Source organism: Procambarus clarkii, chromosome 75, assembly GCF_040958095.1.
Source record: "Procambarus clarkii isolate CNS0578487 chromosome 75, FALCON_Pclarkii_2.0, whole genome shotgun sequence".
In the NCBI taxonomy this organism is placed as follows: Eukaryota; Metazoa; Arthropoda; class Malacostraca; order Decapoda; family Cambaridae; genus Procambarus; species Procambarus clarkii.
In genome coordinates, this window is record NC_091224.1 from 18414334 (window position 1) to 18477264 (window position 62931).

The following is a 62931-nucleotide window of genomic DNA, read 5'->3' on the forward strand; positions in this document are numbered from 1 at the left end:
AGGTATGCAGAAGCAGAGCACCAACGTGGCATAAAAGCAGACCTGAGACTAATAAAGAAAGCAGCAGCAGACGATGGTAGGAGAACAGAGCTGGGACCAGCTCTGAGAGACTCACAGGTCATCAATATACTCCATGGCTGCGGCCCCAACCATCGGTTAACGCTTTATTTAACTCCAATAATCAACAGTGATGGCTGAGCGCAGCGAGTGTATCGACATGTGGCAACTTGAGAACGGAGAGGGCGCAGAGCGGAAGCAGAGGGCGAGAAGCGGAAGCAGGGAAGATGGGGCCGGGGTCGACATTAATAGCGGAAAAGATTGCGAGAAATTGGTGCTGTACTGAGGAAAATTAAGCAGGATACGTGTAAGAGCAAGTTTATGTAAGGGATGCAATCTGAATCAAGAACAGAACATCACCGGAGATTAAACACGAGAAGATTGGAGTCTTGGCCGGTGTTGTCTGATTAGAAAATGTATATGTTTGTGATGGTTCATCTCACATTCCCTTGTGAGCACACACACACACACACACACACACACACACACACACACACACACACACACACACACACAGAACCGTTTCTCTCAATGTTTGCCGATGATGCAAAAATTATGAGGAGGATTGAAACTGAGGATGATAGTAGGAGGCTACAAGATGACCTAGACAGACTGAGTGAATGGTCCAACAAATGGCCGTTGAAGTTCAAACGAGTAAATGCAAAGTCGTGAAACTAGGCAGTAGAAATAGGAGGCCAGACACAGGATACAGAATAGGAGATGAAGTGCTTAATGAAAAGGACAGAGAGAAAGATCTAGGAGTTGATATCCCACCAAACCTGTCTCCTGAAGCCCACATAAAGAGAATAACGTCTGCGGCATATGCGAGGCTGGCTAACATCAGAAAAGCATTCAGGAACATGTGTAAGAAATCATTCAGAATCTTGTACACCACATATGTAAGACCCATCGTGGAGTATGCGGCCCCAGCATGGAGCCCGTACCTTGTCAAGCACAAGACGAAGCTAGAAAAAGTCCAAAGGTATGCCACTAGACTAGTCCCAGAACTAAGAGGCATGAATTACGAGGAAAGGCTGCGGGAAATGCACCTTACGACACTGGAAGACAGAAGAGTAAGGGGAGACATGATCACAACCTACAAAATCCTCAGGGAAATCGACCGGGTAAACAAGGACAAACTATTCAACACTGGTGGAACGCGAACAAGGGGGCACAGGTGGAAACTGAGTACCCACATGAGCCACAGGGACGTTAGAAGGAACTTTTTCAGTGTCAGAGTAGTTAACGGATGGAATGCATTAAGCAGTGATGTGGTGGAGGCTGACTTCATACACAGTTTCAAGTGTAGATATAATAGAGCCCAGTAGGCTCAGGAACCTGTACACCTGTTGATTGACAGTGGAGAGGCGGGACCAAAGAGCCAAAGCCCAACCCCCGCAAGCACAAATAGGTGAGTACAAATAGGTGAGTACACACGCAGGCTAGATAAGTAGTAGATAAAGTAGATAAAGACAGACTATTTAGCACAAGGGCCACACGCACTAGGGAACACAGGTGGAAACTGAGTGCCCAAATGAGCCATAAAGACGTTAGAATTTTTTCGGTGTCAGAGTAGTAGACAAATGAAATGCATTAGGAAGTGATATGGTGGAGACTGACTCCATACACAGCTTCAAGTGTAGATATGATAAAGCCCAGTAGGCTCAGGAACCTACACTTTAGTTGATTGACAGTTGAGAGGTGGGACCAAAGAGACAGAGCTCAAACCCCGCAAGCACAATTAGGTGAGTACAATTAAGTGAGTACACAGGGGCCTGCCGGCTGAGTGGACAGTGCTAAGAGGTCGTAGTCCTAAGGGCCCAGACTACGGGCCCTTACGAATCAAAACAATTTGATTCCCTGCCGAGGGAGAAACAAATGGGCAGAATTTCTTACACCCTGGTGCCGCTGCTTTCCTAGCACTAAATAGGTACTTGGGAGGGAGGAAGAGAATTGCCAGGCTAAAGCGCCAAGCCATTACGACTGTGTAGCACTTGGAAGGGATTAGGATAAGGATTTGGGATGGGACGGGGAAAGGAATGGTGCCCAACCACTTGGACGGTCGGGAATTAAACGCCGACCTGCATGAAGCGAGACCGTCGCTCTATCGTCCAGTCCAAGTGGTTGGAATTTAGGTATCTGGGAGTTAGATAGCTGCTACGGCCTGCTTAAGTCACTACGGGCTCACCATAGCCCGTGCTACTCGGAACTGTTATCCCGAGTTGCTCAATCTAAAACAACAACAACATATGGGCTACTACCTGGGGATATGTGTGTGTGTGTGTTAGAGAGAAATATCTGTAGTAGACACAATAGAGGAAAAATAGATTGGTTAGAAAGGCGGGGTCCAAGAGCTAATATCTTGATTCTGCAGACACAAATAGTAAATACACACACACACACAATTTTGCATTCCACAACAGAAAATGAGAAATACAAATGAAAAATATTAACCATTTAACATTTCAGAAAAAAATATCAGAACACGAGTCGAGCAATAATGGGCTAGGACGCGTTTGAGGCTACGAACCCCAGACACCAGACAATGTCGACCATCGACCCAAGGATGGTGGGAGGAAGGTGGGTGATAGGGGAGCGGAGAGGTGGGGTGATAGTGGGGGGTGACAGGGGGGGGGGAGGGGGGATGAGGAGGAGCGAAAATAATGACATCTAAATTGGTGATTCATAGAACGAAGCTGAAATATTTGATATTGCTGATCTAACGAGTCGAATTTACAAGATTTATGAGGTGAGACGGAGGGTGTGTGGAGGGTCGATAGGCTGCATGAGGGACAGGATAGCAGGCTGCATGAGGGACAGGATAGAAGGCTGCATGAGGGACAGGATAGCAGGCTACATGAGGGACAGGATAACAGGCTGCATGAGGGACAGGATAGCAGGCTGCATGAGGGGCAGGATAGCAGGCTGCACGAGGGACAGGATAGCAGGCTGCACGAGGGACAGGATAGCAGGCTGCACGAGGGACAGGATAGCAGGCTGCACGAGGGACAGGATAGCAGGCTGCACGAGGGACAGGATAGCAGGCTGCACGAGGGACAGGATAGCAGGCTGCACGAGGGACAGGATAGCAGGCTGCACGAGGGACAGGATAGCAGGCTGCACGAGGGACAGGATAGCAGGCTGCATGAGGGACATTCTGGAAACAACTGAGGAAGTCGTTCGTGTAAAATTGGCTACTTCCGGATAATGATCAGATTAATAATTTACATTAATTCTAATTTGAAACTATATTCATAAATATTTGTATTTTTACATTTTTACGTAAGAGAAAGTCATGAAAATAGTCAAACGTAATCACAATAATTGCATATAGTATAAAAAAGTAATCACAATAATTGCATATAGTATAAAAAAGCCTTCAACCTTTCTCTCAGTGACTTAAAGTGGAAACAAGCCTTCCTTCCTGTCAGACTCGGTGGCCTCGCCATTCGCATAGCATCACAAATTTCTGTACCAGAGTTCCTGTCCTCTCCAGTAGCATCTGACAACTTGGTGAAAGAAATTCTACCAGATTACCTCGGTCAACTAGCACAACACTTGTACCCCCTATTAGACTATTTTACAGGAACTATTTTTTGACGGCTCATAAAACGGAGGAAATTGTCCTGAAAGATATTATTAATAGGAACGTTATCCCCACAGACAAAAAATCAGAAGATACAATTGACAATTTACAACAAAAACAAGAAAACGTCCCACCTACTCATGAAAAACTCCCCAAACACCAAACAGAACGCCTTGAAAGAAACCAACGTCGTCTATGCCTTCACATGCCCACTTGGGAACTGTCAGCCCCAAAGATCTCAGTATTTAGGCAAAATAACGTCTCTTTCTAGGTGATTAACAATGCACAAACAACAGAGCTCCATCAAGGAACATATAATCTCCTCTCACAACCAGACCATCACCAGAGAAATCTTAACAAACAACAAAGAAATCATCGATAGGTACAACGACAACAGGAGACAAGACATCAGCGAGGCCCTACACATCAAAAAGTCAAAACCAGCAATCAACAGCCAATTAACGCATAACTATATTCAACCCACTTTACGTGCCCGAACCAACATAGAAGCAGCATGAGAAAATATGAGCAACTAGACCTTCTATAGTTACTTTTATTCTTATGTTCTCATATGCAATATATATACCTATTGATTCGTGTCATCTCATCCAAAAACATTTGTCATAACACCTCACCCAAAACGAATATAAGCATGAAATGATAAGTGTAAACCTGTCTTTGAAAATGTGAGAAGTCAATGCAAAACGCTTTTAGGCTTCAGATTCATGAATAAAAAGGAAAAAATGAACTTTAGAGAGATAATTTTTTAATAACCACCGACAGTAAAGAAAAACGTAATAAATATTGAGAAGATTTGTCTTAGAATCATTAATCTTACACTTTCGGTCATTTTCAACAACATATGTTTACAAGAAAGACTGCTATCTTATATATATATATATATATATATATATATATATATATATATATATATATATATATATATATATATATATATATATATATATATATATATATATATATATATATAATTATATAATTATTAGTATATTTTGGTAGCAGTCTTTCCTGTAGACATATATTATTAAATATGACCGAAAAAGTAAGATTAATAATTCTAACACGAATTTTCTTAATCTTTCGTACATTTCTTTTCACTGCTGGTGGTAATTCAAAAATCAAATCTCCAAAATTCATTTTTATTTCTAGTCTGACGCGGCACTTGAGCGCGTTTCGTAAAACATATTACATTTTCAAAGACTTTAGTTTACACATACACAACTAAATAGAACTTACACATCTCCGATTTGTTTATATCAACATTTGAGTGAGGTGGATGGGGTGAGGTGGTATTAATAGGGTATTAAATTCATCAACACAAGACAGAACACGAAACAATGGGTATTGAATGGAAGTGATTGTAGAAAGCCTATTGGTCCATATTTCTTGATGCTTCTATATTGGAGCGAAGTCTTGAGGTGGGTAGAATATAGTTGTGCATTAATTGGCTGTTGATTGCTGGTGTTGACTTCTTAATGTGTAGTGCCTCGCAAACGTCAAGCCGTCTGCTATCGCTGTATCTATCGATGATTTCTGTGTTGTTTACTAGGATTTCTCTGGCGATGGTTTGGTTGTGGGAAGAGATTATATGTTCCTTAATGGAGCCCTGTTGCTTATGCATCGTTAAACGCCTAGAAAGAGATGTTGTCTTGCCTATATACTGGGTTTTTTGGAGCTTACAGTCCCCAAGAGGGCATTTGAAGGCATAGACGACGTTGGTCTCTTTTAAAGCGTTTTGCTTTGTGTCTGGAGTTTCTCATGAGTAGGCTGGCCGTTTTTCTGGTTTTATAGTAAATCGTCAGTTGTATCCTCTGATTTTTGTCTGTAGGGATAACGTTTCTATTAACAATATCTTTCAGGACCCTTTCCTCCGTTTTATGAGCTGTGGAAAAGAAGTTCCTGTAAAATAGTCTAATAGGGGGTATAGGTGTTGTGTTAGTTGTCTCTTCAGAGGTTGCATGGCGTTTCACTTTCCTTCTTATGATGTCTTCGACGAAACCATTGGAGAAGCCGTTGTTGACTAGGACCTGCCTTACCCTACAGAGTTCTTCGTCGACTTGCTTCCATTCTGAGCTGTGGCTGAGAGCACGGTCGACATATGCGTTAACAACACTCCTCTTGTACCTGTCTGGGCAGTCGCTGTTGGCATTTAGGCACATTCCTATGTTCGTTTCCTTAGTGTAGACTGCAGTGTGGAAACCTCCGCTCTTTTCCATGACTGTTACATCTAGAAAGGGCAGCTTCCCATCCTTTTCCATCTCGTAAGTGAAACGCAGCATGGAACTCTGCTCAAATGCCTCCTTCAGCTCCTGCAGATGTCTGACATCAGGTACCTGTGTAAAAATGTCGTCAACATACCTGCAGTATATGGCCGGTTTCAAGTTCATGTCGACTAAGACTTTTTGCTCGATGGTACCCATGTAGAAGTTTGCAAACAGGACACCTAGGGGAGAACCCATGGCGACCCCATCTACTTGCTTATACATGTGTCCATCCGGGCTCAAGAAGGGTGCCTCTTTAGTACAAGCTTGGAGTAGTTTCCTTAGGATATTTTCTGGTATGTCAAGAGGAGTACAGGCTGGATCACGATACACTCTATCGGCTATCATCCCGATTGTCTCGTCCACAGGTACGTTGGTGAACAGTGATTCTACGTCCAACGAGGCTCTTATCCCTGTGGCCCGTGTGCCCAGCAGTAAGTCAACAAATTCCTTTGGAGACTTCAGGCTGAAGGCGCAAGGGACATAAGGAGTCAGCAGGCCGTTGAGTCGCTTCGCAAGTCTGTACGTGGGTGTGGGTATCTGGCTAATGATTGGCCGAAGTGGGTTTCCAGGCTTGTGTGTCTTGACATTTCCATACGCATATCCAGGTTTATATTCCCCAATAATTTTTGGCATATAATATAAACCTGGATATGTGATTGAGAAAATTCGTGTTAGAATTTTTTAGGTTAGGTAGGGTTGGTTAGGTTCGGTCATATATCTACGTTAATTTTAACTCCAATAAAAAAAAAATTGACCTCAAACATAATGAAATGGGTAGCTTTATCATTTCATTAGAAAAAAATTAGAGGAAATATATAATTTCAGGAAAACTTGGCTTATTAGGCAAATCGGGCCTTGCATAGTAGGCTGAGAAGTGCGTTCTGGCTATTAGGTACGACATTATATATATATATGTCGTACCTAGTAGCCAGAACGCACTTTTCAGCCTACTATGCAAGGCCCGATTTGCCTAATAAGCCAAGTTTTCCTGAATTAATATATTTTCTCTAATTTTTTTCTTATGAAATGATAAAGCTGCCCATTTCATTATGTATGAGGTCAATTTTTTTTATTGGAGTTAAAATTAACGTAGATATATGACCGAACCTAACCAACCCTACCTAACCTATCTTTATTGGTAAGGTTAGGTTAGGTAGCCGAAAAAGTTAGGTTAGGTTAGGTAGGTTAGGTAGACGAAAAACAATTAATTCATGAAAACTTGGCTTACTAGGCAAATCGGGCCTTGCATAGTAGGCTGAGAAGTGCGTTCTGGCTATTAGGTACGACATTATATATATATATATATATATATATATATATATATATATACATATATATATATATATATATATATACATTTCTGTATAGGAGTGGCAGATTAGGTTGATTGCTTGGCTTAACAGGAATGCAACAGCAACAAGGTGATGGGTGTCTACTGACGAAGGCGCTCAGCTTCGAGAGCGGTGGTGCTGCATGGTCCCCTCCCTGCAAGGCTGCCGCTCAGCCAGTCCACTCCGGTTGTAACCTTGTAAAAGGCGGGGGTGTGAGGAGGGTAAGAACATTCCTCCGATGGGTAATTTAAGTGTAGTTCCCTCCCCACACTCGTGTTGTTCCTGCTGGTGACGATAAATATGACTTCCTACTCTTTAGGACAACTAAACGAAGGCAATGTTGCCTTTCACCTCAATAATTACGAATTTCAGCTTCATATTGCTTTTTAATAAAATTCATATTCCAATCAGCATTCTTGCTTGTACCAATGTACTGTATAATGAATGTAATTATTGTTGTAAAGTCTTTACTTTGTATCCGTTATGTACACATTTGATTTTGCCAGGAGCAGGCATCCGGCTGTACGTGAAAACTGAAGGAGTACGCACGCTTCGCTGGGATAAATTGAATCCTAATCCAGGAGCATTTGGCGTCCATGAACAATCTGTTGGTGGATGTAGGATATTGTCTCTCTCTCTCTCTCTAAATTATCACAAACTTGTCAAAGTTTAATCGAATCAATCTTATTACTTTTTTCACCACTATTGACTTCTGGAATTATATTGTATAGCTTACAGCCCTTGTAATAATGTAAGTGTAATAACACTCGTAAGTGGTCTCCTGGAAATCTTACTATATCTTAAGTGTTACGACACTCATAAGTGATTCAATTTTAATTATCTTTATTTATGCAAATATTTATGCGGGCATTTAACTTCATAACATATTATTTCCACTACTCCTTTGTGAGATAAAAAAAAATCAAGTCATGACAAATTATACAACATGAACATATAAATCATGAAAAATTTATCATGATAAATTACAGATATTGCAAAATTATAGATCCTGCGAAATTATTAATCCTAGCGAATTGTAATCCGTTTAATATATGCAGTGAACAGCTCCACTCGCCTAGTTGTGCTTGTGGGGGAGTTGAGCTTCGGCTCTTTGGCCCCACCCCTTTCTCAACCATCACGTCTGTGAATAGCCAAGAACTTGTTGTACAGCTTCTTTTACAGTTTGTTGTACCAACCTGTCCTCTTAAAATTAACGTCGCTTTTGGCCGTTTGCCCCCCACAAAAAAAATCCAAAATTTATTTAATTTTAAACAACAGTAAGTTAAGGGTTCTCTGGTAGGTTAGGTGAGCAGGAAAATCTCATAAAGTTTCAAAACTTTATAAAAAACGTTAATTGAAAGTTTCCTCACCTAACCTTTCCGAGTAAGCCGGACGACTCAAGTAGAAAAAGGAACAGTACGTCACTTTTGTGAGTCGATTTCATTTCAAATTACGTCCACTTGTGGCCATAGCGCGCATACGAGCCAAAAGCGACGTTATTTTTAAGAGGACGGGTTGGTTGTACTGCGAATTCGATATGCAGCCTATTCTCACGATGTGAACAACGTACAATGTGTGCGCTTTTACCGAATGCAACTGGTTGAGAGAAGCGTACATTTCCAGCGCTGTTATAATATATATTTATCTCATCACTGTAAATGCGTTCAAGCTGAATCTGGCTTGAAGTTAATCTCTCTCTGTTGCATTATAAATTATTTATAAATCAAAATCTACATCAAAATTATACAGCTATTGTGACTATGTCTTGTACTATTTGCATGACTTTCTCTTAAGGCAAAATGTAGAAGTACAACTACTTATGAATACAGCTTTGAATCCAAATTAATGTAAATTATTAATCTGACCATTATCTGATCTGATCTGATCGTTATCATTATCTGATTTGGTGCAAGATTGAGTCAATCTTGCACCAAAGACTTCCTCAATTGTTTTCAGAATGACAACCCTCTTTCAATCACAGAGCACATTCAACTTTCCTTATTGCATTGGCATAATCCCCCCCCCCCCCTAACCATCCTATTTATATATTGGATCCCTTTAGTCTCTTTCCAGTCCTAACAGATCCAATCACGGGCCTCTTCAGCTGTCTGCCAGTCCTCTTTTGCTGCTCTTTGGCTTCCTTCTGCCAGTCAAGAGACTGATTATCTTAGTCCGTCTAGTATGTAGGTCATACACCCAGCTCGTTCTCTTCATTTGCTACTCAGTAAAATATGCAACTGTTTGGCCTAACGAGAAGCGTATGAACCCAAGCAACCCACCTAACATATCAGTCTCAATATTAGGTGTTTTAAGTTTGACTAATATTTTCGTTCTTGTTAACAGATTGGAGGAGGATTACGTACAAATTGCGACGTATTAAGTGAGAGGACAGATGAGCTCATGTGTTTTCATGTTTTGCTTCTGTGTAATATTCAGAGGTTGGTGTAGAGTGGTGTTGTGGAGTCAGAGGTTGGTGTAGAGTGGTGTTGTAGAGTCAGAGGTACAGTAGTAGTGTTAAGCTGATACTTTTGAATCTAAAATCGGCTATAAATATTGGAATAAAGTTCCTGGTCTTGGACAGGTCGGTCTGGCGACTGACTTGCTTCTTGCGGCCCGGAGTTTGAACCCCGATTATTCTGAAGTGGTTGAATACCATTTCTTTCCTCGGTCTTATCCCAAATTTTTATCCCCATATTCCTTTCTACTATTATGTAGTGACAATAGGGGAGGGAAACATGCCCAAGCGTGTTTGTTCTTCTCGGGAATTGAATCCGAGATGTTCTGGTACCGAACCGTCTGCAATGTCTAGTTTTGTATGGGATTTCTGTGAACTTAAACAACGAAAAGTATATTTATTGTAATTCTTAAGTAACAATACTTTATAACAAATAAAGTCTTAGAGATCATTAGCTTTTACAAAAGGTAACTTGTTCATTTCAAGCGTTAGGTTGTACTTTATATATATATATATATATATATATATATATATATATATATATATATATATATATATATATATATATATATATATATATATATAATATATATGTCGTACCTAATAGCCAGAACGCACTTCTCAGCCTACTATGCAAGGCCCGATTTGCCTAATAAGCCAAGTTTTCCTGAATTAATATATTTTCTCAAATTTTTTTCTTGTGAAATGATAAAGCTACCCATTTCATTATGTATGAGGTCAATTTCTTTTTATTGGAGTTAAAATTAACGTAGATATATGACCGAACCTAACCAACCCTACCTAACCTAACCTATCTTTATAGGTTAGGTTAGGTTAGGTAGCCGAAAAAGTTAGGTTAGGTTAGGTAGGTTAGGTAGTCGAAAAACAATTAATTCACGAAAACTTGGCTTATTAGGCAAATTGGGCCTTGCATAGTAGGCTGAAAAGTACGTTCTGGCTACTAGGTACGACATATATATATATATATATATATATATATATATATATATATATATATATATATATATATATATATATATATATATATATATATATATACACATGACCACAAGTTGTTGATATATGGACAAGACGAACATGACACTAACCTCATTTCGGAAAGCAATCCCGTTCTCCTTCTTGTGTTTACTGATAGAGTTTTTGAGCTTTTTCAGTGTTATCCCAAATACAACATACAAGTTTCAGCTCCCAGTCGAAATGACTATTTTGTACTGCTGAATATCTTATTATTATATTTTTTCAATTTTGAAAAGTTCTTATAAATTTCATATTACAAATATCATTTGTTTTTGTTGAAGGCTTCACAGACACCTTACCGGCTTATCAGATCTTTTATCTCTCAAATTTTGAACCAATTTAAGCAGAAAATGTTATCACAAACGTGCAGAGTATTGCTTAGGTCCCAAACATATCGAAGACTCCAGTGGTACACAGGGACACTGAATTTAAATTCACTCATTTCATGGTTCAAATGAATTCATTGAAATGAATGAAATTCAAATGAATAAAATTCAAATTCAAATGAATGAAATTCAAATTCAAATGAATGAAAATCAAATTCAAATGAATGAAATTCAAATTCAAATGAATGAAATTCAAATTCAAATGAATGAAATGCAGATTCAAATGAATGAAATTCAAATTCAAATGAATGAAATTCAAATTCAAAATAATGAAAATCAAGTTCAAATGAATTCAAAATAATGAAATTCAAGTTCAAATTAATTCAAAATAATTAAATTCAAGTTCAAATGAATTCAAAATAATGAAATTCAAGTTCAAATGAATTCAAAATAATGACATTAAAGTTCAAATGAATTCAAAATTCATGAAACATTCATGAAACTTTAATGAAATCAGATGAAACCAGTTCCTGTATCCAATATATATCTTTCTCAACTATCGCCCACGGGTTGTGTTTGTGGTCCACTTCCACCCACGAGTTAGGTAAGTGGTCCTCTACCACCCACAGGTTGAGTATGTGATCCATTACCACCCACGGGATGGGTATGTGGTCCACTACCACCCACGGGATGGGTATGTGGTCCACTACCACCCACGGGATGGGTATGTGGTCCACTATCGCCCACAGAATGGGTATGAGGGAGCATAATAAATGAAGAAATAAAAAACGAAAAATCAATTAATCCACTTGTATATTGGCCGACGAGGTTTAATCCTGCTGGCCTTGAGAGAGGAAAGCTTGCCTTGTTTCTTTCAAAACAGTCATGTCCAATTGGCAGTTTTAATGTTGTTGAGTATCCATATAGTTAGGGCGAGAGAGAACTCTTATACTCAGCCAATTCCTTTACAAAAATTGTAGATAATCCTCTGCTCATAGACACTGATTCCTTTCACACAGGTAATTTCATGTCTTTCTGATCTCACTTTGTTATTTGAATAGAAATTTATTCCATGGATTGAATTATATAGTGTTAGCCATATATAGGCTTCGGTGACCACATTCTCCTTGGCGAATAGCTCAGAGTAGTGCTCAACAAAGCGTTTCAGCTGCAGTGTTTGGTCCTGAATCACCTCGCTTGTGGCAAATTTCAGGAGAGCGGTCTTCTTCTGGATTGGGCCGAGGGCCTGCTTGATGACGTCATACATCTCCTCTACATTGCCTGTATCAGCTGCAGTCTGTATCTGGGAGCAGAACTGGAGTCAATAGTTGTTGGCACATCGCCTGGCGCTCTGCTGCACTTTGCAGCGGACGGCCCGAAGGATCTGTAAATTGCGCTTACTTGGGCAGACTTTGTAGGCTACCAAGGCGTTTCTCTTCTCTTTGATGACAGATGTCATGTCTTCCGAGTGAGCCTCGAACCAGTCTGCCAACCTGCTGGTCTTCTTGCCAAAAGTGGAAATGGCAGCGTTGAACACAGCGTCTCTGAAGTGCTCCCATATTTTACAGGCGGTGACCCGGCCGGGCCAGGGAGATCCTCCTCGAGCACACGCAAAATCTTCCACCTTGTCCTGATTGCTGATCTTGGGGTGGTGTCGATGCGAGGTCTGCCTTCCTTTTTCGAGTGGTGAATCTTCTTTGTTTGCATCTTGACCCTGCTACATTACAAGGAGTGGTCAGTGTCACAGACAGCACTCTCGTAACTAAGCGTAATCTTGACTCAAGGTAGACTTGCACGCCTGGAAAGAATCAGTTCAAGCTGGTGCCAGTGCTTGGATCTGGGGTGTCTTCAAGAGACTCGGTGCTGAGGCTTTGTGCCGAAGAACGTGTTGGTGACACAGAGACCATGAAGGAAGCAGAGTTCTATGAGACATTGTCCGTTCTCATTCATCCTCCCTATGCCGAATTGACCCAGACAAGTGGGCCAAAAGTTGTGCTCGGCACCCACTCTGGCGTTGAAGACGCCGAGGATGAACAGTGGCTCCTTTACAGGGATTCTCGCTTTGACTCTGTTGAGGTCATTGTAAAATTTTTCCTTTGCCTCTGCAAAGAAGTCAGGGTTGGTGCGAATGCACTCATTACATTGACTGGTCCTGTTTGGGAGCTCAGTTGAGGAGACAGAATTCGTTCGGTTTCCCCCCATCGGTGGCATAATGTGTCCCAATAGTGCATTCCTGACGGCAAATTCCACACCATGTTCTCTGGTCTTATGTGGAGGTTTTCCTTCCCAGAAGAAAGAGAAGTCCCACTCTCTCTCACAGATTCTGATCCTGGCAGCCTGGTCTCTTGGAGAGCAACAATATCCATGTGCAGTTTGCACAGCTCCCTATCGATGATTGCTGTTTCATTGATTTTTTGCAGGTCGTCAGAGAAACCTGGTGTCAGTGTCCTGACGTTCCATGTGCCCAGCGTTAGGGCAGTTGATATTTTCTTTTTAGGTTTGGTATTGCTTGGTGCAAAGTTGTCGGGCCGCTTGTCAGTTTTCACCCTAAACCCCACGCATCCAGTAAGGTTAACGGACCGTGGCGAGACAACTCCTTATTGACTGGATTTTGCCCAGCTTGAGACGGGCGGTAGATGCCCAGTGGGGCGCGATGACCCCTCCCACCGTCGGAAGCAACCCCTGGCGTCACACTCTTCGCTAATCGAGCAGAAGACTTAAAACCGGTAGACTGTCACTTCCCGTGTTGGTTCGACGCTGTGAGGCGAAGCTGGAGTGTCCTCTCCAGGTCGCAAAGCCTGGATAGGTAGATATGGAGGAGAAGCTGTTACCCATGCAGCAGGTCCTCCCTCTCCACGATGCTGAAATTATCCAATGGAAAGGCAAATGCCAATACACATGCTTCCAGCACCTTCGCAGATTTCAAGGAGTTGCCATATCCAGGGGTGGTAATGAGGGACGAGCTCCCATTACCTATAAAACGTTCCTGTACGGTGTGTCTCAAATAGCCTCTGACAACCAAGTCCAGCTCCTGTCCTGCACGGGTGGCTTAGTGTTTAAGTCCGGCGGAACTGCTTTTACTGTCAGGAGAAGGGGCGAGGGCGTGCCTCTGGTGCCTTAAAACCAGCTGCTCCGGGTAGATGGGACTCGATAACCTGGAGAGGTAGCTCATCTTGGAGAAAGAAAACCCTGATTTTTAACCTCCGCTGCCATACCCCTCTTTTGGGAAGGCTTCAGGAGTCAACCTCGAGGAAAAATCCGGAGCTGGAGCCTCTAAGACAGTTTGTTGTCGACTTCGACCTCGTTCTGGCAGAATAAAGAATAAAGAAAACATAAAACCAATCCTTTAGTTTTCATCTGTTTCCTTAATTGACTTTATAAGAAAAATCAATTACTTATAGCGATATAAGATAAGTCCTTGCGTAGGCCTTTATAACGTTATATAGAACTAGCTAAATCGTGCTGTAACGTTAAATGGTCACCATTTGCAACGGTGCTAATTAGTCTTAGCCATTTACTATTATATTTTGCTAATGATCATATTTAACCACAGCCAGTAACAATGGGAGCAAGAAATTGGAACACCGAGCGAGAAGTTACTGTCAGACAATCATAACAAGGATAATTATATGAAAGAGCTGCCACCATCCTCACAATTAACTCTCTGACAATGGCTGACATATTCATGCCTGACTCGCGAGGAAGCTTTCAAGGACATGAATGAAACCAAGAGATTTAGAATACTTACTCTTGATAATTACCAGTGTGGCAATTATGAGTTATTAAACTCTGCAATTTGGTTTAGTTTTACTTTAGTTATCGTAGTTATTGTATGGCTTAAATAATGTCTGGTACTCGTTAAAGACCAAGAGAACTTCAGGTGATAAATGCTTACTTTACTGACAAAAAGGAAAGCACTGAAATAGGAAAAAAAAATTAACTAAGAATTTAGTGATAAACATCAATTATACCCTACTCTAAAATACCATACAACACAGAAACAGGCAACGGTGTTAAATTACCAGAGGTAAGATCTCAGGAAGCATCTACCATAATGATCTCTCCAACCGGCAGGTGGAACCGGTTAGTGTCAGAGAATTACCAGGAACGTTTTCCACCCAGAAACTTCCCCAAACGCACACTAAAGTTTTTCAAAGTGTCTCGCACAATCCTTGTTTTGATCTCCGCCCCAATGGCCCCCTCACCACGCACCTGGGCATCCCAATGGCCAAACATGGCACCTGGGCCTAACTGCTGGACATGGCCGAAGGACTTCGGGTAACCAGTGATCAATCCCCACGGGAACGCCTGGATGCTATGGTCCTTGTACAAGATTTGTCAAGATGTCAACTCCAGGCTAGGCCTGGATGACAGAGGTCATGGGAAACCAAAAGAGTACTTGGCTAATGGCCACTGAGCCATTATAAATGGCTCAGTTTCCCCAAACGTGGCGAGGGCATCACAGATATAGTACACGTTGACCCGGGCCTAACATATAAATGGGTCGCTTCCTGCCCGTTGTGACATGAGGCCCCTGGCAACTGTTCTCTCTTATCCACTCTTCCTTTCCTCTGAACACACACCCTTCTTTCATTTCCTCCCTCCACGAATACACATGCCTTTCCCCCACCTCCTTCCTCCCTGCATACATGCTCTTTTCCGTCTCCTCTCTTCCTGCTCAGTTATGTCCTTCCCTCATTATCTCTCCTCCTTATCTCTCAGATACTCCACTCCCCGTTTATTGTAATCAAAATGTTGCACACTGAATGCATATTTGTCATCGGAACACATCTTCAAAGTCAGAATCTATTTTTTTTATTAATACATGAGGTACATCTGCATTTGTGCAAGAGGATGATGATGAATTAACATAGAGGGTAGGGAAGGGAACTATGAGAAAGTGCCAAGCCATTACGACTATATAGCACTTGGAAGGGGCCAGGATAAGAATTTGGGATGGGACGGGGGTGAAGGAATGGTGCCCAACCACTTGGACGGTCGGGATTGAACGCCGAGTGGATTTGGACTAAGCCATCGGTGTAGACACAGTGCTCGTGAGAGCCACTATTAAGATAATGATAAGTCTACGGACTTGTAGCAGAACATTTAACATCCTCAGAGTTCCTGAAGGATCTTGAGGTTATCTTGAGATGATTTCGGGGCTTTAGTGTCCCCGCGGCCCGGTCCTCGACCTGGCCTCCACCCCCAGGAAGCAGCCCGTGACAGCTGACTAACAACCAGGTACCTATTTTACTGCTAGGTAACAGGGGCATAGGGTGAAAGAAACTCTGCCCATTGTTTCTCGCCGGCGTCCGGGATCGAACCCGGGACCACAGGATCACAAGTCCAGTGTGCTGTCCGCTCGGCCGACCGACTCCCGACCGAGGATTACCACTTGGGCTGTCTCCCACTACTTGGAGACATTCGGCCGATTCAAACCCCCCTCCCCCAAACCTCTGACACTTCCACTTGGAATAATATTAATACAGCAAAATGTAATGGTTGCTAGCACCAAGCATTTCGCCTCTGGCATTAGACAGACAGACGAACAGATATATTCCTCTTTTAAAGATAATGATTTATTGACAATAAGTTATTTAAACGGATGCTGGTTAAGTTAGTGCTTATTTATGTCTATCTCACGGGAATACAATGTTATATTAATTAAGGCCAGTGATGCCTGTGGCTGGACGTTCCGCTAGGTTGGAAGAAATAATTTTTCAGGTGCATTAATAATTTAATAATTAATAATTTCTGCAGATTATTTTTGTTTTCTTCTCCGGTTCACTGAGTACAACTGTTGACACTTAAAACTAGTGTCATCATCAAGTGGATATCTTTAACTGCATTTTCCTATGAGTAGATATGTGGTGGGGGCACTGAGCCAGTTATTTGGGTGATAACTGGAGCACAACAGTTACTGGAACGTGTCTAGCAAGGTACAGTCACTGGAACGTGTCCAGCAAGGTACAGTCACTGGAACGTGTCCAGCAAGGTACAGTCTGGGGAACGTGTCCAGCAAGGTACAGTCAGGGGAACTGGCTAGCAAGGTACAGTCAGGGGAACGTGTCCAGCAAGGTACAGTCAGGGGAACGTGTCCAGCAAGGTACAGTCAGGGGAACGTGTCCAGCAAGGTACAGTCAGGGGAACGTGGCTAGCAAGGTACAGTCTGGGGAACGTGTCCAGCAAGGTACAGTCTGGGGAACGTGTCCAGCAAGGTACAGTCTGGGGAACGTGGCTAGCAAGGTACAGTCAGGGGAACGTGTCCAGCAAGGTACAGTCTGGGGAACGTGTCCAGCAAGGTACAGTCACGGGAACGTGTCCAGCAAGGTACAGTCTGGGGAACGTGTCCAGCAAGGTACAGTCACGGGAACGTGTCCAGCAAGGTACAGTCAGGGGGAACGTGTCCAGCATGGTACACTCACGGGAACGTGTCCAGCAAGGTACAGTCTGGGGAACGTGTCCAGCATGGTACACTCACGGGAACGTGTCCAGCAAGGTACAGTCAATGGAACGTGGCTAGCAAGGTACAGTCAGGGGAACGTGTCCAGCAAGGTACAGTCTGGGGAACGTGTCCAGCAAGGTACAGTCAGGGGAACGTGTCCAGCAAGGTACAGTCAATGGAACGTGTCCAGCAAGGTACAGTCAATGGAACGTGTCCAGCAAGGTACAGTCTGGGGAACGTGTCCAGCAAGGTACAGTCACGGGAACGAGTCCAGCAAGGTACAGTCAGGGGAACGTGTCCAGCAAGGTACAGTCTGGGGAACGTGTCCAGCAAGGTACAGTCAAGGGAACGTGTCCAGCAAGGTACAGTCAGGGGAACGTGTCCAGCAAGGTACAGTCTGGGGAACGTGTCCAGCAAGGTACAGTCAGGGGGAACGTGTGCAGCAAGGTACAGTCAGGGGAACGTGTGCAGCAAGGTACAGTCAAGGGGTAACTGTCCAGCAAGGTACAGTCTGGGGGGGGGGGTAACTGGCCAGCATGATAACTACAGTGCCGCACCAGTGTAATTAACCTGAGTGCATCCACAGGTATCACAGCTGTCATCTATACAAGCTTCACTGAACCTTCATTGTTCGATTCATTGTTTCATGATGAGACATGAGACCCTGGTGGGTCGAGGCGTGGCTCTACAGGAGTGGGTACAGAGATACAGTAACGAGGAATACATCAGAAAATACAATGTATTCTGCTGCCCAGTAATATTATACTCCAGTGGGACCCGCTGTGTAGCAATGTTAAACTTTGCGACCCGAGACGATAACTTCAGGGATTATCTACTCTGAAGTGTCATACATTTAGGATACATTTTCCATGTCTCCTCCGTCCCTGTGCACATACCCGCCCTTCCCACGTCTTCACCCTCCCTGAACACACACACACCTGTCATCTCCTCCTTCTCTGTACACACATGCACATTCCCCATCTTCTCACTCCTCATGCAGACTCTCTCTTCCCCTCACGTCTCTAACACTTTCATGCATATAAACACACATACTCTTTCCCTCTCTCCACACTATCTACAAAAACACGCCCCAACTCCATCTCCTCCCTCACTGCCCACACATGCCTTTTTCCAGACTTAACAGCAGTATAAAAGTCAATAAAGAGTGAAGCATAACAATTGAAATCATTGCTATAAACACCTTTGAAAGTGTACAGATGCCGTACTTCAAGCAGCGACTTGGTTACGTTGGTTACAACATAAATTTATAGTAAAGTTAAGCACGAAAGTCTGACAAGAAAGCTAAATATGTTTTACTTTTGAAGTACAGAAACAAAAGAAATAAATATATCATATAAGATATAGTAACTTGTAGATAAAATTAAAAGAGTTTTAGTAATGGGTTAAGATTATCTCTCCTTCCATTTCTTTATCATCTTGCCAGTTCTATATCCTAATATTATATACCTGCAACATTCTACTCCAACTATATATCCTCCTAATTCTTCTTTCTCCCTCTCTTTATCAAGCTGCTAGTTTTCCTTCATTTCATTACTCTCCATTCCCATCCTGTCATTATTCCTCATCTAAGTATACACAGGCCCTGCCATCTTCACGGATTCATCATCTTTTCTTTCTCCATTTCCTGCGTCATGAACTAAGGATTTCTCAGCCAAATGGAACTAAACTTGGACAATACTAACTCCGTATTTGCGTTTTCTGCTTCTACTGAGAGAAGCAGCGCCATCTCCTTCACTTGCACTGTGCTGAAGGTTGAGACTATCAAGCGGGGAGGAATATGACCATCTGCATCATGTATAACAGACTCTGACTGCTATATCTTCAACATGCTCTGACTGCTACTAAAGTTCAACCGGATTAAATGTAATGTAATGAAACTAGGCGGAGGAAACAGGAGGCCAGATACAGGATACCGAATGGGAGATGAAGTACTTCATGAAAAGGTCAGAGAGTGAGATCTAAATGTTGATATCACACTAAACCTGTCTCCTGATGCCCATATAAAAAGAATTACATCTGCGGTATACACGAGGCTGGCTAACATCAGAACTGCCTTCAGGAACCTGTGTAAGGAATCATTCAGAACCTTGTATACCACATATGTAAGACCAATCCTGGAGTATGCGGCACCAGCATGGAGCCCGTACCTTCTCAAGCATAAGAAGCTGGAAAAAGTTCAGAGGAATGCCACTATGTTAGTCCTAGAACTAAAAGGCATGAGTCACGAGGAAAGGCTGCGAGAAATGCACCTCACGACTCTGGAAGACAGAAGAGTAAGGGGAGACATGGTCACTACTTACAAAATAATCAGAAGAATTGACAGGGTAGATAAAGAAAAACTGTTTAAAACGGGTGGAACGCGAACAAGGGGACACAGATGGAAACTGAGTAACCAAATGAGCCACAGGGACGTTAGAAAGATCCTTTTCAGTGTCAGAGTAGTTAACAGATGGAATGCATTAGGCAGTGATGCGGTGGAGACAGACTCCATACACAGCTTCAAATGTAGATATGATAGAGCCCAGTAGGCTCAGGAATCTGTACACCAGTTGATTGACGGTTGAGAGGCGGGACCAAAGAGCCAGAGCTCAACCCCCGCAAGCACAACTAGGTGATTACAACTAGGTGAGTACAACTAGGTGAGTACTGCTATATCTTCAACAGGCTCTGACTGCTATATCTTCAACAGGCTCTGACTGCTATATCTTCAACAGGCTCTGACTGCTATATCTTCAACAGGCTCTGACTGCTATATCTTCAACAGGCTCTGACTGCTATATCTTCAACAGGCTCTGACTGCTATATCTTCAACAGGCTCTGACTGCTATATCTTCAACAGGCTCTGACTTCAACATTATATTCCTTAAAATTATCTTACTGGTTCATATTCAGCTTCCACAGTTAATTCTTATATGTAAATCACTAAGCAAAGAAGACACTCCATATCAAGGTAAAACATTTTCTTCTGGTCGTCTTAGCAATGCTACTGCTGTATCTGTACTGTTTTGGAGATGTTTTTTTTAATCAGATAAGAATACACGCTATGATATTCAGATTGTATAAACATGGCACGAGGGGCCACTAGAGTGTGTGGGAGGTGTGGCCTCTGGGGTTGACAGTGTCACACTAGGTGGAGCCACACCCCGAGTGTGGCGTTCTATCCAGCACGCGAAATTGCCTTCGTAAGACTAATGATAAAGTATGATCGAGGGGAAGGATTTTAGATATATTACAATTATTAACTCTGAGTGTTATGGTCGCTGGTGAAACTACGATATTACAAGCTTTTTTTTTGGTAAGATGAAGAGTTTTTAGACCATTGTATCTGAATTTCTTCATGAACAAAATAATTTTATATTCCATAATGTAAAAAGTTAAAGTATTTCTTTGGTATTATACAAAATTATGAGTTTTTAATCAAGCGTGGAGCTTTCGAGGTTTCCTATATAATAGAAAACACCTTCAGACATAATGAATTTAGTGTAAAGATAGGCCTAATAGGCCGCTGCAATTTAACTCTAAGCACAAAAATTGGTTGACATATATGAAAAGTTAGTTTCACATTGTAGAAGTACACCAAATGAAACTATTAAATAGTATTTACCTATGTATTAGCCTATGTTGATGAGATTCTAGTCATCGTTATGCTCAGGGGGAAGCCTATATGGTTACTACCACTATTGCTTATTTTTTAAATTAATAAAACTCTTTTTGAAGCAATAAGTGAAAATTTGTCATCATTTGAGTTATTGTGGGGTTCAAGACTTCTGGCATCCCATGAGAAGATAACAGAAGAAGCTCAATACATTGCTGGCAAACTTGACAACAGTGAAGCGAGGCATCAAACTCACAATCCAAAATAGTGTCCGGCAACACATCCCGTAAACGCGCTTTGCAAAAGCGATTTGCACTTCAGAGCTTTGCAAAAAGCAAAGCTTTAAAGTGTACAAGTGTTGTTGATCCGAGAAGTTCGACGTCGATGCAGTTTAGGACTCTGCTACTTTCTTCGTTCAGTTTATAGTTACGTTTGTGATTTAACATTTTAATTCTACAGGGTTTAAATTAATATTTGTTACACTCTACTGATAAATTTAAGCAAATCAACCCATGAAGTTCTTACAAATTGGTGGACGACGCCAGCTAAACACAGGATCAGACCGTCGTATCAGACTTAAACTCGCCGTATAATAATAATAATATTAATAATAATAATAATAATAATAATAATTAGTAATCGTAATGTCTTCTCACAGACATAATAACATTTGTGTTCCTCACGTGTGCCCCAAAAAGAATGAGGTGATTTGATAAAATGCTATGCCCAAGATTACCATCCGAGTGCCGGCGGGAAAGTGATTCAAATAGCTTCGGCTATCACTTCCTTATGTCCGGTCGTGATGGTCAAGCGGATTAAGGCGTCCTGTAGTTACCAGTTGCGTTGCTCCATGGAGTATTGGTTCGAGTCACTAATATATATATATATATATATATATATATATATATATATATATAATATATATATATATATATATATATATATATATATATATATATATATATATATATATATATATATAATATAATATGTTACAAGCACAATGTGTGTTTAGTGGGGACTATTTAAACAATTCTGTACCGCTCTGCCACCTCGATCATTAAAAAAATAACGACCATGGAATATCTACCAGTCGTGTATTGTGGCGGTGTATAGTAGCAATGACAGTTCATAATTTTAAATAAAAAACATTCTCATATTCTCTATTATAGCAGCTAATCAACCAACATTTGCTGGTTATCAGAATCAAAACACAAATATGACAAATATAGATATCTTTTTAACATTTATTTTTGTTGGCTAAGTATTAATAGAACAATCACTACAAATAGCCCAATCAATGTAGATAGTTTTATTCAGCGCCACACCTACAGAAACTATATGTCTTGAAAAAACATATATATATTCTAAAAGTTTTAATCGTTATATCCATTTTGATTGACGCAAACATTTAATTTCCGTTGCAAACTCGTAATTACAAACACAGTATCGTTCTCTCAGCTCTCTTATAGCAGCACACACACTAGGGCGCTGGTGGCTGAGTGGACAGCACACTGGGTACGTAGTCCTGTGGTCCAGGGTTCGATTCCCGGCGCCGGCAGAAACAAAACTGGGCATATGGGCAGAATTTCTTTCACCCAGATGCCCTTGTTACCTAGCAGTAAATAAGTTCCTGGGCGTTAGACAGCTGTTACGGGCTGCTTCCTGGGTGTGTCAGTGTGTGAAAAAAATAGTTAGTAGCAGTTAGTAACAGTTGAGTGATTGACAGTTGAGAGGCGGGCCGAAAGAGCAGAGCTCAACACCCCGCAAGCTCAACTAGGTGAATACATATTACCTTCGGCATAATCAACTCAATATGTTCCTACTAGGCTTTCCGGAAGCCCCCAGACGGGAGTCCCTCAGGCTTTCCGGAAGCCCCCAGACGGGAGTCCCTCAGGCTTTCCGGAAGCCCCCAGACGGGAGTCCCTCAGGCTTTCCGGAAGCCCCCAGACGGGAGTCCCTCAGGCTTTCCGGAAGCCCCCAGACGGGAGTCCCTCAGGCTTTCCGGAAGCCCCCAGACGGGAGTCCCTCAGGCTTTCCGGAAGCCCCCAGACGGGAGTCCCTCAGGCTTTCCGGAAGCCCCCAGACGGGAGTTCCTCAGGCTTTCCGGAAGCCCCCAGACGGGAGTCCCTCAGACTTTCCGGAAGCCCCCAGACGGGAGTCCCTCAGTCTTTCCGGAAGCCCCCAGACGGGAGTCCCTCAGTCTTTCCGGAAGCCCCCAGACGGGAGTCCCTCAGTCTTTCCGGAAGCCCCCAGACGGGAGTCCCTCAGTCTTTCCGGAAGCCCCCAGACGGGAGTCCCTCAGTCTTTCCGGAAGCCCCCAGACGGGAGTCCCTCAGTCTTTCCGGAAGCCCCCAGACGGGAGTCCCTCAGTCTTTCCGGAAGACCCCAGACGGGAGTCCCTCAGTCTTTCCGGAAGCCCCCAGACGGGAGTTCCTCAGTCTTTCCGGAAGCCCCAAGACGGGAGTCCCCCCAGTCTTTCCGGAAGCCCCCAGACGGGAGTTCCTCAGTCTTTCCGGAAGCTCCCAGACGGTTGTCCCTCAGTCTTTCCGGAAGCCCCCAGACGGGAGTCCCTCAGTCTTTCCGGAAGCCCCCAGACGGGAGTCCCTCAGTCTTTCCGGAAGCCCCCAGACGGGAGTCCCTCAGTCTTTCCGGAAGCCCCCAGACGGGCGTCCCCCATACTTTCCGGAAGCCCCCAGACGGGAGTCCCTCAGTCTTTCCGGAAGCCCCCAGACGGGAGTCAATCAGTCTTTCCGGAAGCCCCCAGACGGGAGTCCCCCAGTCTTTCCGGAAGCCCCCAGACGGGAGTCCACCGCCTCTCCGGAAGCCCCCAGACGGGAGTCCCCCCAGTCTTTCCGGAAGCCCCCAGGCGGGAGTCCCCCCCCCCCAGTCTTTCCGGAAGCCCCCAGACGGTTGTCCCCCAGTCTTTCAGAAGACCCCAGACTGACTCCAGACTTGTCGTCTCACTCCGGTTCTGCCTTGACTCGCGGTGTCTAAATTTACATTGATTTCCTGGGACTTGCGATCAAGAAACTTCGTTTCTTTGCTCCCTGTATAGTGTCTCTTGCAAGAAATTTGTACAGAATTTTAACTTTTATATGTATTGCAAAGTTAATATTTGAAAAGCTAAACGCATTATGTACTGAAAACCATTCATTTAGATTTTAATAATGGTTCAGGAACATTAGTTTATGGCGTTTCGTTACATTTAAATTGCCACTGAAATGTTGCTTTGCTTTTGCATACTTTAGCTATAGTTGTTAGTGTCCTTGCTAGAATAAAACAATTAATTATCGAAATCAGTCACAAAACAGGCAATCACTTCTTCGTGTATATATAAAACGAATAAATTCATTCAGTGAATTGTATAAAACTTGCATAAAAGGTGATTGTATGAATTCATACAGTGGACTGAACTCTTCAGAGAGAAGAGTTCAATCCTCTGAATGTCACTATTAAGAGAATACGTCTTTACGCATTACTCCTGCGCCCTAATCAGCGATGATAGAGCGTTTATCAGTCCTCGTGGTGAAGTGGTAACACACTCGCCTGGCGTTTCGCGAGTGCTTTGGCCTGGGTTCGTATCCAGGCCGGGGAGGATTTACTGGGCGCCAATCCTAAACTGTAGCCTTTTTAAACGATTTAGCGGGTCGTATTCCGGGGCAAATTAGGATAAAGGACTTGCCCGAAACGCTATGCGTGCTAGTGGCTGTACACGAATGTAAGAACTCTTATATACTCACTACAATACTATACTCCTGTAAGAACTCAGGGTGCACCCTAGTGAGGGACACGTGCACCCTGGTGAGGGACACGTGCACCCTGGTGAGGGACACGTGCACCCTGGTGAGTTACACGTGCACCCTGGTGAGGTACTCGTGCACCCTGGTGAGGTACACGTGCACCCTGTTGAGGGACACGTGCACCCTGGTGAGGTACACGTGCACCCTGGTGCACGGTGTATACATATTATAAAAAGAATATAATATGAATTATTATGCAAGTTCAGAAAACAGACATATTTGGACGCTCGATAAAATATTCTGTCAATTATAATTCATGTCAATTATATCTCATATCTCCTTCTCACCCTTCTTGTATGACTGAGTAAATGTATTTTTATAATATACTATAATGTATATTATAGAGTACAACGATTATAGCAATACCCGAATTCAAAGAAATCGTAAGTAAGAAGCTATAGGCCGCTATCTGAATGAGGATAATCAAGCCCCAGGGGTTGAAAATCTGCCCTAAGGGAAGATATCATAATGTATTATATTATAGGGTATTATATAAAAACTCAGACACGAAGGATGAGAAGGTGATACGTGATATAATTGACAGGAATTGTAAACCTTGCAGTGAAAACACCAAGATTCGTCCTGTCATATATAATATCAGCCCTCGTACATCTTCCCTCATTATGAGAAAGAACATCTCTGCCTCCTATGACAAACTGAGGTGTACTAATGTTATGTATCAATACAAAGGCGGTTCAGGAGACTGTGCACTCCGGAATATATGCTACATTGGACATACCACGAATACACAGTAGACGTTTTACACTTTATTTGCAAGACGGAGGTATTAAGCTACATCATTCTCAACACCATTCTTAATTGCCATGACATAGTGAAAGATAAAACAATGATCACTTGCACCGTGTGATGTATGTATATATATATATATATATATATATATATATGTATATATATATATATATATATATATATATATATATATATATATATATATATATATATATATATAATATATATATATATCTCGACCTTCCACAATGATCAATTTCCCATGCCCACGTCTTTTGATTCTGCTTTTAACAACTTTGTTGAAACCATTTTTGCTATCTTAGTTATCTGAAATGCTCTCGAGTAAGTTTTGGCATCAAGGCCCAGCCGTCGAAACTTTTCCCCAGTCGGCTTTTATATTTCCTTCTCAAAATAAGTTTTTTATTCTTTCTGTAGCGTCAAGGCTTTGTACTGGCGATTATATAGACCAGATGTTCTTTGCCTTGCTAGAAGTTGGTGTTTGTGTGGCCCGCTTTGTGGGCTGTGGTGTGCTGCACTCTCCCAGTACCCTCCCAGTTACTCTCACACTCTCCTAGTACCCTGCCAGTTACTCTCACACTCTCCTAGTACCCTGCCAGTTACTCTCACACTCTCCTAGTACCCTGCCAGTTACTCTCACACTCTCCTAGTACCCTGCCAGTTACTCTCATACTCTCCCAGTACCCTGCCAGTTACTCACACTCTCCCAGTACCCTCCCAGTTACTCTCACACTCTCCCAGTACCCTCCCAGTTACTCTCACACTCTCCCAGTACCCTCCCAGTTACTCTCACACTCTCCTAGTACCCTCCCAGTTACTCTCACACTCTCCTAGTACCCTCCCAGTTACTCTCACACTCTCCCAGTACCCTCCCACTTACTCTCACACTCTCCCAGTACCCTCCCACTTACTCTCACACTCTCCCAGTACCCTCCCACTTACTTGTTGGGAAGAAAGCTTACTCCCAATATATTGATGTTTAATTAACTGATTTAAATTAATCGAAGGACCACCCTATTTTTACTGAAAAGGGAAACAGATAAATGAATAATAGAAAAGGACTGAAACACCAGGGCCTATGGATAATGTAACTATTAATAGTTATTCCTTGAACATTAATGGACTGTAAATTAAATTGTTATTCAAAGAGTAAACTTTCCCTCCTTCACAAATGGGGGGGTTAATACCAGAAGTAAAGTACTCCCAGTACATTTCGTCGAGGCTAGTTCTTCCTCGAATAAAATTAGTAACTCTTACTAAGATATAAATAAATAATTTGATAAATTGGTTAGTAGCAACAATATATCGGATAATGATTAAACAAGAAAATTATTCTCATCTAAAGTTCATGAGGCTATCAAATTATACTGGATTTCCTAAATCACGTAAATGAAATATATTCTGAAATTTAACGAGAAATGGAGAGAATTTCTATTTCCTCCATGACGTTTGGATATAACAGATAAAATTATTATATAGTGATAGTTAATAATTCGTGGTTATTGAATCACTAGTTGTTATATTATCTGAGATTAATTCTTATAAAGAATACTGATAAAAGTTGAGAATATTATTCAATTCTCTAACATGTTGACAATAATTATGTGCTGGTGGATATTATCTGACGCAATAACACCTCTCGATGTGGTGAGAATTTTAGTAAAAGACGCGCAGATAGAAAATATTAATTTATATTAGTACTACAGTTAGTAGGGTTAATAGATACTGTACTTAGTATACAATAGTGATGTATTATGATACAATAAGAATGTATCTGTTGGAACTTTCCAACATTACTCTCACACTCTACCAGTACCCTTCCAGTTACTCTGCACTTTACCAGTACCCTCCCTCTTACTCTCACATTCTCTCAGTACCCTCCCAGTTACTCTGCACTCTACTAGTACCCTCCCAGTTACTCTGCACTCTACCAGTACCCTCCCACTTACTCTGCACTCTCCCAGTACCCTCCCACTTACTCTGCACTCTCCCAGTACCCTCCCACTTACTCTGTACTCTCCCAGTACCCTCCCACTTACTCTCACACTCTCCCAGTACCCTCTCACTTACTCTGCACTCTCCCAGTACCCTCCCACTTACTCCGCACTCTACCAGTACCCTCCCATTTACTCTCATACTCTTCCAGTACCCTCCCACTTACTCTCACACTCACAGTACCCTCCCGCTTACTCTCACATTCTCCCAGTACCTTCCCACTTACTCTCATACTCTTCCAGTACCCTCCCACTTACTCTCACACTCTCCCAGTACCTTCCCACTTACTCTCATACTCTTCCAGTACCTTCCCACTTACTCTCACATTCTCCCAGTACCCTCCCACTTACTCTGCACTCTTCCAGTACCAACCCACCTGCTCGCATCTACCTCACACTCGGATCCCACCTCACAGCACCACTCATACAGCTCCTCTGAACACTTGAGCTCCTACCTCACACTCAGATGCATCTCACAGCAACAACCTCACAATGAGTCAATACTCTACAATCTCACAAGAAATGTAGCATAAAAAATAAAACCATTAGCAATGCTTTCTTAAATAATGTGACAATACTATTTCCAAAAACCTGTTACAAATAGCTCATCTCAAACAGCTTTTTGGGACAGGCGTAGTTGTGTGATTATTGCATCAAGTGACGGAAGACCGGGACGGTTCCGGACGTGCGGTTCCTTGCCCGTCGTTTCTTCAAGTGGTCAACCCCTGTGACAGTTCATATTGGCGTCATTAACAGTCATTGGGAACCATTACCGCGCCGAGTCGCGCTAGGGTTGTGTGTTGCCTTAATTTGACTAATACATGTTAGCGTGGGAAAAGAGGTGAGATGTCTCGTAATGACGCTCTGAAATGCCTTACGAAATAATTCAATGGGGTTGTTATTGAAATTTTCCTTTTGAAGGGAAAATCTTCTGATATTGTAAAAGTTATCTGAAAGGCGAGAAGGATTTTCAAATGGGATTGTTTATTATTAGGACGAGCGATGTAACGCCCAATTTATTAACCTTTTCATGATAATATATGACTTGTAAAATAAGGAAATGTTGTAACAGGATGTCAATAAAGTCACAGCCGTTCTTGGATGGGGTTATTGTCCCTCTGTAATAACCAGGACTGGTAGGGGAACACAACGTTCGAGGACATACCCGGAGTACTAAATATATCACTTCTCGGGAGTGATTCATTTGTGGGGAGGTGTGTGTGGTGAATGGTCAGTTGTATGATGACCACTCAGTTGAGCACATTTAGGTGCCCAACTGTATCTGTCTAATCAGTACCTAATCTTCCCCAGGTAGTAGGCATCCATCAGTCTCAGGAGACTATGGAGTTGCGCTCTGATGTCGGTCTGGTCTGGAGTGGCCTCTCCAGGGCGCAAAGCCAGGGTAGGTTGATACGGGGGAGATATATATATACTTCCCAAGGTATATGGGGAAGATTAGGTGCCCAGATCTTCCCCACACGCTCTTCCAGGTCAGCACCTACACAGTCCCATACTGACTGACTTTCGCCCTCCTGGGCTAAGGTTTGCTGAACTCTGTAATTACGATATGAGTACTGGAACACTTGATGATATATTGGACTTGTACCCAAGATTAACCATGTAATGTATCAATTATGCAATTTTTTGGAGCTTACAGTCCCCAAGTGGGCATTTGAAGGCATAGACGACGTTGGTCTCTTTTAAAGCGTTCTGCTTTGTGTCTGGAGAGTTTCTCATGAGTAGGTTGGCCGTTTTTCTGGTTTTATAGTAAATCGTCAGTTGTATCCTCTGATTTTTGTTTGTAGGGATAACGTTTCTATTAATATCTTTCAGGACCCTTTCCTCCTTTTTATGAGCTGTGGAAAAGAAGTTCCTGTAAAATAGTCTAATAGGGGGTATAGGTGTTGTGTTAGTTGTCTCTTCAGAGGTTGCATGGCGTTTCACTTTCCTTCTTATGATGTCTTCGACGAAACCATTGGAGAAGCCGTTGTTGACTAGGACCTGCCTTACCCTACAGAGTTCTTCGTCGACTTGCTTCCATTCTGAGCTGTGGCTGAGAGCACGGTCGACATATGCGTTAACAACACTCCTTTTGTACCTATCTGGGCAGTCGTTGTCGGCATTTAGGCACATTCCTATGTTCGTTTCCTTAGTGTAGACTGCAGTGTGGAAACCTCCGCTCTTTTCCATGACTGTTATATCTAGAAAGGGAAGCTTCCCATCCTTTTCCATCTCGTAAGTGAAACGCAGCACGGAACTCTGCTCAAACGCCTCCTTCAGCTCCTGCAGATGTCTGACATCAGGTACCTGTGTAAAAATGTCGTCAACATACCTGCAGTATATGGCCGGTTTCAAGTTCATGTCGACTAGGACTTTTTGCTCGATGGTACCCATGTAGAAGTTTGCAAACAGGACACCTAGGGGAGAACCCATGGCGACCCCATCTACTTGCTTATACATGTGCCCATCCGGGCTCAAGAAGGGTGCCTCTTTAGTACAAGCTTGGAGTACTTTCCTTAGAATATTTTCTGGTATGTCAAGAGGAGTACAGGCTGGATCACAATACACTCTGTCGGCTATCATCCCGATTGTCTCGTCCACAGGTACGTTGGTGAACAGTGATTCCACGTCCAACGAGGCTCTTATCCCTGTGGCCCGTGTGCCCCGCAGTAAGTCAACAAACTCCTTTGGAGACTTCAGGCTGAAGGCGCAAGGGACATAAGGAGCCAGCAGGCCGTTGAGTCGCTTCGCCAGTCTGTACGTGGGTGTGGGTATCTGGCTAATGATTGGCCGAAGTGGGTTTCCAGGCTTGTGTGTCTTGACATTTCCATACGCATATCCAGGTTTATATTCCCCAATAATCTTTGGCAGGTGGAGTCCGGATTTCTTGGCGTTCACAGTTTCTATCAGTTTGTTGACCTTTGCTTTTAATTCGGCTGTAGTGTCCTTCGTTACCCTTTGGAATTTAGTTTGGTCAGAGAGTATGAGGTTCATTTTCGCCATTGTTTCGTGTTCTGTCTTGTGTTGATGAAATTAATACCCTATTAATGCCACCTCACCCCATCCACCTCACTCAAATGTAGATATAAACAAATCGGAGATGTGTAAGTTCTATTCAGTTGTGTATGTGTAAACTAAAGTCTTTGAAAATGTAATAAGTTTTACGAAACGCGCTCAAGTGTCGCGTCAGACTAGAAATAAAAATGAATTTTGGAGAATTGATCTTTGAATTACCACCAACAGTGAAAAGAAATGTACGAAAGATAGAGAAAATTCGTGTTAGAATTATTAAACTTACTTTTTCGGTCATATTTAATAATATATATATATATATGTCGTACCTAGTAGCCAGAACGCACTTCTCAGTCTACTATGCAAGGCCCGATTTGCCTAATAAGCCAAGTTTTCATGAATTGATGATTTTTCGACCACCTAACCTACCAAACCTAACCTAACCTAACCTAACCTATAAAGATAGGTTAGGTTAGGTTAGGTAGGGTTGGTTAGGTTCGGTCGTATATCTTCGTTAATTTTAACTCCAATAATTTTTTTTTACCTCATACGTAATGAAATGGGTAGCTTTATCATTTCATAAGAAAAAAAATTAGAGAAAATATATTAATTCAGGAAAACTTGGCTTATTAGGCAAATCAGGCCTTGCATAGTAGGCTGAGAAGTGCGTTCTGGCTACTAGGTACGACATATATATATATATATATATATATATATATATATATATATATATATATATATATACACACACACACACTAGCTGTACCCGGCCACAACCTTCCTCTGTCTCCCAGTCCTCCCCCCCCATTCCCACCCCCCTCCATCACCTCGTCCTCCCAACCATTCCTCACTCCTCACTCTACCGTCCCATAATCTTCCCAAGCATTCCCCACTGCCCTGTCCCCTTCTCCTCCCCACCATTCTCCATTCCGCTGTCTGCTCGTCCCAACCATCCCCAACTCCCCCGTCCCCTGTCCTTCCCACCAATACCCCCTCCCCTGTGCCCTTGTCCTCCTCACTATCCCCCACTTACGTCCCCTCGTCATCCCCACCATTCCCCAATCCCTCTTCCGATGTGTTCCCAAATGATCCGATGTTCCCATCAGAAAATTGGGAACATCAATTAGTCTGATGTTCCGATCACTGAAATAAAAGAAAAACATTTTAAGAAATGAAATGAAAAACAACAAAAAATAAATTATACACACGAAATGAACGGTATGGTAAACAACATACCTCAATTCCAACGCAATATCACACAAAATAATGAATTCAAGATGAAAATAAATCAAAATCTATGAAAATTAAATATGTCAATGCAATCGGAAACATTGAAATGGAATCGTGTCATATTTAGTATAGCGTGTGTTGATCTTACATGCAACAGATCGCTCTGTTTCTGAAAAAAAAGCAAGAACGTTTTTACCTGCCACAAGTGTGGCATCTGTACTTATACCTATGAAATGAACGGTATGGTAAACAACACAGCTCAATTCCAATGCATTGTCATATGAAATAATTCAATCAAAATAAAAATAAATCGAAATCTATGAAAATTCAATTTATCAATGCAATCAGAAACGCTGAAATGGAATTGTAACATATTGAGTATAGAGTTGGTTCCTATTACGTGCAACAGATGACGCTCTTTGTAAAAAAAAAGCCTGTTTTTACCTGTCACAGGAGTGTCATCTCTATAGTAAGTATATTAAAGCACACGCGTATTCGAATGGAACATTGTGTTAAAATTTCAAACTAATCGGCAAAGATCTTTCGGAGATTACAGTGTGTGTTGCTCTTACGTCCGACAGATGGTGCTGTTTAAAAAAAAAAAAAACATGTTTTTCCTGTCACAGGTGAGGTATGTATATAGTAGGTATATGAAAATACGCACCTATTCGAATACAATGTTGTGTCAAAATATCAAAGCAATCGGTAAGGAGGTTTCGAAGATTTCCCTTACATGAAAAACACTTAAAAAAAGCAGTTTTTCAAAAAAGCATGTTTTTTTCCGTCACAGACGGGATATATATATTGTATGTATATAAAAACCCGCTCGGATGCGAATATAACTTTGTGTGAAAATTTCAAAGCAATCGGTGAAAAACTTTCGGAGATTAGCGATTTTGAACAATCGAACATTTAAATTTTTATTTATATAGATATATATATATATATACTGCAATGAAATCACAGTGACGTGATATATCAATGAAAATCATTTTGTGGTGGTAGAGAGACTTGAACCGGCGTTCTGATGATTCCCAGACACCTGCCTTGCGAGATTCCTAAAACCTCCTAGAGGACCCAGTAGAGTTCTTGGTTGGTGGAGCTACTGTACCACCCCGGCCGAGTCAGTTAAGGCAAGCGTCTTATGGCAATGGGAATCACTCCATTGCCTCAAAATGACTTTCATATATGTATATATGTAAGATTATATCTATCAAGGTATAAAAAAAACAAATTATGTGAGAGGGAAATGGGGGAGCGGTGTTGTGACCCGCGTCAGATCAATATAGCCGCTCTCTGCGCTACATTGTTGTAATCGGGAGATCATTAGTGCTTCCTTTTGTTCGAGAGAGCTCATTACCACGCCCCTGCGAGCTCCTTCTCCTCTTACCACACTTATTTACTGTTTTGCGCATTTTGCTTTTTCATTTCCTTATTTACATCTGTTATACACGCGATTATTCAAATCTTTTACATTCAATTATCAAAATATTCAGAGATTCCTGTGAAGGGTAATTTCTTGAAGCCATATTTTATATATTTAAATTTACAAGATTGTTGTGATTCACTTCTTTTCTCAATGACATGTTTCTATTTGTCATATCATTGATAGAAGCAAATTTCCTTTCACCTTTAATTTGTTTTAAATTTAAATTCACTTTACCTTTTTTGTTAAATATTTGTTGTTATTTTGCTTTTACTACCCATTTCTCTCCCCTATTCCCTCTTCGTCCTAGCGTCAAGGTATTGTGTTCTGAGACACTTATCTTCATTCCAACGTCCTTATCTCAGACTAGTGACAATATACAGTTACAATGTCTTAATTTTTTTGCCTTATTGCTCCTTTTCTGACGTACAGATCATGGCAACTAGATCGTAATGATTATTGCTTTCTCTAATATTCTAATACTTCCCTAATCATGGCAACTTAACATAACACAAACCGATTTTCATGGCAAATGTTTCTTGATATTTGTGGCTTTGGTCTGATTCTACCGTACAGTCAGTCATATGGCAATCAGGTCTTGATAACACGAAATTAGTGTTATGGAAACACGTTGTTGATATCACAAGTTGTGGTGACTAGTTCTTGATAAACCATAGCTAGGATCCTGGCAACAAAAGGTTGCCACTCAGTAAGAAGAAAGATATAAATTATTATTATAAAATCCCTCTCAGGCTTAGTCAAAAAAATAAGAACATAGTTTTACTCTTTTTTAGTGATGTATATTAAGAGGAAGAGAAGGACTTCAGTTGTATGTCCTGATTGGGAACTCACTAGACTATGTTAGATAAGACTATATTACAGTGGTACTAGTAAGTAACGTGATTGAAACAAGTGGCTTTGGAAAATTTTAGACAGGTACTTGCTTAGTTTTTTAATTATATATACTTATTTTTGCAAAGGTCACTGAACTCGTGAACTCGAATAATAATAATAATAATAATAATAATAATAATAATAATTAATATTTTATTTGGGAAAAGTACATACATAAATGCAGAGTTACAAACATTCTGATTTATAGATAGAGGTAGTACATACAATACCTAAAGCCACTAGTACGCATAGCGTTTCGGGCAACCGGAATATTCGGAATGGAAAGAATAACCAGAGTGAATTGATTAATAGCACTAGTACTTCCACTCACAGCGGTGCTCCGTGGGAGCCTCTCTACGCAAAACAACGCAGAGAGAACTGCTTGCTTTTTGGCCTCGTGTTGTGCTGCTATTGAATTAGTGGCAGAGATCCTTCCACAGAACTTACGAGATGTCACTGGGGCTTTATGATTCCAAGTTCATTGATGGAGGCAGTCAGTGGGGACGTTCCTACACGTTCTTCACAACCACCATATTCCCCAAACGATTGACCCACTGGAATAGCCTCCCCTCCTCTTCCCAGGATGTAGAACGTTGCCCCTCTGATGAAAGGACTGCTAGGAGTGAAAAACAAAGTTGTTCACGCTTAGCGAGATAACAACGACTCATTAACAACTATTTCGACGGTCTGTGACTCACTTTAAGAACCATTTCATCCGTCAATGACACAGATGAACAACTATTTTAACAGTCAATAACTGACATTAACAACTATTTCAACGGTCAATGACTCACATTAATAGCTTTTTCAACAGTCAATGACACAAATGAATAACTATTTCAACAGTCAATGACACAAATGAATAACTATTTCAACAGTCAATGACACAAATGAACAACTATTTCAACAGTCAATGACACACATTACCAACTATGTCTCATTATTCCTTTTGTCCTGGTGCTCCTCTCTTCGTCCTTCTTCTGAAGCCCTTCTCTATCTTCACCTCTTCAGCACGGCCCCTTCTATTTCCTAACCTCCCACCCCACCCCCCCTCCCCTCTCTGTTCTACCTCTATCAATTTCTCTCCAATTCCTTTTCAGTCCTCTTCACGCTTTCATGTCTCCTTGTACCTTTCCCACACTGGTTCATCTCTACCCCTTGTCTTCCTCCTGGTCCTCTTCCCTCCACTGTTTTCTGCTGTCCTCTCTCCTATCCCCTTCTACCTCTTGTTATGAACCTCAGGCAACCTAGTGAAGTGGATCTGCCAGGTGAGAGCTATTCTATCCACCTAACTAGAGTAGTAGTCAGGGGAAGGAAGTCAATTGAGTAAATATCAGTAAATTATGACTAAAAGAATACAAGGAGAGGACAAACATCTTATAGAAGATGGTAGAAAAGAGATGTCGACATTTTGTGACATGACGTGACGCCGACGGAGGTCGTAACGCGTCACTTGAGATGCTACAGTCGTCAGGAATGGACGTACGTCAATGTCTCCTGGCAAGAAAGAAGAATATCGTTCTTGGTAAAGTGTTTGAGTGAAGGCTTCAATGTACAGCTGGTGAGGAAGCTGCCAAGGACGCGACGTACGTCATTTCTCAGTGATAATGGAGATATTAGAGGCAACCTGAAGCCTAGAGGGTGGTCGTGTCCTGGGTGGACTCTGAGGTGAAAAATCCTTGAGTGGAGGAAAGCAAGCAGGTGCTTCTGTGTGAAGCCTGCAAGGCGACTTCGTAGACTCAAGTCGGGGCTATGAGAAGCTTTGAGAGACAGTCCAAAAGGATTTATGTGGACGACCTGATTGAGTGCCATATTTGAGGCGTCGTGGGCAAGTTTCGAACATCGTCATTTCTGTGGTTTGTGTGGGGAAGAAGTTCGTGGTGGAGCTAGGTGTCTGAAGATTATATTGTGAATCTTCAAGTGTGGAGCTGATCTTCAAGATGGAGCTGAACTTCAGTGTTAGAGTGTAGTGGAGCGACACGTTTCTTTAATGGAGCTGTATAGGGAAACTTCACAGGCGTTGACGGGGGACTTCAAGTAGCAGCAGATGTTGGAAGACCGTGGGAGTACTCAACTGAATTTTGAGGGCCCAAAGACAGACGTTCTTAGTGGTGGACCTCAGGATGTAGAACAGAGAAGTGTATGCACACCATGATATGTATGAGGGAGTGCTTGATTTACATAGGGCGTGAAAGGCGCAGTATGAGGTGAGAAATTGATTTTTGTTCGTGTTGGAGATATTTTGATATATCAGTAATACAACCCCGAGTGGTGTGGAGACAGTAGGCTGTGGGCCAAAAAATTGAGCAGCAACCAAGTACAGTTTATTTTATAAAAACTTGACATGATATTAGTGTGTTTCCGGTTGATAGCAGCTTAGGATACAATACCATATGTATATTTTCTTATTGTATTTTATGTAAATGTTTGTCTGATGACAAATGTTATTGCTCTTGCCCTGGTGAAGGTTCCTAGAGAGAGAGAGAGTGAGAGAGAGAGAGAGAGAGTGAGAGAGAGAGTGAGAGAGAGAGAGTGAGAGAGAGAGAGTGAGAGAGAGAGAGTGAGAGAGAGAGAGTGAGAGAGAGAGAGTGAGAGAGAGAGAGTGAGAGAGAGAGAGTGAGAGAGAGAGAGTGAGAGAGAGAGAGTGAGAGAGAGAGAGTGAGAGAGAGAGAGTGAGAGAGAGAGAGAGAGAGAGAGAGAGAGTGAGAGAGAGAGAGAGAGAGAGAGAGAGAGAGAGAGAGAGAGTGAGAGAGAGTGAGAGAGAGAGAGAGAGAGAGTGAGAGAGAGAGAGAGAGAGAGAGAGAGAGAGAGAGAGAGAGAGGGGGGGGAAGAGCCGTGTGCAGATCGGCTCGAAGAGAAAGATAGGATATTAAAGGGGAATTAGGAGATCAGCCCAGAACAAGGAGAGTGTGTTGGGGGGAGTCACGGTGGCTTGAGAGGGTGTGTGTACACATGTCCAATAGGCCAGATTTGAGTCGTTCCCCAAATAAAGGTGACGTTGAACCCCTCTCCCAGTATACAACGATTACAAGGCTATCTCCCAACTTATTACATGCACTCTAGTGTCAATTGTCGACTGATTGACTACAGCAGCAGTGTGGTTGCCAAAGTCGATTTGTTTTATCAGGGAATGGTTTTGAGTCTCTGTTCGCCAGAAGGAAAATAAAGTTCAGAATCAAGTTTTTAAAATCCCTAACTCTTGATACTTTTCCTTCTCTTCCACTTCTGTTTACATCTGTTTTTCTCAGTATCTTCAAAAGTGGAGAAATTAACTTTTCTTTTCCCTCTAAGTCCCTCTTCGTCTACTTAATCCTATTCCTCTATTTTTCCTTCCTATATCTCCTAGCTTTTTTTCTACCCTATTCCTCTTTCTACTGCACAATTGGGAGTGAAACGGGAATGGCTATGAGAATGAAATAAATGAGGGGGGGGGGAGGAAGCCCCTGATCTGTTAGTGCTAAACTAATTATTATGTAACTTATTTATAAGAGAGAGGAGAGGGTAATTGCCTGTTTAATATTGACTGGAACTGTTTAAAAGCGAGAGGTGGGGAATTTATGAGTAAATTAATATATTTATCTTTTCAATTACACCATATTTACGTGTATTTAACAGCTAAACGTGAAACTCAGCGGTCACCCTAACCTAACCTAACTTAGAATAACCTAAATTAACCTAACCTATGCTGAAAAAAACTTAAGCTCTTTACGTTCTACACTGAGAATTGTCTCACTCCTGCTTTAATTCTTAACGACAAGTAAACAAACAGAGCCGCAGAATGCATGGCAAAAAAGCTTTCCTTCATATTATCACTGATAATAAGCACACTGAAATAATTTAGAGCGGAGGAGTGAACCTCAATTACATGCAAACGTTAAAATATATCTAAGGTCTTCGCTAAGCATAAATCTTGTATCAAACAAGTTTAGATGTTTGTTACAGACTTCCCGGTGTGATTAAGTGAGCGGCCACAACACCTTTCCCTACACTCCCTTCCCTGAGTGAACGGAGAGATATTTGGAAAATAAATTGTGAATGAAAACCCTTGAAGACATTTAGAGTTGTTTTAGCCCAGAGAGACAATATATGCTGTACATACGTGACATTATCATGAGTTATTGGAGTGAACACAGTTACCTATTCGATAGATTGAGATCTCCTGAGATAATTTTCACTAGACGGAATGACTACTGCGACAGTTACCTTCTAGCAGTGACTTTGGGTGGATGTGTTTGCTAGGGGCTCTGGCAACTAGGGGTCTGATATCTATTATTTGTTAATGTCAAGAGATATTTCACCTTTAGTTCTAATTACCTGTTATAAGGGCGTAGGCCTATGCTGGCGTTACTTTTAAAGAGCCACAGTAAAGGGTACTGTGATTTGAGAGTGCATCACATCTAGTACTGCTAATAGTCTCGATTGGTCGAATGATCCAGTAGGTAAGGTTAGGTTAGGTTAGGTTAGGTTAGGTTAGGTTAGGTTAGGCAGGTTAGGCGAAATGATGTGATGATGTGATATGCAGACGTTTAGGTTTAGGTACGATGAGTCACAATGACGTGGGTGAGAAATGATGACCAAACCACAATTGAGAGGATGGAGAAGCGACGTCGTTTCAGTCCGTCCTGGACCATTATCAACTCGTGTGGTTTAAAGGTGGTTTAAAGATAATGACACACGACACTATCAAGTCGTGTGTGTCATTATCCAGGTGGTTCGAAGGTGGGTGTAGTTACTCATGATAATGGAACTGCTGTGAGGACCTCACCATTCCTTTCCCCTGATAATGACCTCACCTTTGAGATTACTGCAGCTGATGTATCGCAAATATATGTTTACTAAACTTGTTTAATGTGTCAATTGTGTAGTTATTACCCTGTGGGTATGTCATATCTTATTACTTAGAGGAGGCCTGGTCGACGACCGGGCCGCGGGGACACTAAGCCCCGAAAGCACCTCAAGGTAACCTCAAGGTACCCAGTGGCCACGTGACTACGAGAATAATGTTTACGAGATAGTAAAAGCCACATATGTCGCTGTATTGAAAGCCTCTCCCAGATGGGGTTCTACGCGAAATACAGAATTTTTCCCGGGGGAAGTTCGTGTTGAAATAAGCCTACGAGATAACCTAACGCTGCTTAAAGTTCGTTCTTCTAATATCCGTAGGCCTGACTAGGCAGATTTTTAAAAAAATAATTCAAAGAAAAATTAGTTTTGTATTTCAGTATAGATCGAGTCGGTTTTGTTCATTTCTTGGCCAAGTACCAGTCACATTTGTCGTCCTCGGGGCCTTGAGCGATACATGTCCCTTTTTTTTTTGTACTCACCTAATTGTGCTTGCGGGGGTTGAGCTTTGGCTCTTTGGTCCCAGCTGTCAGTGTGGTGACAACTGGCCCTGTGTTAAACCTCAACCCTACAAGTTTTAACTAAAACACACTTAAGGTACCTGGTATAGATACTTAAGGTCCTTGTATAGATATAGTGTACCTTAATAAGTCAGTAAGGTACACTATATCTATACAATGAAATCACACAATAACGTAATATTTATCTATGAGGATAAATATCAAAATAAATACGTGGAAGGACGACCTCCGTTCTTGGAGGAAGACGGGTTATCCACCTTCACCCTCCCACCATACATAAACACACATGCAGAGGTTCCAGCTGAGTCATGAGATGGAACATGCTCGGAATATTCATGGCTTTGTTGATTTTTATCCAATCTCTCCTGATCTGTTTTACTCGTTTCTTCCACCAACTCATTATCAAGCTGTAATTACTGCCTACCCTTCATCGTCTGTAACCTACCGAATAATTACACTATTCACAGCACGTGTTAGTACCCCTAGACACCACCAGTCCCTGCCATGGTCCTAACTCTATTGACCGTGCTCTTCTCCTCACCACGACTATTTTTGCCTCTTCTGTAAAGATATTAAGTTTCTTACAAAGTTCTGCATCTAAGAAGGATGTACTGGTAATAAAGACTGAGAAAACCAGTTGGGAAACAGGATGGTGTTGCAAGGCAAGAACACGCTCCATGGAAACGTTATTGATGCCGTGAGTGTCAACAGCGCTAAACTATAGAGTTAGCTAAGCTGTTTAACCAATAATATGAGCTATACTGTACTAAGCTCTTTCAAATCCCATCAAGAGTCTTCCCGGCATGAGTCTCTCTGGGGTTTATTACTTCTACAAACTTATGAAAATACTCAATCTCCAAGTGGGTTCGGATACCACGCTCTCTATACTTTGGTGGGAAGAGGTTTCTGGACTCATATCCTCTGCACAAGAGGTTGTAATCATAGAACAAAGTTCAAACATACTTCATCATGCTATCTTTTAATTAATATTATTCTCATAATACATAAGCAAAACAACTTTTAGCATCATACTCGACAAATCCGTTTGTCTGATAGAAGGGATTTAATACATAATACAACTGTCAAGACGGTACATATTAATCTGATTACAGAGTGGATCACTCAGTAAGTAATTATAACATAAAATTTAATTGCATTCATCTGAATTATTTAGAATTGACGGTGTTTTTGTAAGTTAACGTGAAATACTTAGTGGATTAAACACTCTTTTTTTTTAACCATTTTAATATGTTTAGGATATGAAATGCTAACTTTTTACATGAGTGATAAAAGTCGTGGGGGTTTTGGCTTAAGCAAAAGAAAAAAATATACATACATTTTTCACATAATGAACTAATATTACTCTTCAAATCTCTGACTAATATTGTTTGCATCACCGAATCCTTCCAATCGATCATCACCGTCATGTGAAGCCAATTGTAGGGATTCTGTTTTATTCTTTCTGTTGTGGTCAAATGTGCTTTAGTCACTTCTTCAAGTCATACCATCAGCATGGATGTGTTCCCTTATTTTCTCTGAAAATCATTCTCTGGTCAATATTGTTGTTAGGATAATATAATATTTTTTCATCGATGAAATTTTGGGTTCTCCGAGGAATGGTAAAGGAATTTTTGCATAGATACTTCACAAGAACGTGATGAATATATGAAAAAAATATAGAGTATCTGGGGACTCCAGCAATGCGAGAACGATCCAATTTTAGAACTCAATATTTTTTCGACTCACGCGGTGAACAGATTCTTGAACATTCCCACGTTTTTTATCAGTTAAAGCATTGGTTTTTAACCAGGAGGAATTCCCCTCCCCCTCCCGTAGGGGGGGGGGGGAGAGGGGGAGCGGAAATAGGTATCCAACGGAGGAGGGCGGGGGGGGGGGAGGAGAGGGAGATTTGGACCGCAATAACATGACATTTGTGACATTTGTATGTCAAATTATATTAAAAAATAAAGACAATTATTTTCAATTTTATATTTTGAAATATTTCATTTATAGTCATATCTGACATCTTGTTTAAATACTCGGAATGCAACATTTCAATAGGAGAGTCTTGAACCAGATATTTTTTAATTCGCCTAGAGATAGGTTAGCACCAGTGTAAATAGCCTATCAGTACTTACCTATCAATATCTATATGAAAACGAGATTTGGCTCTAGGTCCACTTCCTCATTGTTTGTACAAGGTGCTACTTCACAGTATAACGTTCTCTTTCACTATCAAATTTTTGTTTTTTAGTTGTTGTTGGAGATGACGTCCACGAAATCTTTCAGTGTTCCAGGGCTCAGCATAAGTGTCAGGGCTCCAGCATGAGTTCCAGGGCTCCAGCAAGAGTTCCTGGGCTCCAGCATGAGTTCCAGGGCTCCGGCATAAGCATCAGGGCTCCAGCTTAAGTACCAAGGCTAAAGCACCAGTTCCAGGGCTCTAGCATAAGTGCCAGGGCTCCAACATAAGTACCAAGGCTCCAGCATAAATGTCAGGGCTCCAGCATAGTTGATGTTCCACACGAGACAGTAGTTGATGATCCACACGAGGCAGTAGTTGATGATCCACACGAGGCAGTAGTTGATGTTCTACACGAGGCAGTAGTTGATGTTCCACACGAGGCAGTAGTTGATGTTCCACACGAGGCAGTAGTTGATGTTCCATACGAGGCAGTAGTTGATGTTCCACACGAGGCAGTAGTTGATGTTCCACACGAGGCAGTAGTTGATGTTCCACACGAGGCAGTAGTTGATGTCCCAACGAGGCAGTAGTTGATGTTCCACACGAGGCAGTAGCTGATGTTCCACACGAGGCAGTAGTTGATGTTCCACACGAGGCAGTAGCTGATGTTCCGCACGAGGCAGTAGTTGATGCTCCCCACGAGGCAATAGATAATATTACATAGAAGGCAGTAATTAACATTCTAAACAAAAAAGATACGTTAATTGAAAGTCCACATTTCCTAAGAACTTCTGTTGATAATTTATTAAACAAAGCGGAATTAAGGTGAAGAGTTGAACCAAGGTCGCCGCTCGTCTGATATAAATGTTTGACTGCAGAGATAGTTTATCAAGGCTGTAACTTGCTTAGTTAATTAAACTTCAGGGTTTAGTTCCAAAGGCCATTTGGTGCCTATGTAAGAATTTCTCCTCCTGGCCACAGGATGGGTGTAGGGTGAATAATATAACTCACAAGATGGGTGTGGGGTGAATAATATAACCCACAAGATGGGTATGGGATGAATAGTAAGTGAACAAAACTAAAAATAATTCTCAACTCAGGATTCACAGTGACAATGGCAACAAAAATAACACAGGTGCAGATTGGAAGTTTTTGGATGCTAAGAAGAAATTTTATCTGTCAATTATGTGTCTATTTATTTATTATTTTTTTGGGTCAGCTGTTTAAAAATATCATAAAATAAATTAAAAAAAATTCTGTACAATATGTTGTGGGGATCAACCCGCTCTGTTGTAATTTGTTTACAAAAAGAGGATTTATAGAATATGAAATAAAAAAAATAGCAGTGTGCATGAGAAGTGAAAAGGAACTAAAGAGGAACTGACAAGCCTCTCCGGTGTATGCAACAGCTTCTGATTTTTCACGTGCACCTTTTTTGCTACGTGAATACGTGATTCTGCTGATGAATATAATGTCTCTTGGTTAGTTGATGTCTCTTGATGAGTTGATGTTTCTTGAGGTGTTGATGTCTCTTTGAGGTATTGATGTCTTTTTGAGGTGTTGATGTTTCTTGAGGTGTTGATATCTTTGGATGTTTTGATGACTCTTGATTTATTGATGTATCTTGATGTATTGATGTGTTGATGACTCCTGATGTTTTGATGTATCTTAATGTGTTGATGTATCTTGAGGTGTTGAACATGAAACACTTTGAAAAGCCTACCTTTAGGAAGGACCTGGGCGAATACTGGTTTAGTAACAGGGTTGTTGATTTATGGAACCAATTACCGCCTAACATAATAAACGAAGGATCCCTTGATTGTTTCAAGCGTATGTTAGACATTCATATATATGAAGGATTTTGGGTGGATATAAATTGGAGCTGCCACGTATGGGCTAATAGGCCTTTTGCAGTTTCCTTGACCCTCTTCTTATTCTGAATCATCTTATTTATGTTGATGTGTTGATTTCAACTTAATATGTTGATTTGTCGACGTTTCTTGATGCATTGACATGTAAATGTACTTTAATAATTAGTATTTTCTTCAGGCTTTTGGTAAGGAATGGGCAAACAATCATCTCCGTTGCCCCCAAATTTCTACATAGAAATTTTCATAAGAAATGTGATTGTAAAATTTGCCCCATTATATTTATATATATATATATATTTATATATATATATATATATATATATAATATATATATATATATATATATATATATATATATATATATATATATATATATATATATATATATATATAATATACAAATTTGTGAGGGTACCACCTCTGGTGCCAATGTGGGGGACCCATAGCCTCGGAGAAGAAAATAAAAAGCATTCAGAGGAGACCTTGTGGTTTCTCACTGAACACTAATATTATCTTCTCCTACCACCCCCATTCTTTTGTATGTACACATATATTTGCTTTATTTGAACTTTGTTACAAAAAAGGAGTTACATATAGGTTACAAAGATGGTTATCATATATATATATATATATATATATATATATATATAATATATATATATATATATATATAGTGTTCCTTCTGAAGATGTATTATTAAATGCGAAAGTACTTAAGGAATTCCTGTTTCAATTCTTCCTTCGTGGTCTGACACTCACATTTTTCATCACGAGTTAATTTTCGTGATTTACACACATATATATATTGCATTTATTACCTTGTGGCCTATTTGGGTTGCGAAGGGATTCTCTTCTAGTGTTTATTGATGCAATATTTTAACACCCTAATCATATTGTTTATTTTATCTTCTAAACATAAATTGCCAAGCTGTTACACAGATTTTTTATGTAAAATTGAATGGCAATGCTTGAAGTTCCCAAAGAAAATTATCTAGAAATTGAAGTTTGCATAATGAAAATAGCATTTTGAAATAAGTGAAAATTTTTGTACTGCATGTAAACCAATCGCATTTGTTTTAAATGTATTTTTGAGGGTTATTCATAAAGAACACTTGTCTGTACGAGTCTCCAGGGACCAATTTGGCATGGACACGATCCTTGATCTTCCAGTGTAACGAATTTCATTTTACCATGAGTTCGGTATTTAAGAAACAGCAATTTCTCAAGACAATTTCAAACCATAATTATGTCACAAACATCACTAACATTTTACATCACATAAACAAACACCGCAAATTTATTAACAAACCGCGATCATATATACACAAAATTCCCTTCGTTTTAAGCATTGGTTAATTATCAATTCGGGTAGTGGAACGGGGGGTTGTTAGGCTATCATTCCCCCACAATTTGCCACATCAATGACGACGTGAGCGGACATATGGGGTCCTCTAAAATATAAATACCAAATACTTATTGGTATGCTGAGTCCGCGCTGCTAGCCTAGCGTGTTATGGCCGCCCGGGGCTGTCCGCTGCTCCACATTCATTCTCTGATTGGCTTGATTACTGTGTTATTGTTATTGCTGGCATGACTACCATATGTTTTTTTGTAACTTGTTTATTGCCATCACCGAATAGAGATTTAATTCACCAAAAGCTATGGGGAAATATCGGAAATCCGGTCAGTTGGGTGGCCGAACGACAGTTGGTGGTGCTGTCAGTGGCCGATACTCAATTACATAAATATATAGTCATTTAAAATTTTGTTTTAAATATATTGTATATTTTATTATGTATGCGATGATAATAAAAGTTTTTCGTTACGTTATTTGATTTTTTCACAAAAATATGTTTACCTTATCGAATATCAGCAAACACCAGCTTTAAAACTTAAAAAAATCTTATTTTTATATTATTTAATTATCTTAGAAACGCATTTCTCACTAGGGGAGAACTCATGGGGTCGCCATGGGTTCTCGCCTAGCTGTTCTGTTTGCGAACTTCTACATGAGTACCATTGAGCAGAGGGTCTTAGTTGACATTGACTTAAACCCGTCATGTACTGCAGGTATGTTGACGACATTTTTACGCAAGTACCTGATGCCAGATGTCTGCAGCAGCTGAAGGAGGCATTTGAGCGGAATTCTGTGTTGAGTTTCACTTACGAGGTGGAAAAGGATGGGAAGCTGCCCTTTCTAGATAAAACAGTCACGGAAAGGTAACCCGCTGGGTAACCCGTTTAGTGTCTTTTTATTAAATAATTAAATGTTGGAACATTTGAACTTTAAACATATGAACACTGAAAAGGTAAATTTAAAACTTTTTTTGATTTTTGCGCATTTGAGTTTTGAACACTATGGCGGTGACTAGCAAGTTAGTGAGAGAATTATTATAACCAATGAACTCAACTAATCAATGAACCAATGAACCTATTGGTTCAACCAGTGAACCAATGAACATTGAGACAGTACGTTAACAGGTAAATTGTTCCATAAAGCAGCAACCTTGTTTCAAAACCTGTGTTTACACAGGTTTTCCTAAATGTAAATTAATCTAATTTATATGTATTGTGTCGAGTTCTATCTCTCGTATATATATTTAAATTCATATTTGTATATATTCAGCACCTTCATATTCATCCCTTGAAAACATTTTCACTAAACTCTGTTTACGTCAATAAACTTCATTAGAGAAATTAATATTTCGTTAAAATGTAGAAAATATGTTGGATGAGTCTTAGTGTGGATGAAGTTTGGTATTTAGGAAAATTGGAAATTAGTATAATTGGCCATTTCATGAAACTGGTGAACCGAGCCAGAAAGTAACTGGCTCCCATCTTCCTTTCCTCCTTCCTGTTCCCCCTCTCTCTCTCTCTCTCTCTCTCTCTCTCTCTCTCTCTCTCTCTCTCTCTCTCTCTCTCTCTCTCTCTCTCTCTCTCTCTCTCTCTCTCTCTCTCTCTCTCCCTACTTCGCTCGCCTTTTTTTCTACCTCCCTCCCTCCCTCCCTCCTACAGCCAGCAGATACACAACATAACCACAACTTATGTTGTTAGAGAGATCGTGTACTCATGTGACTGTGATGCAGGAGCAGTGTGAAGGGTGAGTACACTCCAGTACACATTATCAACCGTTACTAAGCACAGAAGAGGGCAGGAAAACATAAAATAAAAGAGGATTACGAGGACGGGGAAATGGTCACTGTTATGGAGGTCAACAGAACCACTCTACGACAAGCCTATAGAAATTGAAGAGGAGCAGAGAGGAAGATCAGTACAGGAAAGCATGTGAGGCCCGTGAGTCTTCCTGGGTCAGCTGGCCAGAACTCAGGCGAGACACTGAAGAAGAGAGCAACAGATTCTGAAAGATGGTCTCGAAGCACAAGGCTTCGGAGTCTGGGAAGTGTTTATGATCATGAACGGAAATTGGAATTTGTGGGAGTGGATAAATGGAACAGACGGTGAACTGGAAGATACACGAGAGGTGTTGGGATAAATGTCTGACTGGAGAAGTAGGGAGACGAAGGGAACATCTTTTTGGATCAGAAGAGTTAGAGGTATAAGGAAAAGCAGGAAGGGGAAGAGAGAGAGAGGAATAACCTTGAAGGTTACTTGGCCGAGTACTAAGTTCTTTGAAACCTCTTGGAAGCAAACTCATGGAAGTGAAAACTCTGAAATACAAAAAATAAGTTATAGATCACTAATTAAAACTGCCATATAATCCCACATATAATTCCACTGAAGAAATGACATTGTGAAGAGAAACTTTTAAAAAACTAGAGAATGAAAATCACAGGCAACGAAAAATAGGTTACAATTCAAGGGGGAGATCGGGAATAGTGTCCGAGAAATGAGGTTTAGGGAATAGGTAAACTCAGCAGAGAAGTTTGTGTCATATGGTAGCGGCACGGAGCGTAGGGGCAGAGAGATAGAGAGAGAGAGAGGGGGGGGGAGAGAGAGAGAGAGGGAGGAAGAGAGAGAGAGAGAGAGAGAGAGAGGGAGGAAGAGAGAGAGAGAGAGAGAGAGGGAGGAAGAGAGAGAGAGAGAGAGAGAGAGAGAGAGAGAGAGAGAGAGAGAGAGAGAGAGAGAGAGAGAGAGGAAGAGTGAGAGAGAGAGAGAGAGGGAGAGACAGAGAGGGAGATTTCTGACATAGGTGTGCTAGTTTCAAGATACTGTGTTATAGACTCCATTGTCTTATACGAGAAGTGAGAAGAAGATCGAGAGAGTCGAGGAGGGTTGATATCAGGCCACATGGACATAGGCTTGGTAGGTCCAATACATAGAGTAGGAAGACGAAACGGAGAGTGGGAAGGGTTCACAGCGGATATAGGGAGCGGGGTGGTGGAGAAGCAATGCACATAAGGTGGACAGGGATAAGAAGGATGGATACAAGGGCTGGAGATACGCTTGGCTACATCCGCAACTTCAGGTACCAGAGGATCGAGAGGAGGAGGTGGAGGCGTCGTTGTTTCAGGCTTGGAAACGGTAGTGGGTCTGAGGAAGGGAAGATGGGTAGGAAGAGGAGCCAGACGCCACACACTAGTATAAGACATGACAACAAAAGAGAAAAGACGTCGAACTTGACCTCTAACCCCTGGGGAAAGACATACAGTCTCGATGCTTGAAGTTTAGTATGCGTTCATATTCACAGTATATACATGACAGAGAAGGTGCAGATAGGGCGTGTTTTTCTCCCAGTGCAGTGAGCATGAAGGGGAAGGAGCCGAAAGAACAGTTGTGACAGTCACAGATGGAGTCCCTCCAGGTGAGGAAGTTGTCACCAATAGAGACCTGAGTGTCTGCACTACCAAGGACGTGGGTGAGTGTATGAGGCAGATCAACAGGGTAAACCAAAATCAGAACCGGGTGTTGGCCCAACGTAGCCAGTGCTACAGAGCCTGATAGCACATTACTATTCGATTCGGAGACCTGTTTGCCTGCCCCACGAGCCTGAATTTTAGGAATAATTTCATTTACCCTATACACTCAGTTTTCCTAAGTCTGGAGCCCAGGAGATATTCTGCCAGTGTGTGTGTGTGTGTGTGTGTGCTTCTAGCATTGGATTACGGGCCATTTTTACTCCCAGGTCTTTCCTTTTAAACGGTGCAATAATCTCTCTGTCCTCTTCATCCCGTCCTGCTACATTGGTATTCTCACTTCTCTTCCAATCCTCACAACTATGCACCAGGCCTGGTTAAATTCATGCAACCAATTACCAGACCAATTCTGGAGAAAGATAAGACCAATTTCCATGGTATCACAATATCTCTCTCTCTCTCTCTCTCTCTCTTCTCGTTAATTTTGTATTCTCTACAAATATTAATGTGGAGGAGCCAATTGCTTCCGCCTAGGTGGGTATTCAATTGAAGAGAACCTTACATCTATTTTATACTTAAATCCCAACTGGATTCTCTCAGCCCAATTTCACCTTAAACACATAAGAGAAAAATAATATTAATTCGTGAATTGCAATGAAAACTGTTAATTTGGTTTCCTCATAAGTTGCTACGATGCGTGTGAGTGCGACTGAAATGAAGATATAAAAGAACCAGGAGAATGGAGGCAGTGAAAGCTGGCTTCTTTTCAGTTAAACCAACAGGGAGAAGGAGAGAGCGAGCGAGGAGACACGATAGAAGAGGCAGTAAACTGAAAATGAATGATTAGAGTCCTGAGGCTTGCTCAAAATATAGAGATTATTTTCTTGAAGAGAGAAGGATGATGAGATGGGATGCACGTGAGTTGATGCGTGTGTGTGTGTGTGTGTGTGTGTGTGTACTCACCTAGTTGTGCTTGCGGGGATTGAGCTCTGGCTCTTTGGTCCCTCCTCTCAACCGTGAATCAACAGGTGTACAGGTTCCTGAGCCTATTGGGCTCTATCTTATCTACCCTTGAAACTGTGTATGGAGTCAACCTCCACCACATTACTTCCTAATGCATTCCATTTGTCAACCACTCTGACACTTAAAAAGTTCTTTCTAATACCTCTGTGGCTCATTTGGGCACTCAGTTTCAACCTGTGTCCCCTAGTGCGTGTGCCCCTTGTGTTAAATAGCCTGTCTTTATCAACCCTGTGGATTCCCTTGAGAATCTTGAATGTGGTGATCATGTCCCCCCTAACTCTTCTGTCTTCCAACGAAGTGAGGTTAAATTCCCGTATTCTCTCTTCGTAGCTCATACCTCTCAGCTCGGGTACTAATCTGGTGGCAAACCTTTGAACCTTTTCCAGTTTAGTCTTATGCTTGATTAGATATGGACTCCATGCTGGAGCCGCATACTCGAGGATTGGTCTGACATATGTGATATATAATGTTCTGAAAGATTCCTTTCACAAGTTACTAAAGGCCGTTCTTATGTTAGCCAACCTGGCATATGCTGCCGATGTTATCCTCTTGATATGAGCTTCAGGGGACAGGTCTGGCGTGATATCAACCCCCAGATCTTTCTCTCTCTCTGACTCTTGAAGTATTTCATCTCCCAAATGATTCCTTGTATCTGGTTTCCTGGTTCCTACCCCTATCTTCATTACAATACATTTGCTTGGGTTAAACTCTAACAGCCATTTGTTCGACCATTCCTGCAGCTTGTCCAGGTCTTCTTGAAGCCTCAAGCTGTCCTCCTCTGTCTTAATCCTTCTCATAATTTTGGCGTCATCAGCAAACATTGAGAGGAATGAGTCTATACCCTCTGGGAGATCATTTACGTAAATCAGAAACAGGATAGGTCCAAGTACAGAGCCCTGTGGGACTCCACTGGTGACTTCATGCCATTCTGAGGTCTCACCCCTCACTGTAACTCTCTGCTTCCTATTGCTTAGGTATTCCCTTATCCACTAGAGCACCCTACCAGTTACTCCTGCCTGTTTCTCTAGCTTATGCATCAACCTTTTATGGGGTACTGTGTCAAAAGCTTTCCGACAGTCCAAAAAAATGCAGTCCGTTCATCCTTCTCTTTCTTGCTTAATCTTTGTCACCTGATCGTAGAATTCTATCAAGCCTGTAAGGAAAGATTTACCCTCCCTGAACCCATGTTGATGGGTTGTCACGAAGTCTCTTCTCTCCAGATGTGTTACTAGGTTTTTTCTCACAATCTTCTCCATCACCTTGCATGGTATACAAGTTAAGGACACTGGCCTGTAGTTCAGTGCCTCTTGTCTGTCACCCTTTTTGTATATTGGTACTACATTAGCAGTCTTCCATATTTCTGGTAGGTCTCCCGTTTCCAGTGATCTACTATACACTATGGAGAGTGGCAAGCAAAGTGCTCTTGCAAATGCTAACCTTTTGGTTTCGGTATCCCAAAATGATCCCGAAAGGGGAGCTGGTCGGCTGAGCAGACAGCACACTGGACTTGTGATCCTGTGGTTCCGGGTTCGATCCCGGGCGCCGGTGAGAAACAATGGGTAGAGTTTATTTAACCCTATGCCCCCTGTTACCTAGCAATAAAATAGGTACCTGGGTGTTAGTCAGCTGTCACGGGCTGCTTCCTGGGGATGGAGGCCTGGTCGAGGACCGGACCGTGGGGACAATAAAGCCCCGAAATCATCCCAAGATAACCTCAAGAAGATCCCTCCTCGAGTTCAATAACCCTTCTTCAATCAGGTACTCAAACACCAGTACACCGTGGTCGCTCATTCCTACTGGGTCCTCAAAACCGATTTCTCTTATGTCGGAGTCGTTCAGAGTGAAGACTAGGTCGAGTCTTGCTGGTTTGTCATTTCCTCTCATCCTTGTGGGTTCTCTATACATGCTGGGTTAAAAAGTTTCTAGTCACCACCTCCAATAGTTTGGCTCTCAACGTATCCTCGCCTCCATGCGGTTCCTTGTTCTCCCAGTCTATCCTTCCGTGATTGAAGTCCCCCATGATGAGCAGGTGGGATCTATTTCTACAGACAGCAGAGGCTGCCCTCTCAATTATAGTGTTAACTGCCTTGTTATTGTTGTGGTTGTGTTTACTAGTTGTGTTTACTAGTTGTGTCTTTGCGGGGATTGAGCTTTGCTCTTTCGGCCCGCCTCTCAACTGTCAATCAACTGTTTACTAACTACTTTTTTTTTTTTTTTTTTTTCCACACCACACACACACACACACACCCCAGGAAGCAGCCCGTGACAGCTGACTAACTCCCAGGTACCTATTTACTGCTAGGTAACAGGGGCACTTAGGGTAAACGAAACTTTGCCCATTTGTTTCTGCCTCGTGCGGGAATCGAACCCGCGCCACAGAATTACGAGTCCTGCTCGCTATCCACCAGGCTACGAGGCCCCTATGTGTGTGTGTGTGTGTGTGTGTGTGTATGTGTGTGTGTATGTGTGTGTGTTGGTGTGTGTGTTGGTGTGTGTGTGTGTGTGTGTGTGTGTGTGTGTGTTGATGTGTGTGTATGTGTGTGTACTGACCTAATTATATTCACCTAATTGTGCTTGCAAGGGGTTGAGTTTTGGCTCTTTGGTCCCGACTCGCAACCGTCAAACAATTAATGTACAGATTCCTGAGCCTACTGGGCTCTATCATATCTACATTTAAAACTGTGTATGGAGTCAGCCTCCACCACATTACTGCCTAATTCATTCCACCGTTTAACTTCTCTGACACTGAAAAAGTTCTTTCTGACGTCTCTGTGGCTCATTTGGGTACTCAGTTTCCACCTGTGCCCCTTGTTCTCGTACCACCAGTGATGAATACTTTATCCTTGTCTACTCTGTCAATTCCCCTGAGGATTTTGCAGGTAGTGATCATGTCTCCCCTCACTCTTCTGTCTTCCAGTGTCGTAAGGTGCATTTCCCTCAGCCTTTCCTCGTAACTCATTCTTTTTAGTTCTTGGACTAGTCTAGTGTCATACCTGTGAGTTTTTTTAAGCTTCGTCTTGTGCTTGACAAGGTACGGGCTCCATGCTGGGGCTGCATACTCAGGATGAATGATTCTTTACACAGGTTCCTGAAGGCAGTTCTGATGTTAGCCAGCCTCGCATATGCCGCAGACGTTATTTTTTTAATTTGGGCTTCAGGGGACAGATTTGTGTGCGTGCGCGTGTCTGTGCATGTATGTACTGACCCTAATTGTGCTTGCTGGGGTTGAACTTTGGCTCTTTGGTCCCGCCTCTTAACTGCCAATCAACTGATTTACAGATTCCTGAGCCTACTGGGCTCTATCATATCTGCATTTGAAGCTGTGTATGGATACAGTTTCCACCACATCACTGCCTAATTCAGTCCATCTGCTAACTATTCTGATACTGAAAAAGTTCGTTCAAATGTCTCTGAGGCACATTTGAGTTATTCACTTGTGTGTTCTTGTACGTGTGCTCCCTGTGTTAAATAATGTGCCCTTATCTACCCAATCAATTCCTGTAAGAATCTTGTAAGTGGTGATTTTGTCTCCCCTAACTCTTCTGTCTTCTAACGACGTAAGGTTTAGTTACCGTAGCCTTTTTTCGTAGTTCATACCCCTCAGCTCGGGTACTAGCCTGGTGATATACCTTCGAACCTTTTCCAATTTTTTATTGTGCTTGACTAGATACGTACTTCACACTGGCGCTAGTATTGATCTCTTATATTTGGTATGCAAGGTTCTAATTTATTTCTAACACAAATTTCTAAAGGCAGTTCTTATGTTGTTCAACCCGGCATATGCCTATTGATACGGGCTTCAAGGTTCAGGTCGGCGTGATATCAGTCCCAAAACCTTTCTTTCTTCGGGATTCTTGATGGATTTCATCTCCCAAATGGAATCATGTATCAGGCCTCCTGCTTCTTACACTTATCTCCATAACTTTACACTTACTTAAGTCAAATTCTAACAACCATTTGTTGGAATATTCCTTCAGTTTGCTCAGGCCATCATGTTGCCCTGCACGTCTTAATCGATCTAATAATTTTATTATCTTCAGCAAACTCAGCAGAAGAAGTCTATATACCCGGGGGGGGGGGGGGGGGGAACTGTGGTGAGTTGGTTCTTATGAGACTGGCACAGACGACCCTCTGAGGGTGTTACCAAGAGTTGGAGACTGTGCCACTTCACATACGACCCTCTGGGGGTGTTACCAAGAGTTGGAGGCTGTGCCACTACACAGACGACTCTCTGAGGGTGTTACCAAGAGTTGGAGGCTGTGCCACTACACAGACGACCCTCTGGGGGTGTTACCAAGAGTTGGAGGCTGTGCCACTACATAGATTACCCTCTGGGGGTGTTACCAAGAGTTGGAGGCTGTGCCACTACACAGACGACCCTCTGGGGGTGTTACCAGGAGTTGGAGGCTGTGCCACCACACAGACGACCCTTTGGGGGTGTTACCAAGAGTTGGAGGCTGTGCCACTACATAGACGACCCTCTGGGGGTGTTACCAGGAGTTGGAGGCTGTGCCACCACACAGACGACCCTCTGGGGGTGTTACCAAGAGTTGGAGGCTGTGCCACCACACAGACGACCCTCTGGGGGTGTTACCAAGAGTTGGAGGCTGTGCCACTACACATACCTCCTGTCAAATGCTACCTTGTCAAGTATACATTAACAACCTGGCGCCTCAGTGTCTATCTGTTCAAATAAGTTGTGACTGAATGAATTTGTTTGATCGTCACCCCCACCCCCTACCCCCTCCCTCACCCCCAAAACAAAAACGTGTATAATTATTTATGTAATCAAATCGAGAAGTAAAAATAAAAAAAAAAAATAAAAAATAAAAATATCTCGCATATATTATCTCATTTTGTAACGATATTTTTCTCAACAGCGAATTAATGCCGATTAAAAAAATGACTGAAAATGCTTGCATAAAAAGTCACTAAAACTGGTAAAAAATTCATAATTAATTGCCGATTCAATTATCATTAATAGAACTACGCAACAAAATGTAGAAAAAAGTAAAGGACATCTCATTATGTAGTAATTACAACCAGTTACGGAGGCGATAAATGATTGGTGATTTGCCATAATAATATTTCTGTGCACAATATCTCTCTTGATAGTCTTCACTACAGTATTGCTCCGCTAAGGTGGTTTATTAGCCGTGAGTGACCGGGTTGGTCTGTGAGCACCTGTGTTGGTCTGTGAGTGGCTGTGTTGGTCTGTGAGTGGCTGTGTTGGTCCGTGAGTGGCTGTGTAGGTCCGTGAGTGGCTGTGTTGGTCCGTGAGTGGCTGTGTTGGTCCGTGAGTGGCTGTGTTGGTCCGTGAGTGGCTGTGTTGGTCCGTGAGTGGCTGTGTTGGTCCGTGAGTGGCTGTGTTGGTCCGTGAGTGGCTGTGTTGGTCCGTGAGTGGCTGTGTTGGTCCGTGAGTGGCTGTGTTGGTCCGTGAGTGGCTGTGTTGGTCCGTGAGTGGCTGTGTTGGTCCGTGAGTGGCTGTGTTGGTCCGTGAGTGTCTGTGTTGGTCCGTGAGTGTCTGTGTTGGTCCGCGAGTGTCTGTGTTGGTCCGCGAGTGGCTGTGTTGGTCCGTGAGTGGCTGTGTTGGTCTGTGAGTGGCTATGTTGGTCTGTGAGTGGCTGTGTTGGTCCGTGAGTGGCTGTGTTGGTCCGTGAGTGGCTGTGTTGGTCCGTGAGTGGCTGTGTTGGTCCGTGAGTGGCTGTGTTGGTCCGTGAGTGGCTGTGTTGGTCCGTGAGTGGCTGTGTTGGTCTGTGAGTGGCTGTGTTGGTCTGTGAGTGACAGTGTTGGTCTGTGAGTGGCTGTACTCACCTAGTTGTACTCACCTAGTTGTGCTTGCGGGGGTCGAGCTCTGGCTCTTTGGTCCCGCTTCTCAACCGTCAATCAACAGGTGTACAGGTTCCTGAGCCTATTGGGCTCTATCATATCTACACTTGAAACTGTGTATGGAGTCAGCCTCCACCATATTGCTTCCTAATGCATTCCATTTGTCAACCACTCTGACACTAAAAAAGTTCTTTCTAATATCTCTGTGGCTCATTTGGGCACTCAGTTTCCACCTGTGTCCCCTAGTGCGTGTGCCCCTTGTGTTAAATAGCCTATCTTTATCAACCCTGTCGATTCCCTTGAGAATCTTGAATGTGGTGATCATGTCCCCCCTAACTCTTCTGTCTTCCAACGAAGTGAGGTTCAATTCCCGTAGTCTCTCCTCGTAGCTCATACCTCTCAGCTCGGGTACTAGTCTGGTGGCAAACCTTTGAACCTTTCCCGGTTTAGTCTTATGCTTGACTAGATATGGACTCCATGCTGGAGCCGCATTCTCCAGAATTGGTCTGACATATGTGGTATATAATGTTCTGAAAGATTCCTTACACAAGTTTCTAAAGGCCGTTCTTATGTTAGCCTACCTGGCATATGCTGCTGATGTCATCCTCTTGATATGAGCTTCAGGGGACAGGTCTGGCGTGATATCAACCCCCAGGTCTTTCTCTCTCTCGGACTCTTGAAGTATTTCATCTCCCAAGTGATACCTTGTATCTGGTCTCCTGCTTCCTACTCCTATCTTCATTACATTACATTTGCTTGGGTTAAACTCTAACATCCATTTGTTCGACCATTCCTGTAGCTTGTCCAGGTCTTCTTGAAGCCTCAAGCTGTCTTCCTCTGTCTTAATCCTTCTCATAATTTTGCGTCGTCAGCAAACATTGAGAGGAATGAGTCTATACCCTCTAAGAGATCATTTACGTATTGTGTTGGTCTGTGAGTGGCTGTGTTGGTCTGTGAGTGGCTGTGTTGGTCTGTGAGTGGCTGTGTTGGTCTGTGAGTGGCTGTGTTGGTCTGTGAGTGGCTGTGTTGGTCTGTGAGTGGCTGTGTTTGTTTGTGAGTGGCCGTGTTCGTCCTAGAGTGGCCGTGTTGGTCTGTGATTGACCGTGTTGGTCTGTGAGTGGCCGTGTTGGTCTGTGAGTGGCCGTGTTGGTCTGTGAGTGGCCGTGTTGGTCTGTGAGTGGCCGTGTTGGTCTGTGAGTGGCCGTGTTGGTCTGTGAGTGGCCGTGTTGGTCTGTGAGTGGCCGTGTTGGTCTGTGAGTGGCCGTGTTGGTCTGTGAGTGGCCGTGTTGGTCTGTGAGTGGCCGTGTTGGTCTGTGAGTGGCCGTGTTGGTCTGTGAGTGGCCGTGTTGGTCTGTGAGTGGCCGTGTTGGTCTGTGAGTGGCCGTGTTGGTCTGTGAGTGGCCGTGTTGGTCTGTGAGTGGCCGTGTTGGTCTGTGAGTGGCCGTGTTGGTCTGTGAGTGGCCGTGTTGGTCTGTGAGTGGCCGTGTTGGTCTGTGAGTGGCCGTGTTGGTCTGTGAGTGGCCGTGTTGGTCTGTGAGTGGCCGTGTTGCTCTGTGAGTGGCCGTGTTGCTCTGTGAGTGGCCGTGTTGGTCTGTGAGTGGCCGTGTTGGTTTGTGAGTGGCCGTGTTGGTCTGTGAGTGGGCGTGTTGCTCTGTGAGTGGGCGTGTTGCTCTGTGAGTGGGCGTGTTGCTCTGTGAGTGGGCGTGTTGGTCTGTGAGTGGCAGTGTTGGTTTGTGAGTGGCCGAGATCATACCACAACCTCAGATCATACCACAACCTCAGATCATACCACAACCTCAGATCATACCACAACCTCAGATCATACCACAACCTCAGATCATTCCACAACCTCAGATCATACCATAACCTCAGATCATACCACAACGATCATACCACACCGATCATACCACAACCTCAGATCATACCACAACGATCATACCACAACCTCAGATCATACCACAACGATCATACCATAACCTGAGATCATACCACAACCTCAGATCATACCACAACCTCAGATCATACCACAACCTCAGATCATACCACAACCTCAGATCATACCACAACCTCAGATCATACCACAACCTCAGATCATACCACAACCTCATATCATACCACAACCTCAGATCATACCACAACCTCAGATCATACCACAACCTCAGATCATACCACAACCTCAGATCTTTCTACAACCTCAGATCATACCACAACCTCAGATCTTTCTACAACCTCAGATCATACCACAACCTCAGATCATTCTACAACCTCAGATCATACCACAACCTCAGATCATTCTACAACCTCAGATCATACCACAACCTCAGATCATGCCACAACCTCAGATCATTCTACAACCTCAGATCATACCACAACCTCAGATCATGCCACAACCTCAGATCATGCCACATCCTCAGATCATGCCACAACCTCAGATCATGCCACATCCTCAGATCATGCCACAACTTCAGATCATGCCACAACCTCAGATCATGCCACAACCTCAGATCATGCCACAACCTCAGATCATGCCACAACCTCAGATCATGCCACAACTTCAGATCATGCCACAACCTCAGATCATGCCACAACTTCAGATCATGCCACAACCTCAGATCATGCCACAACCTCAGATCATGCCACAACCTCAGATCATGCCACAACCTCAGATCATGCCACAACCTCAGATCATGCCACAACCTCAGATCATGCCACAACCTCAGATCATGCCACAACCTCAGATCATGCCACAACCTCAGATCATGCCACAACCTCAGATCATACCACAACCTCAGATCATGCCACAACCTCAGATCATGCCACAACCTCAGATCATGCCACAACCTCAGATCATGCCACAACCTCAGATCATGCCACAACTTCAGATCATGCCACAACCTCAGATCATGCCACAACCTCAGATCATGCCACAACCTCAGATCATTCTACAACCTCAGATCATGCCACAACCTCAGATCATGCCACAACCTCAGATCATGCCACAACCTCAGATCATGCCACAACCTCAGATCATGCCACAACCTCAGATCATGCCACAACTTCAGATCCTGGTCTGCAAGCCTTGCACAGCAGTATCCTGTTGAGACACAGAATGGACGGCAGAGAAAGAGACAGAGTGAGGGACAGAGACAGACTGTGATTGGCAGAATGATTGATAGATAGATTGGTGGATAGATGGAAAGAGAGATGGCTGGAAAGTTGGAGAGAGATAGTGATGGATGGATAGAAGGGTCGGTAGGACGTTAAATGGAGGAATAATTGGATGGAGAGTAAGATGGATGAATAAATTGATAGATAGATGAATAAATGGATGGATAGATAGATAGATGAATAAATGGATAGATAGATTGATAGATGAATAAATGGATGGATAGATAGATAGATGAATAAATGGATGGATAGATAGATAGATGAATAAATGGATGGATAGATAGATAGATGAATAAATGGATAGATAGATTGATAGATGAATAAATGGATGGATAGATAGATAGATGAATAAATGGATGGATAGATAGATGAATAAATGGATGGATAGATAGATAGATGAATAAATGGATAGATAGATAGATAGATGAATAAATGGATAGATAGATTGATAGAGAAATAAATGGATGGATAGATAGATGAATAAATGGATGGATAGATAGATAGATGAATAAATGGATAGATTGATAGATGAATAAATGGATGGATAGATTGATAGAGAAATAAATGGATGGATAGATAGATAGATGAATAAATGGATAGATAGATTGATAGAGAAATAAATGGATGGATAGATAGATTAATAAATGGATGGATAGATAGAAGATGAATAAATCGATATATAGAAAGATGATGAATAAATCGATAGATAGAAAGATGATGAATAAATTGATGGATAGCGAAATATGACTGGAGAGATAGATGAAAAGAAAGATAGTTGGATATTGAATAGATATATAGATGGACATATAGATAGATCGATAGATAGATGAATAGATGGGCGGATGGATGGATGGATCAATAGATAGATGTATTGATAGATGGATGGATAGACTGGAACACTGAAGGACGGATAGAAGGATGGACATATTGATGGTGAGATGACAAAATATGATAGATATATGGACGGCTTGATGAAGAGACACATCCCATAAACTGAGTAATCCCATAAACTCAGTTTATGGGATTACGGCCTTAGTTTGAATAGCATTTAATTAACATGCTTTATGGCATAGAACACGTTAATTAAGTTCTGACCCTCACATAGAAAACTGAAGGTTGAACAACACATTCGAAAGGGGGGAAACTCATTTAATATTATAAAGACATAGTAACACTTGCTGATATTTTGTTAATGGTAATATTGTTTGACAGGAGGAGGGACGGGGAGGCTGGAGAGAAGGGACGGGAGCGGTTAGGGGACGAAGGGGTCAAGTGGGAGAAGAGGAGAGGGATGGGGGGGGGGGCAGGCCAGACAGACTATCCTGAGCCTCGCTGGGTCCTCCTCGTAGTACATATATAAAAGAACATGTATATTAGCTAGTTCGTCTTTCTGGCATCCATCTTCTAGGATGGATGCCAGACGCCTTCGGCTAGCCTCACTCAGCTTTCCCTGTTGACTAGGCCAACCCCATCCTCCTGAAGTGACAGTAATTATAGTAACGGTTTGGTCGAGCGTACCAATATTTAGTGATGGACCGCCAGTAAGCCACATTTTGTTCTATTAATTTGACAAGAGTCCGGAAAAATTAAGCTATAAACCAAACTTACATATTGCTAGGCTTGGTATAACACACATATATATGTACTTTATCAGGCTTAGGATTGTTTGGAGTTGTTAGGCTGTTAGTTCTTATTGTATGAAGTTGCATTTAAAAAGGGTTCTAATTTCTCCACATTCAATAATACAAAAGTCAATTTTTTGGTGTTTAATCACTGCATCTTTGTACTTTTGACCAAATATTCTCTATACACACCTCCATTTTGCTAGGATGGGCTTGAACTGTGATTCTACAGCGAGTGGCTTAGGGTCTGGCTTAATCCCTCAGCTTATACAAACCTGCAAACGGTTTGACTGCAAACGGGTTTAGAGCTGAAATTATATCTGCAAACAAATACTTTTCTCTTTTGGATTCTTCTAGTTGCCTTTGCCCCTTACGATGAAAATCCTAACTTCTCTGCTGTCTGGCTTTCTCGTCTTCATTGACTTACACTAATTGAGGATTAAACTCTAAAAGCTATTTGCCTGCCAACTTTATCAAGGTCTTCCTATACCACCCAACACTTCTCCTCACTCTTTACTTATCATATTAATTATACAGAACATTCTCAAATGCAATGCTTTCTCCCAGAACACTATTACATAGGCAATAGCCTATGCTTTAGGCAGCCGGTCGGCCGAGTGGACAGCACGCTGCGGACAGCACGCTGGACTTGTGATCCTGTGGGCCTGGGTTCGATCCCAGGCGCCGGCGAGAAACAATGGGCAGAGTTTCTTTCACCCTATGCCCCTGTTACCTAGCAGTAAAATAGGTACCTGGGTGTTAGTCAGCTGTCACGGGCTGCTTCCTGGGGGTGGAGGCCTGGTCGAGGACCGGGCCGCGGGGACACTAAAAAGCCCCGAAATCATCTCAAGATAACCTCAAGAAGATACATACGTTACCCCCTCCTTGACACACTTATATACTATACCCTCTGCCAAGACACACTTACACACACGTTACTCTTGCCTGGAAAAAAACACACAAATATGTTACACACTTCCGAAATACACTTATAAAACCAAAATGGCCTATTCAAGGAACACACTTACATTACTTAATCTGAAAACGCCCTCACGTGCGTCACCAAAATGAAGCACGTGAATGAAAGCACCTAAATGTATCGCCGGCTCCAAGCACATATATTTACAAGGCGAACCTTTCAGTGTGATATTTTACAGGTTCTGCCACATCACAGTAAGGCAAGCCTCACCAGCTAGGCCACACCATCTACCATCTGCAGGCCATACCACCTGTCAGTTGCAAGTCAAGTTACACCTGTCAACTGCCGGGATTAGTCACACCACTTCCAAACTATTGGCCAAGTAACACTTCCTGCCAACTGTAGTTTACATTTATACCACCTGCTAACTTCAGGCCACGCCACACATTCTGTCAACTGAAGTTCAAGTCATATCTGCAGCCAAATGCCGGTCAGATCTCACCACTTGTCAACTGCTAACCGAGTCACACCACCAGCCAAATGCAGGCTAAGTCACACTACTTGTCAATTTCAGGCCAGGTCATATCATCAGTCAACTGTAGGACAGGTTACACCAGCTGTCAACTGCAGGACAGGCTACACCAGCAGCTATTTGGAGGATAATTCGCACCACCTGTCTACTAGGGGCCAGGTCATGCCACCTGTCAACTACAGGTCAAATCATGCTACCTGTCAACTGCAGACCAGGTCTCACCATCTTTCAATTTGCGCCCATATCACATCTGCCAAATGCCTCACACACAAAGACTAAAAAATTACATACCTGTCAACTGCAGTCAAAATAACACACACCTGTCCGCAAAAAGCAAGTCCATACCACCTGTCACGTACAAATTAGGCCACATCACTCCACCCAACATTTCTCAACTCACACACAAACCTTGGTAATAATTACGCTATATAACACCCCTCACTAACGATAGTTTTATCACTAATTACGAATAATTACATGAATAAACAACGGAAGGGTTCATTCCGTTGCTTATTCATTACAGACCGTCAAAAACTTTATAATGAATGCTTACAAAAATATACAAAAAAAAGGTATCATCCTTTTTCTCTCTCTCCCCTTCGCTTATTTACATAAAATATTACTGTTCCGGAAGAAAGAACCTCTCCCACATCTGGGAAGGTGCCTCGCTCCCCCTCCCACATTGCGGCAACGGTATATATATATCCATCCCACGTCTTATCAAGGGACCAGCCACAGCAGCCAACCTGTGTGTCTTGCTTTTACGACCGACTGTTTAGCGGTCCTTCTCGCTTCCCCCGTGTCCTGGTCGATACTCCTGGTGTACACTTCCCGCCCTTCCGACCATCTCTGGTGAAGCACGGAGTGTCTCTTCGACGGTGTGCTGATTCATCTCTGGTGAAGCACGGGGTCTCTCACCGACGGCGTGCTGATTCATCACTGGTGAAGCACGGGGTCTCTCACCGCCAGCGTGTTGATTCATCTCTGGTGAAGCACGGGGTCTCTCTCCGACGGTGTGCTGATTCATCTCTGGTGAAGCACGGGGTCTCTCATCACTGGTGAAGCACGGGGTCTCTCTCCGACGGTGTGCTGATTCATCTCTGGTGACGCACGGAGTCTCTCACCGCCGGTGTGCTGATTCATCTCCGGTGAAGCACAGAGGCTTTAAGTGCTAAGGTATACTCAGTTCAGGTTCTAAGCCTCTCTTCGTCTACCTATGTTGGAGTGTATTATAACATATAATTTAGGTTATTACACAGAGTTTGAGTGCATTATTGAGGAATTATAAGCCAGTGTTGGAGTGTATTATTGAGGCTATAATACAGTGCAGCAGTGCATTATTG

At 42.3% G+C, this 62931-nt stretch overlaps 2 protein-coding genes across 2 annotated transcripts; both read left to right on the forward strand.

The window, feature by feature from the left end:
* The first annotated feature begins 13936 nt into the window (after positions 1–13936).
* Positions 13937–24136, forward strand: LOC138357033 (uncharacterized). Its single transcript, XM_069313570.1, has 4 exons — positions 13937–14026; positions 20359–20494; positions 21262–21382; positions 22969–24136. Exons 1-4 carry the CDS (start codon positions 13937–13939, stop codon positions 24134–24136), a joined length of 1515 nt encoding a protein of 504 aa, XP_069169671.1.
* Positions 24137–38817: 14681 nt separating this feature from the next.
* On the forward strand, positions 38818–58448 carry LOC138357034 (uncharacterized). The gene is made up of 2 exons (XM_069313571.1): positions 38818–38919; positions 57348–58448. Exons 1-2 carry the CDS (start codon positions 38818–38820, stop codon positions 58446–58448), a joined length of 1203 nt encoding a protein of 400 aa, XP_069169672.1.
* The last annotated feature ends 4483 nt before the right edge of the window (positions 58449–62931 follow it).

What these genes read in the sequence shown, in the direction of transcription:
- LOC138357033 (XM_069313570.1), top strand. Translation starts at nt 13,937, where the DNA reads ATGCTGAAATTATCCAATGGAAAGGCAAATGCCAATACACATGCTTCC. An exon ending in AGTTGCCATATCCAGGGGTG is followed by an intron (nt 14,027 to 20,358) that starts GTAATGAGGGAC and finishes TATCTTCAACAG; the next exon opens with GCTCTGACTGCTATATCTTC. An exon ending in CTTGACAACAGTGAAGCGAG is followed by an intron (nt 21,383 to 22,968) that starts GCATCAAACTCA and finishes TGTTCCTACTAG; the next exon opens with GCTTTCCGGAAGCCCCCAGA.
- LOC138357034 (XM_069313571.1), top strand. Translation starts at nt 38,818, where the DNA reads ATGACGTGGGTGAGAAATGATGACCAAACCACAATTGAGAGGATGGAG. An exon ending in TCAACTCGTGTGGTTTAAAG is followed by an intron (nt 38,920 to 57,347) that starts GTGGTTTAAAGA and finishes CCACAACCTCAG; the next exon opens with ATCATACCACAACCTCAGAT.